This window comes from Microtus pennsylvanicus, chromosome 7 (genome assembly GCF_037038515.1).
Source record: "Microtus pennsylvanicus isolate mMicPen1 chromosome 7, mMicPen1.hap1, whole genome shotgun sequence".
Lineage (NCBI taxonomy): Eukaryota > Metazoa > Chordata > Mammalia > Rodentia > Cricetidae > Microtus > Microtus pennsylvanicus.
Genome location: NC_134585.1, coordinates 34,355,198 through 34,427,286, shown reverse-complemented (window position 1 = coordinate 34,427,286; position 72,089 = coordinate 34,355,198).

The window sequence follows — 72,089 nt, the reverse complement described above, 5'->3', positions numbered from 1 at the left end:
GTGGAATCTTGTGACAGGATTTGCAAAAGTGTCATAAGCTGTAAAGCAGTATTTGACACCTGTCATCTGCTAAGAGTTAGTTGGGCAGCCATGAGTCAGCAAAGCCAACGTGAGGTGGCAGGGAGGAAGAGCACCTAAGACCATTGCTTATCAGAAGACAGAGGCACCTTGGAAAAAAAAAGCCCGTAACCAGCATTTACACGAAGCCCGCTCCCCTGCAGTTCCCCAAGCCTGTTGGTGAGAACTATTCATGACCCTGGGCCTACATGGCCCCAAGTCTAAGGAAGGTCTGAACAGGACACCTTTTCCAGTCCACAGTGAGAGTAGAGGAGGTCATCACACACCTGAAGAGAGGGGGACAGAGACGAGCAAGAAGCCCAGAACCCTCGTGGATCCCAAACTTGCAAAGAGCAGTCATTATCCTTCAGAGTCATTTCCTAGGCTCAGAGTAAAATCAGAGCCATGTGGCAAGGCTGTTGCCAATCCCACCTGTGATGGTTAATCTTGTCAACTTTACAGGCCCAGGAAACATGTAGGAGGCAGACCTCTGAGCATGTCTTAGCTGTGGGCATCACAATGCCATGTGCTGGGGGTCCTGAAGGGAATCAACAGGAAAGTGTGAGCTGGGCAGCAACTCCACTTCTGGGCTGCAGATGCCATGGGACCCACCCACTGCCTCCCCGTTCTACTGCCATGCCCTTCCAGCATGATAGTCTGTCCCGCCGAACGGTGAGCCACATAAACCTTCCTCCCTCAAATGACCTTTATTAGCTATTTTTCTGCATCAATGAGAAAAGTAACTAAAAAACTATCCCAACTCACTTCAATGTAGAGAACAAGCCCTCTGGGATGCCATGTGTCTCCACCTCAGAGCAAGGCAAATGTCTGTTTCCTCCTCTCCCCAGCAGAGGACCCTTGGCCACAAGAGTGTGCTGGACAATGCCACTCAGAGCTCGGTCCTCTGAGGAGAAAGGGCTTAATGCAAACCAAGGAGTGTGTGGTAGATCCTGCTGGAGAATAGGACTTGGCTGGAACCAATCAAATAAGGCTGTGATCCTCCTAGGTGCAAGCCCCGGACCTTCAGTGGTGTCCCTGCGGCTGGTGGAAAATACTGAAATATTTCTGGAATATTTTATGGTGGTCCCTCCTTGAAGATGTCCAGGTGATGGAATGACCCACCGAGGGTCTGTTGTGCACACAAACCAGTATTGCGCGCGCGCGCGCGCGCGCGCGCGCGCGCGCGTGTGTGTGTGTGTGTGTTACATACTGGCCACCTCTTCGTATTAGCACCAAAGCAATTTTCTCCAGGCCATATTAGGGTTATGTAGACAGTGATATTCCTCATTGGACTCTGTGAGTCTGCACACAAATACATGTGTTCCTAGAATGCGTGTGGCCAGCACAATGGTGAGTGTACTGTCTGCTTTCCTCATTGTTGTAACAAAACACCATACCAAGGCAACTTCAGAAAGAAAGGGCTCATTTTGGAGCACAGTTAAAGGCGATCTATTCCCTAATGTCAGAGAAGGCATGGCAGCTGGAGCAGAAGGCAGCTGGTCACTGCAGCCGCACTTAGGAGGGAGATTATAAAACCTGAAGGCCCACACTATCAAGATTCCACCTCCTGGAGGTTCCACGACTCTCCCAACCAGCACCACCAGCTAGTGATGAAGCATTTGAGTGCCCAAGCTCACAGGAAACATGCCACATTCACGCAACAACAGTGAGAAACCCTCACAAGCTTCTCTGGCCATCTCCTTGCCACAGCCTTCCGCCAAGACCACAGGGGAGGAAGGGAAATCCACCCTCAGCAAGGAGACAGAGCATCCCCACTGACAAATCATGAACGATCTACAGAATCTCACTTGGGCTTCCTCTAGCACAACTGTCAGTGGAAAGTCTCAGTTCCGTTTTTAGGAAGCCCAGCCATTTGTCATGGGCACAATGTGTGATCGCCCTCCGGCACCGAATAATTAATCTCCCGGAACAGCTGCAGACCCTCGAGCCCCATCTGTGGCAAGTGGGGCCTGCAATGCAGCTGCTGCTGGTCTTCAGGTGACCCCACAGATCAGCCTCTCTCAGAATGAGGAACTGGCAGCTGGAGCTGCTATGCCTTGGGAAGTTAAGTTACCTGTGAGCCTAAGGTCAGATAATCAGAACACAGTGCAGAGGTCAACAGATCTTCACAGAAAGCTTCCCATCTACAGCGGAGACCCATCCAGAGGAGTCTGTGGGTCTTGCAGTGATGGAAATGGGGGAGAGAAGGAAGGAAGCACAGCCTAGTCACTGCCCAGCAGGCCCTTCAGACTCCTACAAATGGCCCTCCAATGGGACGCACACACATTTTGAGCTAGAAAGAAGCCTGGAGAAAGCTTACTACAAATTTTGCTTCTCAGAGCAGACGGGAAATGATCTTGCTGCTCTTCATGGCAAGCCCCAGAGTGGAAATGGGAACTCCTGTCCTGCACGCAGCTCCTGCTCACGCAGTCGGAACTTTCATTCTCCCAGAGGCCGGTGCAACTGTTCATGAAGCAGCAGTCGTGTGCAAGCCTTTGCACTAAGTGCATGTGGATCGCAGATGACAAACGCATCAGCCCACAGGAAATAGTTAATATAAATTGTGGTAAAAAGCACATGTAGCCAGGCACTTCGCTTTGTCTTCAGCTGGAAACGAGCTGAGACGTGAAGGATTTGCCAGATAAAACACGGACAGAGGGAGTCCCAGAGAAGAGAAGCTCCAGTCTCCCTTCTCCCTAGCCCATTCCTTTCCCAAGCACAACTTTGCTCCAAACAAATCAGAAACATTTCTGGTTTCCATACACTCCTCTGTGCAGCCCCACAACCTCACATTCTAATAGCAGCACCTCAGGTCGCTCCCCTAGGATCTCAGCCTCCTCCAAAGGCCCCGGTGAATGGGGACAGGTGTGCTGTGGGTTCCTTCTGTTCCAAAACTCCAGACCCCAACCCAGCTCCTGGCACAGACCTGAGCTCACCACAGACTTCAAGCAAACATGAAAGGATAAAAGAAGAAATTAACAAGAAATTCCACAAGACAAAAGTCCAGGAAAGCTCCGAGGTGTCTATGTACCTCTTACCAGGTCAGGGTCCTAGGAGCAAAGTCCAGCTCCTAGGAAGGAAGCCTTTTGACAATAACTTCTATATGGTTCCTATTCAGTTGTCAAAAAATAAAAAGAGCTTTACTAAAACTCTCTCCTCCTGGCTGTTCTCTCAAAGACTAGCAAAGTCCTTGGCTTCCAGCCTTTTCTTGTGAGAAAAGCAGGGGGAGGAGGAGGAGGATTAGGAAGACGGTTCAGAGGGCAAAGTTCTTACCATGCAAACATGATAGCCTGAGTTCAAATCCCCAGAATCTATCTAAATCTAGGTTTCACATTTAGCTATAATTCCAGCACTTCTACGGAGATGGAAAGCAGAGGCAGGAAAACAGCCAGAAGCTGGGGGCCAGCTAGCCGAGTATGCAGCATGAACAACAGAGACACTGGCTCAAACAAGGTGGAAAGTGAGGACCGACATCCCAGCATTCCTTGCCACTGCCAACCTGGGTGCTCCCAGCCCAGATCATGAACAGCTCAATCTGGGACTCAGGTGACAACTGTGCCAAGCATATTAAACAGCCAACTCCACTGCCAAGCTTTCAGGCCTTTCTATTTCTAAGGAGGACCAAAGGTCCCCATCTTGCCCGTGTGTCTTTCCTAAATCAGCTATGCAGTGGGCTAGCAGGAATAAAGGCAGAAAATAAATATCATACACCCAGTGACCTTGCCAGGGCCCCTGTTGAAAGCTGTGACCTGTGTGCTGGCTGAAGTGCAAAGGGGGATTTCAGGCTAGAGATATGACTCAGGCAGCGCTTGCTGTGCAAGCATGAGGACCTGAGCTCAGATTCCCCCACACCTATAAAAAGCCTAGCGTGATCCTAGCGCTGGGAGTACACAGGGGGAGATGGCTGGTGTTTATTAGCCAGCGAGTCTGGATGAATTCGTGAGCTCCAAGTTCAGTAAGGGACTGTCTAAAAAGAAAAAAAAAAAGGTGGGAAGTGATTGAAGATACTGACCTCTGATCTCATCACATACACACAAATACACACACACAAGTATGTTCACACACGGAACAGAAACTGTTTTCAACCAAACCTTCACAATGCTGATTGCTTAGGAGAACCTCATTGATTATGGAGTGCTCGAGACGCCGCAGTTCCGCAGCTAACTACCATTTCTCTTGGGTTATCCTTACCCCCAAAAGAGCTCTTCCTTGTCCACCTCTGTCTCCAGAGATTAGACCTAATACACTGTGACTAACACACAAAAACCTTCTCAACTCCACTAACTTAGCAGAACTCCGAAACGAAGAATACTAGAACATCCGAGGCCTGGTTGCTCAGCTTGGCTTCAATACACCAACTTCATGCTTCCATACTGTACTTGAAAAAGGTGTGACTTCCTTTGTCCTATTACTATATGAACATCATCAAACTGTTTGACTTTGTGGAGCATGGAATTTGGTTTAATATAAATCTGTGTTCAAGGCCACAGTCCCTCACTTTCAACTTGCGGAAGGAAACCCCTGAAAAGATTAGAACGGCCATTCTGTGGCCAGGTCGGAATATTGCAAGTCCAGAGGCTAGTTACCTAATTTTGAACTAGTTCTAGCCCTAAAAACAGTCATTCCCTGTCCACCTCTGTGGCTAACACCCTGTGACTAATGGATAAAAACATTTTGGAATCTATTTGCTCAGCAGACAACTACCTTCCACCAACCCCAAAGCTCAGCAACGATCCTGAGCCTATATCAAAGCTTCCCCCAACTCACTTTACCTGCCTCTCTGGTTATCCACCAATATATTTTAAACTTGCCTTGATTTATGACTGTCTTTGTTCTATAAAATATATGAAACTGCTTCCTTGTTAGAACATGGAATCTGAGATAACCTAAATCTTCGTTCCCAAACCATAGTCATGCAAATGGGTCCAGAATAAACTCTCATTTCCTTTATGATGAGAGCTGTGGTTTTGAAGGTGACAGGTTCCAGAATAATCTATTTCATGTCCCCTTGAGGTAAAAGTTGTGGGTTTACATAGACATGCACATACGTCACTCATACATTAAAAAATTAATTAAAAATTTTAAAAATTAAAAATCTATGAAAAAATTTAAAGTTACATGTACTAGTCACTGATCAGGCACCAATCAAACAAGCTTAGAGGCATCTGTGTGAGAAATGTCGAGAAGCTGACCATCTAAAAACCAAGACAGAGGCAAGACTCCTTGCAGTCTCTCTTGCTTCCTGAGGAAATCACAGGACTACAGCACACTGAGTTATCGGCCCACTTGCTCTCTCCACTCTGCGGTCTCCATGGAAGGATCTCCAGGCCCTCTTAAAGGGATAGGAAAATCATCCAGCCTGCAGCCCATCAGCCGTATCATTAGAATTGCTAGTCAGAGCCTGGGCCCTGGCAGCTCTGACAAGTCAGGCTCAGCCATCCACCCGCACTAAATGTGGTGGTTTGAATGAGAAATGCCCACCACAGACTCATGCGTTTGAACACACGGTCCCCGGTTGGCGGCAGTGTTTGAGGAAGTGGGGAAAGTCTTACTAGAGAAAGCACATCCTCGGAGTGAGCTTGCAGAGTTCATAGCCTTGCCATGCTTGCAGTTTGCTCTCTCTGCTTTGTGCTTAGGGTTGAGGATGTGATCCTTCAGCTTCCTGCTCCTGTCTCAGTGCCTGCTGCCCGTCAGGGTCCTTCCCTGACAAGACGGACTCTTCATTCTCTGGAACTGTAAAGCCAAATAAACTCTTCCTTAAGTTGCCTTCGGTCATGATATTTTGTAACAGAAAAGTACCTAGTGCAGTATAAACAGACAAGTGAAGGTAAAAAATGGAGAAAGGAAATCTATTCAAAGTGGCCACATGGGGAGCAGAAGAAAGATGCTCAGTGACCAGCCGCCTGCCTCAGTCCATCTTTAGGGTTCTGTCGTTAGATTTAGGTTTAACAGGCGGCAAAAGGGACTCACGGTTAAGTATTCCTAGGCTCTGTGTAGTCATTGACCATCATGGTCTCAGCTCCAGGCTCTCCTGCAAGGTGGCCTGACAAGCTGTTGGAGCTGCAGACAGGTCCCTTCTCTGGCTGGCACCAGGCCTTTCCCTTCTCCCTCCATGAGACAGATTCCTGCAGAAACTGTGATTTCTCGGGGTTGTTTCAGTAGTCTGACCGCGGGGGTGGGGGGGGGGCAAGGTATCCTTTTATAATATCCCCATTCCTGACAAGATTGTTAAAATCGGATGTAAGGACCTAGACCAGCGCTCTCAACTGGTGGGCCAAAACCCCTTTGGTTTCACAAAGGTCTCATATCAGATATCATGCATATGAGATATTTACTTTACAATTCATAACAGTAGCAAAATTACAATATGAAGTAGCAACACAAATAATTTTTATGATTGCAGGGTTGCCACAACATGTCTTTTTTTTTTTTGTCTTGTTTTGTTTTTGTTTTTCGAGAAGATTTCTCTGTGTAACAGTCCTGGCTGTCCTGGAACTTGCTTGGTGGACCAGGCTGGCCTCGAACCCACTGAGATTCTCCTGCCTCTGTCTCCCAAGTGCTAGGATTAAAGGTGTGCACCACCACTGCCTGGCACATCATGAGTGTCTTAGTTAGATTTCTATTACTGTGAAGAGACACTGTGACCACAGCAACTCTTATAAAGGAAAACATTTAATTGAGTCTGGCTTACAGTTCAGAGGTTTAGTCCATTATCACCATGGCAGGAAGCATGGAACCTGATTTCCCTGCCCCCAAAGAAAGTCCCTATTAAAGTCAGAAACTCCATCTGTCCCTAAAGGATTTTTTGTTTTGTTTTGTTTTTTCTAGACAGGGTTTCTCTGTAGCTCTGGAGCCTGTCCTGGAACTAGCTCTTGTAGACCAGGTTGGCCTCAAACTCACAGAGATCCGCATGCCTCTGCCTCCTGAGTGCTGGGATTAAAGGTATGCATCACAACTGTCTGGCTTGTCCTAAGGGATTTGAAGGCACCCTGTGCTGGCTAATGTTATGCCAACTTGGCACAAGCCAGAGCCATCTGAGAGGAGAGAACCTCAACTGAAAATGCCTCCATAAGATCAGGCTATAGGCAGGCCTGTAGGGCATTTTCTTAATTAGTGTTTGATCAAGGAGGGTTGAGCCCATTGTGGGTGGGGCCACCCCTGTCCCGGTGGTCCTGGGGTCTATAAGAAAAAGAGTCGAATGAGCCATGAGGAGTAAGCCAGTGAGCAGCTTTCCATGACCTCTGCATCAGTTCCCACCCCAGGTTCCTTCCCAGTTTGAGCTTTTGCCTTGGCTTCCCTTTGATGGACTGGGATTCAGGCCATGTAAGCCAAATAAATCCTTTCTTCTTTTGGTCATAGTATTTCACACAGCAATATAAACCCTAACTAAGATGCACTCCTACATGGCTGCCGATGGCATGATGCCGTGTCTCCTAATGTTCTCCCTTTTCAGAGCTGCGGCATGGATGCACATAGCCGTCAGCCTGCAGTTGGCCTCATGCAGCCCTCACTTCTGCTAACATGCCTTTTCTTTTATGCTATAATGCTTTCTAAGAGTCACAATAGCACACTGGGATACATTAGGACATCTTGACTCTGGATTTAGCACTTCAGGGGCGTCTCTACCCACAGCAGAAGCAGGAGCCATAATGCATCTCAAGGTCACATAGTCTTCAGGGTTCAGCCCTCTTAGAGCCAGTCCAATTAAGGTTTCCCTGGAAACCCATCTCTGCGAGCACCTTCCCATTCAACATAATGCCTTTAGTATTTGACTTAAGTCACAAGACCCTTGGATCTAAGACCATGTGTGACACACGGCATGCAGTAGAGAAGGCTGTTTTTCATTTTGCTTACCCTGTATAAGACACATGCCCAGACAATCAGCACAACTTCCAAGAGTCAATTTGTAATCTGTCGACCTGAGTATCATTAACAAACTCCACCTATCCGGCAGCAAGGAACATCTGGAGGCCCAAGCAGAGATGACGGCTCATTTTTCATAAGCTGCACTGACTCTGAGCAAACTGGAAAGACATCACAGACACCAGAGAGAGACTAGAGAAGGGAAGGAGTGAGCCCTTTCTCCCAGCATCCCTCGGGAGAGCTGTGTTGCCTTTTTGGAGTCTCCTGGGCATGCTGTACCAACATTCAGTCGGAATGTCTTTTTGCAAGTGGATTTCGGATGCTAGGGAAGTGTCCCTCGGGGCCAGCTGGCTGGGAAAACTGGAAGGCACCTTCAGTGCAAAGATATTTCTGCCTAGCCTGAGCCCACACAGAGTGTGTCGGGTGAGCAAGGGAAGGAGGTCGTGTCACAGGACAGAGAAAACAGTAAGATGTCCAGCTTGCTCAGTGTTCAGAGGATTCAGAGGCTGGTCCATGAAGGTCATGTGTGTACCCTTGGATCCCATGACTACAATAGTGACATGAGTCTTCCTAAAACCACATGACAGATGAGACATTGGCTATTCTCTCTAGAATATGAGGAGTGAATCATGGCATGTTCATGGCATATCTTTGCCTATTCGGCCTCTTAGCTCCTGGGGCATCCTAGAGCAGGGCGCATGACCCCAAGGTCCTCACCCTCTCAGGACCCACAGACTGGGAACAAGAGCATCAAACTTGCATGACTGGCACCCTGGGGAGGGTGTGGGAAACTTGGGATGTAAACAGAGTCTACACACTCCCAACACCAATCCAAAGCTGAGTCTACCAAAGTTCATTCCAGGAAGCCAGTGAGTTTATTGGGCATACCTAGAGAGCATGGCTGAGGGGTCATGTCTGGGAGCATGGGTGACCACAAGTCAGTCACACTGGGAAATTTACTAGGCACAAACGGTGGCTTCCCTATGAACAAACAACTGCAACCCCTTCAAGTAATTTCCCCCAGCCTATATAGCCTGGCACCTCCCAAGGCCCCAAGGGCACATGAAATTAGTGCAAAATTCCATACAAATGTCTTAGAGAAGTATCTAGAATCTTGAGTAAGGGCCCATCCCTTCTTTTCTGGGAGAAAGTCGGGGATCTAAGGACCTGCTCCTGAGGATGGGTATTGTGATGTTAAGTTGGGAGCATCACCCCAGCCCCTGGCATCCATTCCAGCCCCCTGGCCTGGGAGTTCTGTTGGTCTGGACTCCAAATCCCAGCATGCCAGGTCCTCTCCCACAGGGTATTTAAGTGGGCGCCCAGAGGAGGTCCCGGGTTTTGCATGTGCTCCTGGTTTTCGGTCTCCACTGCCATGCTCCCGGCCACCTGAGAGTGCTGTATTTATTAAAACATGGGCATTTTAATTTGGTTTGATTTGACCTGATTGGATTTCTTTGCACCGGTGGAGCGACTCATCTTAGGATTTTTCTTAACAGTTACAAGCAGGGACAGCCAAGCTAACGTGCTACGGGGGTGCACCGCACAGGAGTCAAAAGCTGAAGTGATGTGAAAGTCAGTCAAGCCCTGGGAGAGAGTGTTCCTGGTGAGGGGCAGGGGTGGGGTCAAGAAAGGGCTTAGCTGAGGGCAGGGTAAGAGGAAGAAGAACTCAGGCAGATGGAAAAGCAAAACCAGGCTCCCTGAGACAGCAGAGGAGGCAGCTTCTTGTTCCTTAAAAACACTGTGAAGAGAAATGTTTAAAAGACTTGGGTGGGGAAATCTAAACAGGACTAATGGGAGAAAAGGAAGGACCCAAGAACCCTTTAAAAACATCCAACTCAGAGTCCATTTAGCAGACTTCTTTCTAGGCTTGGGTCCGCCCCATCCTGAGAGAAGACCTTCCTTTTCTCCACAGCTTGGTCTGCCCTTCTCTATTTCTGGGATGTTCAGTTCTCTGTCCGTTCCAGGGAATGACCTTGATCATCTGTTACACAACCAAACACCAGCACTCCACGTGGGAGTGGGAAGCCAGAGCAGCTGAGGGACCGTCTGTATGATCTCACTGTGACCCCCAAAACAGAGCTTCACCCAGTCACCTAGGCCTTTGTGTGACCCCTTACACTCCCTTCTTAAGCTTCAAACACAAGAGGATGGAGGAGGAGGCCTTTAGGGCTTCTTGTTCTGGCTCCATGCCAGGGCACCGCCCTTCAGCAGTTGGCGGATTCAACTTAAAATTCATCTATGGGCTCTTGCCATTCACCAGCCCACACGGAGTGAAGAAGTAGGGAAAGTCACTCCTGGTTGTTTTATTACAGGTTTCACATGGTCTGAAAAGCTGGGAAGTATAAGAAAGCACACTCACGTACACACACTCCCGAAGCTCCTGACTCACTACTGGTAGTTTATGTCCTTCGGAGGATAGCAGAATAGATGTGTGGTGTTCGGCGTCAGGGGTGTTTATTTTAATCTATAGAAGCTTGGTTTTCTGCCCTTCATAACGAGGCCTGGGATGGCAGCTTGTTGGAAGGTTGAGACAGGAGGTTTTCCTGGCATACAGAGTAAGTTTAGTGTTGGCCAGTGCAACTTAGAAAGGTCACGTCACAAAATAAAAAGCGAAAAGGGAGTGGAGCCTGGGACATGACTCAGTGGTAGAATACTTGCCTAAAATGTACAAGGCTCGGGAGTCAATCCCCAGGACGGACACACACACACACACACACACACACACACCCATATGAAACAGTGAAGGATGGAGAGCCTTTTGGAAGGAGCTCTTGTTTTTCAGGCTGATGATTTGCTGCTTGATTGGCTTCTGCTTCCTGAGATGTAAAATGCAGGTCCCATGTTTTAGCCTCTGAATTACATCACTCTGGGGAAAGCCCTACTGCAAGTAGGAATCAGTACATTCATTAGGGATGCTTCTTTGAGTTCAGATGGGCCTCCGTCCCCAGGAGGTCCTCTGGGAACAATGGCTGAGCATGAGACAGTAAACACAGAGTAACTACCCCTGGGCAAGGAAGAAGCAGTAAATGGACTCTCTAGCTAGGGACCCAAGTCCCCATCAAAAAGGCCAACAGATGGGTGGGTGGGGATTTTTTCAGTGATGCTGAAACAGGAATGAGACACTGGGACTCTCAGCATCCAGAGAGAGCGTAGTTTGGATTACAGTAGCTTTTTATACATTTTGAAACCACAAGGTAAATTATCTCACTTTTGTTTCCATTTTTCTTTTTCAAAAATGTTTTGGTTTTGTTCTAGAAGTTTTCTGGTGGGAGTTTTAGGGTCTTTTATGCATAGCATCATATCCTCTACAAACAGGGATATTTTTACTTCTCCTTTGCCTATTTAATATCACTTTTTCTTTCCCTCGTTTGTCTTGTTGCTCCAGCTAAGACTTCAAAGACTATATTGAATAGAAGTGGAGACGGTACACAGCTCTGTCTTGTTTAGGGTTTTAATGGCCTTGCTCTGAGTTTTCTCCACTTAGGCTGATCTGGCTATGATTTGTCATATACAGCCTGCACTGTGTTGAGATATGCTCCCTCCATCTCGATTCTTTCTACAACCTTAGTAATGAAGTGACGTTGGATTTGTCAAAGGCGTTTTCTCATCTTTTGAGATGGCTGTGTGGTTTTCATCTCTAAGTCCATGGGTTGGTAGGGATGATAGAGAATCAAGAGCGACTATGGAAGATTATAGTCAGAAAACATTATATATGTGTATAATTGTCAAAGAACAGTCTTAATTAATTTAAAAAAGAAATCACCCTTAAGACACAACACAATATTTAGTTTTTTGTTTTGCTTTTGTTTTTGTAGACAGGGTTTCTCTGTGTAGCCCTGGATGTCCTGGAACTTGCTCTGTAGACCGGGCTGGCCTTGAACTCAGATCCACCTGCCTCTGCCTCCCAAGAGCTGGGATTAAAAGTCACCACCACCCAGCTAAGAATATATTTATGGTAGTCTGACCTCTACTGCTTTGGGAGAAAGTTTGAGTAAGTTCTGCATTTGTTTTTCTTTAAGTTTCTGGTAGTATGTATGGGTAAAAGACATTCAGTCCAGAATTTTTCTTTCTTTGGGGGTTAGAGTTACTGATTTGATCTCTTTACTCATTATCGGGCTACTGAGATTTTCTGTTTCAGCTGAAGTCAGTTTGGGCAGCTGGTTTATATGGTGGTTTGAATGTGAAATGCCCTCCAAAGGCCCTTGTATTTGAGTACTTGGTCTCCTGCTGTAGCACTGTTTGGGAAGGTTATGGGTTGTCAGGTGAGAGTGGCCACCTAGAGGTCGTGCTGAGTTTATCCCATATGAGGGACTAAGAATTGTACACTCTAGAAAGAAAACCCAGTCACAAGGGAAGGTGATGTGGCAGCTGACAGAAAAGTCACCAGAATAGCTAAAACAAATCTGAGGCAGGGACAAGAAGGTAGAGCTGCCGGAGGGTGAAAGTGGCGAAGATTTTCGGGGAAGGGGCTGACAGAAAGTAACAGTTACAGATCTGAGGCAGATACTCCTATCAGAAACACACTATTTCCCTCAATAGCAACAAGGAATTGAGAAGCACCAGTTGGGGGGGGGGGAGGGGGGACGACAAATGGACAGACAGGGTGGGGGTGGGGAGGGAGAATGACGACAAAACCTACAAACTCTATTAGGATAGACCAGTGGTTCTCAACCTGTGGGTTGTGACTCTCATGGCTCCTTGGGGGGGGGGGCAAACAATACTTTCCCAGGGGTTGCATATTAGATATTTGCATTGCAATTCATAACAGTAGCAAAATTACAGTTACGAATTTTGAAAATAATGCTATGGTTGGAGGAACTGTACTAGGAAGTTTGAGAGCCACTGGGATAGTCAGACAGTTCCCATCAAGGCGATGAGAGGCCCCCCTCAGAGGTGAAAGGCCACCCAAGAGGCTCTGGAAGTGACTCTTCTAGGTTCCCAGACCTAGACCATTCTCTCTCCATTGCCTTCCTGGTGGAATCCTACCTTAGATAGGCTCCCAGTCTCCTCAAGGGGTTGGGAGGGGAGGGGTAATCCAAAGATCAAGAAGCAACCTTCTTAAAGAGCCCACTCCCTGTTTTCCAGTTAGGCCCATGGTCTTGTGACCCTACTTCAGAAAGGTTATGGAACTCAGGAATTGGTTTTGATGCAGGAAGTATGTCACAGTGGGCAGGCTTTGAGGTTTTAGAAGCTGCCCTACTTCTTATTCTTTCTTTCTGTCTCTCTCTCTCTCCTTCTCTCTCACTCTCCTGCTGCCAGGCCTTCCCAGTCATGGTAAACTATATCCTTTATCCTGAAGTTGCTTTTGTTGGGCTAGTGTGCCACAGCAACAGAAGAGAAAACAGTGAGTGCACTTCTAAGGCTATGGCCACAATCTGGGTGATTAAATATACTGATGTATACCGCCAGTGTTCTTATGAATCTTCTAATTAAGATTGTGAGAGACATCTCCACTCAGGATTTGGTTTGCTTTAACTTCTATAGACTCTTTAAATGTAAAGTTAAGAAGTGATAGACTCTTCTCCTCCTCTCTTCCTTCCTCCTTCTCCTCTTCATCTTCTTCTTACCTCTTCCTCCTCCTCCTTTGTTAGGTTTGATTTGGGGTGTTGTTTATTTGTTCGTTTGTTTTGAGACAGGGTCTAAGCTGCCCCAGATAACCTAGGACTCATGGAAATCTGCCTGCCTCTGCCCTCCCAAATACTGGGATTAAAGGTGTGCGCCACGACAACTGGTTCTATTTCTTTGCTTTTCTTCTTCCTCCTCTTTTTCTTCAGTTTGTTGTTGTTGCTGTTGTTGTTGTTGTTTTCAAGACTGGATTTCTCTGTTTAGCTCTTTATGTCCTGGAACTCACTCTGTAGACCAGGCTGTCCTTGAACTCAGAGATCTGCCTGCCTCTGCCTACCAAGTGCTGGAATTAAAGGTGTGTGCCACCACTGCATGGTTCTTTCTTTCCTTTTAATATGTATGTTCTAGTAAACTTCTTCCTGAGCACTGCCCTCTTGCATCCTCTATGTTTTGGCAGATTGTGCTTTTGTTTTCATCACCTCATTGTTCTTTTCTTAGTGAGCTCTTCTTTGACCCAATGTCGGTTTAAGAGTATACTGTTTAAATTCTATGTATCCCCTTACTTTCCGAGTCTCCTTCTGTAATTGGCTTTTAGCTTCTGTTCTGGAATAAACAAGATACATGATGCAGCTTCAAAGTCTTTTGACTTGCAGGAAGTCACCTTGTGTTCTAAATGTTGCTTATCCTATAACACATGCACTTAAAAGTATGTGCATTCTATGTTATTGGTCTCAACCAATATGTCCTTGACATATATGAGGTCTGGTTGGTTTAGAGCAGTGTTCCTCAACTTTCCTGGTGCTCCAAACCCTTAATACGGTTCGTCATGTTCTGGTGACCCCAACCATAAAGTTATTTTCATTGCTACTTCATAACTGTAATTTTGCTACTGTTATGAATTGTAATGTAAATATCTGATACGCAAATAGTATTAGGTGAACCCTGTAAAAGGATCATTTGACACCCCCAAGGTTCTCAACAGGATGAGAACCACTGGTTTAGAGTGTTTTTGAATCCTCTGTTCCCTTACTATCTCTATATGGGTGCCCCACATATTACTAACAGTAAGATACTGAAGCTTCTATTAGTGCCGTAGAAACAGCTATCAGTCTCTTCAAGTCTGTTGATATTTGCATCTTACAGTTTGGGCTTCTGTTATTCATAGCATACGTGATTTGGTTCTAGCATTTTGATCAGCACACACTTTTATAAATATGTAACAGTCTTTTTGTCTGTATAAGGATTTTTAACTTGCAATCTTTTTTACCAGGCACTCGCTTCCTGGTTTTCATTCTTTCATTTTCAAACTAGTTGTTCCTTTGAGTCAAGCAAGTCTACAGTGACCATCATATAGTTGTCTCATGCTTTCCCTTTTATCTTAATCCAGTTTTTTTAATGTCTCTTTCAGTTGGTAAATTCAACCCACTTTCCTATTGTTTTCTTTTAAATGTCTCTTATCTCAAATCATTTATACTCAATTCTTTCTATATAACCATATTCCGTACATGATCAACTTTTTCTCGGATGTCACCTCATTTTCTCTTCCTTTCTTTATTAGGTATATTTGTTATTTATTACATCAGTGGTTGCCTTGGAGATTGTAGTTACAAACCTGCGAACCATAGCGCAGTGTAGTTTGAGTTACTACCAACAATTTAATAGCTATTGCTACCCCATTTATTGTGTAATTGCTTCCTCTGGACTGAAATATTTCCTCCTGGGAGCTCACAAAATTTACCAAGGAGCTCATGAAACAAATAAGATTAATAAACCACCCCACTACCCTCCACACACATATAAAGGGTTTATACACAGTGAACAACAACAGCTGGGTGAAGGAGGTCCTTCTGCAATGCAGGGACCTCTAGAGATGCAGCTTTTGTGAGCCATGGCCCCTGCCCTGCGGTGGTGGCCAGAAGTGATGTGGCTGCCATCCTGTGAGTACCCCGCCCCCGCCGTGCTCTTCTAAGTAACCTCAGTAAACTCTGCCAAGCTAGACTCGGGCGGGATCATTTCTCTGGTCCGTCGTCAGTGTCCTGTCTGGGGTGGCTCAATGTTTGCTCACATCTGCTCCATTCCACCTCGTCTGTGTTATCACCGTCACATTGCGTCTCGATGCGTTTGGTTCCTCAACGCCGATCATAAAGATCGTTTCATGCATTTGTCTTTTAAATCACATGGGGAAGAAAAGCGGAGGTGGAACCCCAAGTGTAGCACCAGTGTCTTCTAAGTTACCTGTGTAGTTACTCTTACTGAAGATCTGTTTCTTTATACTGTACTCTGAGTTACCATCTAATATTCTTACATTTCAGCCTAAAATATTACTGCAGAGCTACTAATGACAGAGTCACATGTCCTTTATCTGAGAATGCTTTAACTTTTCCTTCACTTCTGTAGCTTCAGCCAGATACAACATGACAAGCTTGTTTTTGTTTGGATTTGTTTGGTTTTGTTTTTTTGTCTTTTGTTTTGGTTTGTTTGTTTTTAGGTTTCATTTTAGTTTGAGACAAGATGTCGCTATGTATCTCTGGCTCACCTGGTTCTTACTGTGTAGACCAGGCTGACCTGGAACTCCCAGAGAGGAATCTGCCTCCTTGTATGCACTGGGATTAAAGCTGTACACCACGGCACTCAATTGGGTGGGTGGTTATTGCTGTTGTTTTGACAGTGTAAAAAGACCAACCCAGCCTCTGCCCACCATGGTCTCTGAGGAGAAGCTGACTGCTGCATATTCAGTGCACTCAGCAGTTGGCTCGCTCTGCCTGCAGTATTTTTGCTGGGCTTTGGGTTTGCAGTTTGATTGGAGCCTATCTTAGTGCGCTTGTCTTTGAGCATCCTTGATGATCTCTCTAACCGCCATGTAGGCCGGCCCTTTCACACATCCAGCTTTTCTTTTTTCCAATTTTCTTTATTCATATTTCCCTGTTTTCTCCTAGTATTGCCAAAGCATGTGCATTGATCCCCACATAGTTTCCTTAGTTCTGTTCACTTTTCTTCTTTCCTTTGTATTTCTGCTCCCCAGACGGGGTGCTGAACTCAATCCCTCCAAATTGAAACACTCCCTCTTGGAGGGGGGGGGGAGTGTGCTTAAGAATGAGCAAGCAAGCAAAACTTACACTGTTCAGGAAGTAACAAGCTCCACAGTCTCAGGAAGTTCCTGAAATTACAAGATTCACAAAATACCTCCCCCAGGTTATGTAAGCAGTAGCAATTGCTGGAAAGAGGACAGTTTGCTGAGGGAGCTCCAGGGCATAGCCTTCCTGAGTCATCACCTGTGCGTGCTGAGGCAGGCCCTTCAGTGAGGCAGCTATCTTTGAGTCTTCATTCATGCTCCTTAAATAGCTCCCTCCCCATACTCCTGTTAAAAAAAAAATACTTCAAAAAACTCACTGACTCACTAGGGCAGACTGGAAGACTTGGGTGGAATCCTTTCTTTGGTCTGTTCCTGGTGTCCTCTATGGGGTGAGACATTTGTTGACATCTCCCTCCCCCAAAAGTCACACAGCATTGAGCAATTCCAATGGTCTCGTGGACGCCACTCTCTCTGCCTGCGCATCTGTGCCGCTGGAGCATCTAGTGAACTGCCCCTTTATTTATTGTACTTTCCCTTCAGTCTTCCTACTCCGTTTTGAAGTTTTCACTTACTTGAATATGTTCCCTATTTATTTGTCCACCATTTTTCTGATTGCCTTGTTCATGACCTCCTTTTCCTCACTGAGCATAGAAAAAAGATCTAGTTTTGTCTAGTAAATTCAATGTCTGAACTTCCTTGAAAGAGTTTATGTTGCTCTCTTTCTTTTCATGTTGGGAAATGGATATTTTAAATGTTTCGGTACAGCAACTCTGGAAATGTGATTTTTGTTCTCCCCGGGGATACCTAGTTTTATCTGTTAAGGGCTTTGCCCATGTATCCATGTGGTGACTTTTCCAAACTATTTCTGCAAAAATCACAGGCCTTATGCTATGGGCTCACTGAAGTCCCAGCTCCATGACCTAACTGCCCAGAACTAATAAGAAAAGGGACAGGAGGCAGTGTTCTGTCCCTCTGACTTCTTTGGACAGATGCTGTTTCAGCCTGAGCGAGCTAAAACACACTAGCCAGTCTTTATGCTACTCCCTGGGGCCTGCATCTGACAGGGAGGAACGCAGTTCCATTTGGAAGACAAGGTTTAGTAGCTGTCCTGGCAGCAGCCAGCCGCAGCACTAATGCTGGCCATGAGAGGCTGGTAATTGTGACACAAAACAGCAACGTTCACCATTCTCTTTTTTTCTCTCTCTCCCTTTTTTCATACACATGTGCATACATATGTGCAGTGTGTGTCTGTGTGTGTGTGTAGTGGTACACATACATGTGGAAGTCAGAGAACAACCTCAGGTGTGATACCACAGATGCAGAGTGTGTGTGTGTGTGTGTGTGTGTGTGTGTGTGTGTGTGTGTGTGAGAGAGAGAGAGAAAGAGAGAGACAGAGAGACAGAGAGACAGAGAGAGAGACACAGAGAGACACAGAGACAGAGACAGAGAGAGAAAGAGAGAGAGAGAGAGAGAGAGAGAGAGAGAGAGAGAGAGAGAGAGAGTGAGAGAGAGAGCACATACATACAGAAGTCAGATGACAACCTCAGGTGTCATCCCCCAGATGCAGAGTGTGTTTGTGTGTGTCTGTGTGTTTGATCTGTTTTGTTTAATCCCAGTGGTCTTGAGTTTTGCCAAGCAGTCTTTACTAAATGGACAGTTGGCTTCCAGGGGGCCTACCCGCTCCACCTCATTTTGCCATAACTGGGCACAAAGATTGTGTGTAAAGTGTTTCCTCTGGGATTGAAACATTCCATCCTATAGAGAAGCTTCTTACACAGGAAAATAAACAACTCAAAATAGCTTCAGGAAGTCCCTGAATCTGACCAGATTCAATAGGCTCCTCTCTTGCAGAGTAACCAATAAAGAATCAGTCTCAGACAAGCCAAGCTGTAAGACTCTGAGACCAGACCAGCTGCCTGGAAGAGGTTTACACCAACTGAAATCACTTAGACAAGGTATTTTCTAGCCTGTAGAACTGTCTGCAGACTGCACTGTGTGCTCCAGGTTCTTCGTTTTTGTGAGATGTGACCCATGTTGGGGTAGGCTCTGGTGATAGAGCTGTCTTTGAGTCATTTCTGCTCCTGTAAGTAACATGAATAAATCACTGGTTCACCAAGCTGGACATTGGTCTATCTTGGGTTCCCTATGTGAGAGGAGTAGACATGTGTGTTGCATCTCCCCAGGAAAAGTCTTGTCACATCGGTGCACTACACTGCATTTGACTTTACATGCATTTGTGGGGATCTGAACTTGGGTCTTTATGCTTGTGAGGCAAGAACCGTACCTACAAAGCCATCTCCCCAGCCTGGCCAGCTATTCTATTCATCAAACAGCGCCCCTGAATACTTCAAGAATTTTACTAGATTCCAGATTTTCCAAAGAAGTTGGAATCTCAGTTTACCAGCTTAATACTTTTTAGAAAAGACCAATTCCTAGAGTTTCATATTCTGCCTATTTCTGTGACACATTGCATTCTACCATTTTGTGGCTGGCTCTATTCTTTCTATGCTTGCAATTGTATCCTCTTTGGAAATAAGTTGTCACTTATTTCCAGAAAATCTTCAAATGAGTTCATTCAGCAACATCTTAACCCCTTGTCAATATCCCCCATGTTGAAGATCCTATGTGTGACACTAATTTCTAGAGATATAAATAAATGTCTACTCATCTCAGAAGGGAAGCCAATGACAGACCAAAATAAGAATTCTGCCAAAATCCAACTTGGTGAACCCATGAGTTTTATTGGGGTTACTTATAAGAATATGGGTATATTAGTTATTTTTATGCTGCTCTGATAAAATAACAACTTACAGAGGAAAACGTTTATTGGAGATTATGGTTCTGTTGGGTTAGAGTCCATGATGGTGGAGCAGAGGCAGCAGGAGCTGATGCTGAGAGCAAAAGCAGTCTAATTACATCTTGAACTATAAACAGGAAGAGGAGAGAGTGAGCTCAAAATGGCCCAAGTGTTTAAACTCTCAAAGCCTGCCTTCAGTTACATACTTCCTCCAACAAGGCCACACCTTGTAAGCCTCCCCAAACTGTGCCACCAACTGGAGACCAAGGTCTCAAATGCCAGAGCCTATGGGGGAGATTCTCAATCAAATCACCATGTTCCAAACTCCCTGGCTCCCATAGGCTCATGGCCATATTATACGGGAAAATGTGTTTAGTCCATCTTCAAAGGCCTTCCATGGCTCTGTCACAACACTGTTGAAAAGTCCAAGTCTTTTCTGAGAATCAAGGCAATCTCTTAATTGTAACCCGCTGTAAATTCAAAAGCAAATCACATACTTCCAAAATAATAATGGCACAGAAAATACATTGCCATCCAAAAGGGAGGAAGAGTGGCATAATGAGTAAATAATTGGACCAAATCAAGAGCAAAATCCAGCAGGGAAAACTAAATCTAGCAGCTCCATGTTTAATGTCAAATGGCTTAGGCAGCTCCACCCCTCCAGCTTTGCCGACTGCAGCACACATCTCTCTGGGTCTGATTCTACTCCACAGATGCAGGGGTCCTTAGCGGATGTCTCACAGCCCCAACATCTCCAGCATCCTCTCCAGTGCAGCCCAGGGGTCCCCTTCACAGCTAAACATGGTGGCCTCTCAGGGCCTCCCTTGACACATTCTGCCTGGCCTCGGCAGCCTTCTGAAACCACGATTCTATGTCCCATTTTAGAGTCCTGACTCTTACATCACCGTGTGGGTGATCCTGAAAAGTTCAGCTGCCAGCTGGGCCACTTGAATCACATTTGTAAGCAGCTTTCATTTGTTCCTTTCTACAAGTAGAAAATTCCTTAGGCCTTTTCCTTACACAAGTAGGATGCTTATCTGGATGAGGTCTTGCCCCGAGGTCTTACCCTTTCCTTTATTCCAGTGCTCCAGGCCTCTCTTTTAATCTCAGCATCTCTTTTGTATTACACTTGCCTGCTACATTGAGTTTCCTGGTGCTTTATTTTTCCCTTCAAACTGTATATTTTTCAATCTCTTTCTGCCTTACTTCTTTTTCATTGTAGACGATCATGTTAGATCTCAAAAACCCAGGACAAATGGCTAGCTGAGGTGCCTACAGCATACCAAATGGGACACTGGCCAGATCTCCCAGCATCCCTCAGTACCTATGGCTCCTCCCAGCACTTCTCACCCCATCCCCTACTGTAACATGAGGGCCGACTTGTTAGGGTTTCTGTCCTGCCCAGTTCCCATGGCCGGTAAGCCCCAAAGAAAATCACACAGAGGTCTACATTAGAGATAAACTGATTGGCCCATTAGCTCAGGCTTCTTATTAGCTCTTGTAACTTATATTAACCCATTTGTATCTATGTCAGCCACATGGCTCAGTACCTTTTTCAGTGGGTGCAGGTCACATCCTGTTTCTTTGGTGATCTGGGCAGGACTGGGGAAGAATGGGTTTCCTCCTTCCCAGTATTCTCCTGTTCTCATCACTCCACCTTTACTTCCTGTCTGGTTGACCCGCCTATACTTCCTGCATGGCCAATCAGCATTTATTTAAAACATGATTGACAGAATACAGACAATTCTCCTGCACCACCCTACCCTAAACCTTTCCCTTCCAGGAGCTGGGCTTTTCCTTCTCTTCCCCAGCCTGAACGCTATATCACTCAGCCATTTTGGTTACACTAGTTTCTTGGTCTCTCAGCCCACGTCTATAGCTCCTCTCTTGCTCTTCCTGCCCCTCTCTTCTCTCATGGTCAGGTTTAGTCTGCCACCCATGTTCAGCCTGGACTCTTCCCTCTGCCTGCTTTCTCCCTTCTATCTATAATAAAAATCTTCTCCACACTTTAGGAGTCATCGTGCCATCCTCCTTCTATTTCATTTTTTTCCATTTATATCATAAGGATGTTTACTGATATAATCTCACGACACGGTCAGTATTAGGCTGCCTTGATATCCCCACTGTCAACTAACTGAGTCCATTACTTTTAAATTTAGCCTCAGAAAAGTTCTTAGGACATGAGCAGAAAGCAATCACATTTTTTTTTTGCCAAAATATCATAGGAACAGACTCTGTCCTATTGCTAATATTGCTCCCTTATAGAAGCTCTTGAGCTGGGCCTTCACAGTCTGCACCGCTCTTGACACTGCTGTCTCTGTACCACCAAGGCCCTTGTACAATGGGCTATTATTTGAATTACAGCTTTCAATCATTTTTCTAGTTCAAAGTCTTCACATTTCTCCCCAAAAGCACATGGTCAGGCCTGTTACAGCCATGGCCCACTCCTTGGCACCAACTTCTCTCTAGTTAGTCTACTATTGTTGTGATAAAATGCCATGTGCATGGAATTTAGTCATTGAGGAGTTTATTTGGACTGATGGTTTAGAGAAGCAGAGTCCATCATTGTGATGTATAGTCAGAGCTACGAGAACCAGAAGTTTCTAAGGAAATCCCCACATCCACCTCCCTTCATGTGTCCCCTGAGCTTTGTCCTTCCCCTCCACCATGAAGGGGCAATACTTTGGGGGCTTCAGTTTGTCATACATTAAACTTGTCATTTTTACTTAGTCATTTCCATAGGTTTACAGATTTTTTTCTATTATGATATTTAAATTTTTTATTTCAAAATTTTTCATAGAATATATTTTGATTATATTCTTTCCCATTCCCTAAGTTTTCCCAGATCCTTTCCATTTCCCTACCCAGCAAACTTCATATTCTATTTCAAAAAAAAGACAAGAAAAATTTTTCAAATGAAAATCAAAACAGACCAACTAAAACAAAAGAAAATAAGACAAAAATGAAAATAACAAAACAAAATAAAACAGTAACAAGCATAGACAAACACACACGCAGAGGAAGAAGAAAAACAAACATGGGGTATTGGCCAACTACTCAGGCTGGGAGGGCGGGGGGGGGGGGCTGCCCTAGTGTGTGGTTTATATACTCAAAGTCACTTCATGGCAAATAAACAGATTTTCTCTCCCAGCAGGTATCAATTGCAAGTAGCTTCTTGGTTAGAGGTGGGGCTTCTCTTCACTTCCTCTCTCAGTTCTGGGATTTTGTCTGCTTTAAACCTGTGCAGGTCTTGTGTGTGCTGTAACAATTCTCTGTGAGTTCATATGTGCATCAGACCTGCTGTGTCTGGAAGACGCTGTTTCCTTGAAGTGGTCCATACCCTCTGGCTTTTACAAGCTTTCTGCCTCCTCTTTGGCGTAGATCCCTTAGCCTTGAGGGTAGATTATAGTGAATCCCAGTTTATCCCTGAGTCAATGGTGCTCTACTCCCTTGAGTTCTGGAAGAGGTTTTGCTGTTGTTGTTTTGTTTTGAAAGTTTGAGGATTGGAGTCTCTTGACCATAGCCCTGGGTCCTCCCACAGGGTCATCCTGCCTGCAATGCCATCTATCATTTGTAACCTGAAGAAACACCCTGGAGACAATAATAGTTTATCTCATTTGTTGAGTTGACCAAAGGACCTGTTCTGGTATTTATTTTTTGTTGTGGAATTTAATTCACTAATATGTCCCTTTTATATTAATTTGTCCTGCTTTTCTGAATTTTACTCTATCCTGCTTTTTACCCTGAATTACAATGCTTCCATTTATGTCTGCTAAAAATTACAAACCACACAGTGGCCTGAATTTGCTTCACTGTAATCTGATATGCCTCCTATGTCTTGACACGCAGGGTCTTCACATTGTGTTTCTTTGGTTATTTAGCCATTGCATTTCCAATTTTCTCTTTGACTCAACAGTCATTTAAGAAATAGCTGGAGTGTGTTGTGGCAGTTTTCACACAGAGGGAGGTTCTTCCTCTCTCCTGGTGCTAACCTCCATTTTCACTGCCCTGGGTCAAAGCAATGACCTGTGCAATTGGAGGAATTTCATTTGGAGGAATTTCGCTGCAAGTTTTTTCTTTTTTGTTGCCTAGTGAGAGAAAGGCTTTTGCAGATGTCCTGTCTGCACTGGAAAAGGCATGATTCTCAACCTGAAGGGCACAACATTTGTCATGCTAGCTATTAAGTCATCCTGCTAACTCCATCACTTAGAGTTCCCATGTCCTCATGGACATCTTAAGCACCTAGACCGTTACTTTCATGTCATTGTGACCAAATGCCCCAAAACAGCAACTTAAGGAATGGGGTTCATTTTGGCTCACAGTTCAAGGGACACACTCCTTCATGGTGATGAAGAAGCTGTATCATGGGAATAGGTTAGTCCATGGTGACAGGTGTGTTATCCCTTCTAGCATAGTGCCAATCAGATAGCAGAGACAGGATTGGGAGCTAGAAGGTGGGGCTATACCCTCAAAGGTCTAACTTCAACTGTCCATCAATGCCAGTCTGGCCTGACTCTCCCCAAACAGCTCCACCAGCTGGAGACCGAGTGTTTAAATCTGTCTGTTGGGGATAGTTGACATACAAGCAATAACGCTGAGCTATGTGCTCATTTTCCACTCTTTCCTAATTTCTTTGACAATTTTATTATATTCACAAACACAGTAGAAGAAGCTAGTGTCAGTCCAGAGCCTGTTGTTATCCTAGAATGCTGTTTTTTAGGGCAGAGAAGTGGGGCTCGTAGAGTTCACTAAGGAAAGGAGGAGCCTTCAGGAGTCCTCGGAGGGAGCTCTTTGTGCCTATAGACCTGGAGCTACTCACTGCCAACCCTCTGCTCATTGTTCCCACTCTGGGAAGTGATGGGTGTTACTGAGATTCCAGGTTCCATTTCTTTGGACAACCTATCCACACAAACCATGAGGGAAATTGCACATAACTATGGTACTAAGATTAAGGAATTAAAACAGCTGTAGCAGGAATGAGAGACGGCTGAGCGAGTAAAGTGTTTGCGATGCAAGCATGGTGACCTGAGTTTGATCCCTGGAACCCACTTGGAAAAGCTAAGCATGGTAGTGTACCCAGTAATGCCAGAACTACAGAGGCAGAGATATGTGGACCCCTGGAGCCCGCTGACCAGCCAGCCTAGCCTACTAGACAACCTCCAGGCCATTGAGAGATACTCTCAAAACATGAGGTGGATTAGTCTTGAGGAGCGGCACTCAAGACTGACCTCTGGCCTTAAGACACAAGCAAACAAATGCACACACAGGACTGTGCTCACACGCAAGCATGAGAACACAGATCACAGACACAAAGAAACATGCATTCATGTGAAGGCTTGAGAACACACACATACACACTAAACAAATTGCAATACCAACCCATCCTGTAACACCATATCCATCGTCTCCAAAGCTATGAGCCATGGATCCCTGTAACTCCTTCAAGGCCCCTTTGACTTATCTTGCATTTCCGTGATACAAGACTCGGGCTATGTGCAGCATCCATTTATTCTTCCAGTGTAAAATGAAAAGGCAGCTCATTTCTACTCCCCTCAATACCACTTATCAATCTTTAAAATCTTAGAACCAGCTTCGTGTTATCGTTATTATTAATATCTCTTAACGATTATTATTGAGATAATAAGGCATACATTATTATCAAAACAGAATAACACAAATCGCAAACCTCAATAGAATACCTTCACTTGCTCACCGCACAGGCAAACTTGAAAATTCTAATAATATCGTTTCCATAAACACCATGCTATCACAGGAATTATCCTGTGCCCATGAAAGCAGAAAGTAGCACAACTCTGAAAAACTATCAGGCCACATCTGATAAAGCTGAACACTTGCTTCACCTCTCAAATGTTTTATTGTTGATTTCATACATTTATATAGTGAATTTTAGTCATTTTTGCTCCCAGTTCCCCATCTCATCCTCCTCCCACTCCCATCAGAACCCTTCCTCTCAGGAGGTTGCCCACCTACCTGCACGTCTTCTTGTCTGTAGCCCACTGGGTTGAATTAAAGTTTCATGTCAGAGTGTAGGTGGAAGGCTATTTATTGGCGCACGGGCGGTGTATCTGTGGTTACACGACTGAAGAAAATGACTGCAACTGCAGCACTCAGGAACAGCCAATAGTCCCGTGGGCCCCTGCTCTATCAGGGATGAGTTGTCGAAAGGCTCAACCTTGTGCCGGTCTTGTGCAGACAACCACAGAGGCACTGAGTTCGTGAGTGCAGCAGCTGAGTCACATCCAGAAGATGTCTATTTGCTGCACGTCTTCTCCTCTTCTGGCCCTTACACTCCTTCCACCTTTGTAATGCCTGCACCTGCGTTACTCTCTCTGTACAGTTCGCAAGCCACTGTACCATATGTGAGATGGGCAAGGGCCTAGAGATTGAAAGAACACACAAGAGACCTGGGTCATTTGAAAGGAGATCAGCCAAATGCCATTTATTCAAACTTAGGAAAAACTTTAAATACCTAGCTGCTGCACAATGGAATACCCCCCAGGCAGGTGGGAAATTACCATGCCCAAGGTGGAGTCAACAATGCCCTATAGCTAATCACCAGGGGGGCAGAGGGAGCACAGGAACAAACAGGAAACACTGGCTGGCCAGAAACTGTCCTCAAAATGAACCCCAGGAGCAGGGGTAGACCCATGGGCCCTACATACCTTCTCTCCTGTGATGTTCCCAGAGTCTTTGAGGACATTATAGAGGACATTAAGGTCAAATGTAGGAGGAGGGCCTACTTGTTCATCCCAGCTGCCCAACTAGCTTAACCCCAAAATAACCACACAAAACTGTATTAATTAAAACACTGCTTGACCCAATAGCTCTAGCTTCTTATTGGATAACTCTTACATTAATTTAACCCATTTCCATTAATCTGGATATCACCATGTGGCAGTGGCTTACCGGGTAAAATTCCCAGCCTCTGTCTCTGGTGGCTCCATGGCATCTCTCTAACTCTTTCCTTCTCCCAGCATTCAGTTCTGTCTTCCCCGCCTACCTAAGTTCTGCCCTATCAACAGGCCAAGGCAGTTTCTTTATTCATTAATGGTAATGACTGCCCACAGAGGGGACTCCCACATCAGGCAAGCATACTCCACCATCAATACTCTCAGAACTTGGGCTAGTTTGGGGTTCTGGAGCAACCCCTGCTCTACAGGAAGCAGATTCTCTGCTGAAGGCTGGACAAAACATTACTCTCTGGGTACAAACATGAGTATCAAGAAGGCAGAGTGACAGCATGAAGATTACATAAGTTTCCTTGTGCCCATGAATTCCCCAGGCATGAGCTTTTGGCCAAGTTTACAGGCCCAGATTCCTTCCTGTGGAACCCGCCTCAAATCCAATCATGAAGTGGTTGGGTCCCCATACTAGTCATGCCACTGTGGCACTAGAAGGCCCACATTGCCTAGTAGGTCATTACTGTAGCTATAGAACTCACAGCTGTGTGAGACTGTTTGACTTTTCTCCCCCAGCACCCTACCTAGCACCTTCAGGCAATATGAAAGCTATTGAGTATAAAGGATGCTTCCAGCTAAGCCTCAGCTTGATTCATCATGTGACCAAAGTGTTCAGTGTCTTCAGCAACAGGGTCTTACCATCATTTTCCAGTGAGCAACTGAGAATAATGGCAATAGCCAAATTATTTGGGGGAACTCTGTGACTTCCCTGGCTGAAAACTTGTAGGGAGCCATATCTGGCATTAATATTTTTACTTAATAACCCATGGCTTCTATAAGGAGCATTATCTGTCCATAGAGGATACCTCCATTCAAGTTTTCTTTTTAAAATATCTATTATATTTTAATAGGCTTATAAAATAGTAACTTTCATTGGGCTTGGCATTTGCTTTTCTTATAACCAAAAAAAAAAAAATGCCCAAAGAAATGCAGGCATTTGTGTCTCAGAATATATATTCAAGAAAAATCACAATAAGGGGATGGCTCAGGGGATGAAGTACTTACCATCTATGCCTGTTGACCTGAGTCTCGTCCCCAAGAACTTATGTAAAAAAGCTGGGCACAATGATACATGGCTGGATCCCAGCACGGCTCTGCTTTCCCCTCTGGACGTGCTCTTCCCTCGCATGGAGCACACAGGTGTCCACACGGCTTACCCTGACTTTCTTTTGGCCTTAATACAAAGACCAGCCCATGTCAAGGCCTTTTTGGACCACCCTCTATAAAGCTCCTTTCTTCGTTCCTGCATTCCGTTCCCTAATAATTATTTTAGTTGTTCATAGGACACACTATTTTCTCACACTACATGTGGTTGGTTGACTTATGCAGTTTCTGTTTTCCTAGCTGGCCATTTCCTGGAAAGCAAAAGTTCTATAAGAGTTAGGGACATCCTTCTGTTCAGTGCTCCATGAAGGTAGAGCTGTGCTCCTGTTGGGTGCCTTGCTATTCTCCCGAGTTCCTAGAATAAGTTCCCTAAAAGCCAGAGCCTCTCAGGTTAAGCTCTGATGAACAAGAATGAAGGGGGAAAGAATGAGCCAGGGAAGAAGGGGAAGGAAAACAAGACAGTCCGGACCAAGTGGGAGTCAGCCAAAGAGCACAGACTGCTGGAGCAAGGCCACAGTAGGTTCACTGGCCATGTTGGTTGGCCGTGATCTGGTCTATGAACACTACCGTGTCTGTATTTCACAGCCACTGGAACAGTTCCTGTCCCCATGTAATGTAGGTGATGATGTTAGCTGTCCAGAGGACTGCAGAGTTCATTCCCTGGCAGGAATAAAGAACTAAATGGCTGGAAATAACAGAATCCGCCAACAGCACTGCTACCAGTGGCACTTGGTAACAGTGGAGGAGAGGGGAAAATAAAGGAATGCATGCTGGGTGGGAGAAACCTAAGGCTAGCAGTCCATCAAACATGCCTGCTCCGGTACTTTATAGGGCCCTTGATCTCTCCCTTTACTCCACAGGCCCCATCTAGGTACATCCCTGTGCCTTCCTGACAGTTTTCCTGGAAGCCTTCTGGGAACAAGAAGTAGCCATTTCAGAGAGCCCGCTTTCCCATTCCTTGTCCCTAGAACTGTGTTGTACTCTGCATGGCTTCTAGGCCAGACTTTGGAGTGAAGCTGCTCCCACAGGATAGGTCTATGACCTTGTGAGAGGCTCTCAGTAACTGGGCTCTAGGCCCATGGCAGGTGTCTTACAGTCAGGGGTCATCCAGGAGCCATCCTGAGCATCATGAGCAAGGGAGCAAGTGAGTGGCCAGGCCCAGATGAATCCAAGATGAAGCAGCAGGGACACAGGGGAAGTCTCATGGGGCACTTGGTACAGATGTGCCTTTGCCAACTGATCAGAAATGCACTTCACCTTCTGTTTGCCCTTTCGTTTTCCCCATGGTGGTGCGAGAGTGCATGCATGCGTGTGTGTGTCCGTGTGTGTGCGTGTGTGTGTGCGTGTGCGTGTGCGTGTGTGTGCGTGTGCATGTGAGTGTTTGTGTATATGCAGGTGAGCATGCTCATGTGTGTGTAGAGGTCAGAGATTGTCTGACATCAGGTGTCTTCTTCAGTTTCTCTCAACCCTTTGGTATTTTTGTTGTTCTTGTTGTTGTATTTAGTTTTGTGAGACAGAGTCTCATCTGGAACTTACTAATTCAGCTAGACTGGCCGGCCAGGGTTAGAAATAAGTTGAGAGTCACAGAGAAAGAGACCCCCAGTCCAATGGAAGTGACTGGAGGGGCAGAACTTGCTCCTGATCAAGAGTGTGCTCCAAAGAGCACAACACTCAGAGATTGAATGCACCTGGTTTTTATTCTAACTCAGGTGGTAACTGTGTTTCCCCCATTGGCTGGGGTCCGATGAAGAGGAAATGAAGGGGAAGAGGTCAGCCACTTAATCTTAGGATGCAGTAGGACCTTTGTGTAAACAGAGGTTTTACTGAGGAGGTAGGCCGTTAAAACATTTGCATAAAAGTCTTACAAGGTGGGGGAGATGAAAAGATTTAATTCCTTACCATAAACACAAGTTTTACAGCATTTCTTAGAAAAGACTCCTATTTAATGTTTCTTACACCAGTGGCCTCCAGAGGTCTGCCTGTCCTGCTCCGCTCACGCTGGAGCTACAGATGGAGAAAGATACCTGGACAAAAGGTTTCCTGCGACACCCACTGTGTCACACTGCAGCTTCCATAGCGAGATTTTCCCCTCTTTTTTTTCTTTTCTTTTTTCTCTTAAATTTTGTTGGGTAGGGGAGCACTGCAAAGGTGGATACACAGAGATGGGAAATGAATGGGGTCGAGATACAAGATGTGAAAGACACGAGGATTAAATAAAAAGAAAGTTGAAAAAATTTAGCTGTAACAGTAGTGGTAGGTGTGTGTGTGTGTGTGTGTGTGTGTGTGTGTGTGTGTGTGTGTGTGTGTGTAAGTCAGAAGACAGCTTTGTGGAGTAAGCTATCTTCCCCACATTTATGTGGGTTCTGGGGAATCTAACTCAGGTCATCAGGTTTATACAACAATCATTTACCCACGGGTCCATCTCGCCACCCTGACTTTTCCGCGGGTCTGGAGTCCACATTTAGCTCGTCATGCTTGCATAGTGTCCATGTAAAAACAGCTCTCACTTCAAAAGGCATAAGAAATAGTTCATTCTGGAGCCAAGTTTGAGTGACCGTGACCTGGGAACATGGATTTAGATTACCCCAGGCCTCATGGTCCAATCTGGAAGCAGTTTTGTGGAGTTTTATAGTGAAAGATCAAAGAAAATTATAAACCCAGGCATTTGAAAAATGTATTGGTGGAAGCGTCAGGGAGGTGGGTTCCAGCCAGTTGGAGGAGTCTCGGCTACAGGCCCTCCGTCAGCAGTTCTCAACCAGTGGGTCAAGACCCCTTTGGGGCCACATATCAGATATCCTGCATATCAGATGTTTACATTACGGTTCATAACAGTAGTAAAATTACAGCTTTAAAGTAGCAATTTCATTTTATGGTTGGGGTCCCCACAGCATGAGGAACCGTGGTAAAGCGTTGCAGCGTTAGGAAGGCTGGGAACAACTGCTAGAGATGCCACATGATAGCGTTCTTGGCACCTTGATTGCCAGAGAGTAGAGTTTAGTTAAGCTGCATCCCAAAGGCTATCAGTTACGAAGGTGGACTAGGGATGGTTCTTCAGGAGGCTACACACAGCTGAATAGAAAATGTCACTGGGCTCTGAACAGGCAGTGTTCTAAACTCCCCACAGTCAATCCGCCTCTGCTCTGCCAGCAAGGCTACTTTCCAGCATCCTCATTCACTACAGCAAGCAGAGCCGGGTGGTGGTGGTGCACACCTTTAATTCCAGCACTTGGGAGGCAGAGGAGGCAGAGGTGAATTGAGTCCAGCCTGGTCTACAAAGCGAGTTCCAGGACAGCCTGGGTTACAGAGTAAGACTATATCTAAAAAACAAAATGTTGGGCAAGTATCTTACTAACTAAACCTGCTCTCCCTAACCCTGAGCTATCTGACTTGCTTCTGTGCTCATATTTATAACAATATGCTACCAATCACACGGTTGAGTGGTTAAACAAGTAATGTCTGACTTCTTGGTGTTGGCACACCTATACTATGATTTCTGTCTTCCAGAGGCTGAGTCCTGCGTCCCATGTTGCTTGCGTTCATTCTTTCTGGGACAATGAGAGTCCAGTATTTACAAACAGAACATCTGGATGATTCTACACACACACACACACACACACACACACACACACTTTCTATGCAGCTGCCTTTGCCGTGTCTCTCAGGTCCCACATGGAGAACTAGTAGCCACCTGAAAGCTTAGTCAAGCTACAAAGAATTCCTAACAGGAGCGGAGAACCAGCGGAGCACTAAGGACAAATGCAGTGACTCGATCTCCATCTGTAATCAGGGCAGTACCCCAGTTCTCGTAAACATCCAGGAATCTTTCAGGGAAGGAAATCACCATGGAGGAGCCTTGATTTAGGACACTTAGAGCAAAGAGGCCTTGTTAACGCAGGGCCAGGCCATGCACTGGTGACCTTTTAACCTGAACTGTCTGCCTATACACACCCAGTATATGCTGACCTTGCAGGCTGGGTAAACCACCTCAGGAAGGAAATTGATGATTGTTTGTAACTCTTAAGTTTGAGAGACCAATCCCCATGCTTCCTGAGACTTCCCAGTCCTTTCCCTGCAAGACACCATGACCTTTGCTGCCCCAACCACAATGCTTGACAAAAGATATATATACCTAAAGTGCCCACACACATACACACACACACACCTGCTGTAACACTGGGAAATCAGCCACCAGTCTATAAAGCCTGAAACTTGTTTGAAAGGTGTCTCCCGGGTTACAACCCCCAAAGAGATGCAAGTTTTATCTAGGTGAACAAAACTCTAGTGGGAAAGAAAGTTGTTAACTAATTAACGCATCTCCTCCCACCTTCTCTTGACATCTGGTCTTGCTCAGTTGTTTTGCAGTCCGCTCACAGCGGGGACCCTGCGCTCTTTGGACATGGTGGTTATGTATGTTGAACAAAGTCATGCCATTTGCTGAAGACATCACACAAGCCGACACAGAACTGGGATGATTCAAGCAGATCTCACCTGGAAGCCTTCTCCATTCTGTCTAACTTCCATAGTACCAGAAAGTACCAGGCAAGCTGCCAGGGCATGGAATCAATTAATAGTCCTTCCTCACTGTGCCACCTATGAAGCGCAGCAACAACCCGGATTAGGCACAAACCACACCCAAACACCTGTGTTCACAGAGAGATCCTTTATTAAACGGGGGCGGGGGGGGGAGTTAAAGTGGCTGCTTTATTGACTCAGGCAGATAAACAGCAGTAAATGACCTCGCGGTTGTCATTCTTAAGAAGAGAAAGCGGGGAGGTCTGTGTGGGAATGGGCTAGGGTGCGGTGGAGAAGGGGAGGGGGACAAGAAAAAGGAGGAGGGATATTTGTCTTGGAGGGACAAAGGACCGCCTCAGGACAGAGAAGACAGACGTGGCACACAGGCAAATGGCAGTTTATAAAGGCAAAGGGGGAAACCCTGGGTTAGGATAAGGTGTTTCATTTTAATTGGGCATGTCAGTTATGTGACACAGAGAAGTCTTCGGACTTTGGTGGTCAGCCTCAGGAAGAGGAAATGACCAAATAAGGGACTAGACCTTGGGGGCTAGCTTTAGGAATGTAATCTAATGGCTTTTAGAAAGGCAGAGGGAATGGGAGAGAAGGGCAAGGCCTGCCAGAGCCACGTGTTCCAGTGGGCCAGTGTCCTTCAGAGCCACGTGCTCCATGGGCCAGTGTCCTTCAGAGCCACGTGCTCCAGTGGGCCAGTGTCCTTCAGAGCCACGTGCTCCAGTGGGCCAGTGTCCTTCAGAGCCACGTGCTCCAGTGGGCCAGTGTCCTTCAGAGCCACGTGCTCTAGTGGGCCAGTGTCCTTCAGAGCCACGTGCTCCAGTGGGCCAGTGTCCTTCAGAGCCACGTGCTCTAGTGGGCCAGTGTCCTTCAGAGCCACGTGCTCCAGTGGGCCAGTGTCCTTCAGAGCCACGTGCTCTAGTGGGCCAGTGTCCTTCAGAGCCACGTGCTCCATGGGCCAGTGTCCTTCAGAGCCACGTGCTCCAGTGGGCCAGTGTCCTTCAGAGCCACGTGCTCCGGTGGGCCAGTGTCCTTCAGAGCCACGTGCTCCGGTGGGCCAGTGTCCTTCAGAGCCACGTGCTCCAGTGGGCCAGTGTCCTTCAGAGCCACGTGCTCCAGTGGGCCAGTGTCCTTCACTTTCCCCTTAGCCCTTCACTACCCCCACGTCCTCCACCCTCACTCTCAAATTGGTAAATTTGACAGCCTTTTTTACTGTTATTATCATTGTTCATGTATGTGTATGTATGCACAATTATAACTTTCTACATTCATTTTTCCTTTGTTTGTTTTTATATGGTTTCAGGAGCCAACACAGGACTCATCCCTGGGAGATGTTAATCCTCCCTCTCTCAACAGTCATTAATTGTCTGTAGTTCTTTGTCTAAGGGTGGGACCCTGTGAGATTTTCCCCATTTCTGAATTAGCATGTCTATTGATATTGTCATTGTTCAGGATTTGTTTATGCAGCCATTTATAGAGGAGACTGCTTCACAGCAGACTTCCTGGTATTCTGGCTCTTAAGACTCTTTCCACATTCTCTTCTGAGATGTGCCCTGACCCACAGATGCAGGAGCTGTACGTGTAGCCATAGGGCCTGACCTTCCCATGACCCACTGACCTTTGCATTGTGTTTGTTTGTGGTTTTCTGTAATGGTTTCCATTTGCTCTGAGAGAAGCTTCTGTGATGGGAGATGAGAGCTACACTTATCTGAGGATGTAAGGATAAGATATAGGAAATGGTAAGGAATTACGCTGGTCTAGCAAAATGGCGGTAGTGGATTCTCTTCCAAGATCATGACCTCACTCGCCTCAGGAAGTTGGCTAGGTTTCAAGTTCCAGGCATGGCTTTCCTCCTGCTGAGTGGCTCTAAAGTCCCATGGGACAGCTGTTGGTTCCCACTTATTGCACCTTATGGATAGCGAGCCCACTCTGACACACCTCCCCCTTCTCTTCTCAGGGACGACAGCTGCGAGGAAATGACACCTCCTCCCCGAGTCAGAAAGCAGCCACTTGAACTTTTCTTCCCTGTGTAATAAAGGATCTCTCTGTGAAAACAGGCCTTTGGTGTGGTTTGTGCCTAATCCAGGGTCAGGGAGTCCCCTTCAGAAGGTGATGTAATTATATGTTTAAATATATTTTTTAAACTAATAAACGAAAGAAAAAAAGGAAGGAAAGAAGGAAGGAAGGAAGGAAGGAAAGAAAGAAAGAAAGAAAGAAAGAAAGAAAGAAAGAAAGAAAGAAAGAAAGAAAGAAAGAAAGACGGCAGAACAAGCCATGGAGAGCAAGCCAGTAAGCAGTGTCCCTCCATGGTCTCTGCTTCAGTCCTTTTGCCTCCAGGTCCAGCCTTGAGCTCCCATCCTGGCTTCCTTTGATGGTGGACCCTAACCTGTAAACAAAATAAACCCTTTCCTCCCCAAGTTGGATTTGGAGGGGTTGTTTTGTTTTTATTTTGTCAGTGTTTTATCACAGCCATAGAAAGCAGAGTAGGAAGGTGGTAAGGGCTTCTCATTGCCTTGTGGAGAGTTACCCCCTTACCTCGTCTGTGCACGTCAGTGCGTGAACACACGCCTCACAAAAGTGCTAATCCCACTGTGGGACCCACCCTCCAGACTTCATCTAGCTGTAATCACTTCCCTAAGGCTTAGCCTCTTGGTGCTAATACACTATGAGGTAAGGCTTCCAATATGAATCTGGGAGAGGTATAATTTAGTTCTTAGAAGGAATCCCAGGATGAGGCCAGAACAAGTACTCATTGTGGCCAGGCCCTTGGCCAAGAACTTCTCTCCACAGTTTCTGTATCATTGCAGACACAACCCTTGCCCAGGATGGACACACTGTGTGCTCACATGTGTCTGTGCAGGGAAGGCCTCCAATGGGCAGTTCCTCACTGGCCTGGGAGTAGGAGTGTATTAGTTTCTTTTCCCGTGATTGTGATAAACGACGCTGGCAAAAGGAGCTCACGGAAGAACAAGTTTTATATGCCTCACAATTCCAGCTGGATTATATGTCACTCAAGGGACATTAGGGCAGCAGGAACGTGAAGCAGTTGGTCACATACACCCACAGTCAAGAGCAGAGAGTAATGAATTAATGAAGGTATGCTCGTGTTCAACTTATCTATAATCCAGGATCCCTATAGTGGTGCCACCTACAGTGGTTGGGTCTTCTTCCTAATCCAAACAATCCCCCAGAGATGCCTAGAGGCCCATCTAAACTAGAACCTCACTGAGACGCCCTTCCCAAAGGAGTCTGAAATATGTTAATAACTAAACTAACGATCACAAGGAACAAGCAGCAGCTAGGCATAAATGGAAGAGAGGACAAGAGGCATGGGCATGACATAATGGGATGGTCTTTGGAGAAGGATCAGTGTAAGGGTACAAGGTCCTTGTGCTCACAGATAATCACTAGGGGAACCAGGAATGTTAAACATGCAGAGATGTCTCTTCAACAAAAGAGACCTGTCTTTCCGTAAGTTTTACGGTAAGGGAAGAAGAAAATAGCCAAAGTTGGATCTCAGAAGATGAGCAGAGGAAGAAGTCTGTACCAGAGGAGAAGTGGGAACTTCATTAGCATTGGGTGGGTTAGGAGGTACAGGAGCCCGGGATGAGCTAGGCTTCCTCAGCCAGGGGAGCAGGTTGTAGAGCTGCTGGCTGGGAGGAAGAAAGGGTACCCAGAAAGAGGTACAAATGTAGAGGGAATTAAGTTTGATTTAAAAAAAAGTACCCAGCAGGCAGCTGGAACAGCTGGTCTTGATACACAGAAAAGTGGCCAGAGCTGAGGCTGCTGGGTCAAGGGTGGGCTTCGATTGGTTAGTGTGTGTCTGAGAAGAACAGAGGTAAAGAAGCCACAATTCATGAGGAGATCAAAAGCCAGAAGAGGGGCCTCTAGAGGCGCAGGTGGGGGCTGTATAAAGACATGAGATATTGGAAGACACAGCAAAGCTGCTCAGATGCAGGCAGGCGCATGGGCCCTGCATAAAGCACCTGCTCAGGCCACCTCCCAGCGGCATTTCCTCTGCAGACTCACTAGCCCTGGGCCTTCCTCCCAGGTCTGGAGATACGAGGTCTTCACAAGAGCCAGAAGCACAAGGAGCCACGAAGCCATTAGAAGCCAGACTCTCCTGGTGCAGCCTTTCACTCCACACAGCTCTCACCAGAAGCAGAACTCTCTCCCTTCAACAAGCCCTTTCCAATGCCAAAGCCCCAAACAGAGAGGGTTACAGGCAGGGCAAGTGACAACTGTCATGCCATCTACTGACTAGATCCAGCCTTCCTCCAGCCTTCATTCAGAAATGTCCTTGAGTGATGTGGGAGTGTCATATATCAATCTGTTGATTTCATTGGTTAAGTAATAAAGAAACTGCTTGGCCTGATAGGTTAGAATATAGGTGGGTGGAGTAAACAGAACAGAATGCTGCGAAGAAGAAGAAGAAGAAGAAGGAGAAGGAGAAGGAGGGGGAGGGGGAGGAGAAGAAGAAGAAGAAGAAGGAGGAGGAGGAGGAGGAGGAGGAGGAGGAGGAGGAGGAGGAGGAGGAGGAGGAGGAGGAGGAGGAGGAGGAGGAGGAGAAGTGAGCGCAGAGACCATGCCGCTCCTCTCCAGGGCAGATGCGATGAAGCTCCGACCCAAGATGGACATAGGCTAGACTCTCCCTGATAAGTCACCACTTCATGGCGCTACACACATTAATAGAAATGGGCCAAACAGTGTTTATATGAATACAGTTTGTGTGTTGTTATTTCGGGGCATAAGCTAGCCAGGTGGCCTGGAGCTGGGCGGCAGGAATGCAGCCCGCAGCTCCTTCAACACTTGAGACTTCTCAAACATCTGCCTCAGCCAGAAATATGAGAAAATACAGTGTCTCTTAATCTAGTTAAGTGACATCAGCCAATCTTAGACCTAGTTCCTCATGGCATCACTACCACCACCACCACTAGCAGCAGCAGCTCACAAGGGTCCTTCAAAGAACAAGCCATGCTCCCGCTGGGTGGACTGAGTGCTCCCGCTGAGTGAACAGAGTGCTCCCACGGGGCAGACTGAAGCTGCCCATCTCCGACCATGCTGCTCCATCCAGCTCTCCAATAAAACTGTCTCCTGAAGGGTGACTTAACTCCATATCTCTCTCTCCTCAGATCTAGTTCTTCCCTAAAGCCCTCAGAACTAGGCTAGGTGTGTCCTGCTCTCTCTCCCCGCGAGCACACAGTGGCAGGATGCTTGCCTCTGCCTGCAGCTGCAGCCTCTCTGAGCAGCTCCTTCCTGAAGTGGGAGCTCCCCGGGATTTGCCTCAGATAATGGTAGATCCTGCTGCTCACGCTACCCAGGGTTTCCTTCACCCGCCCCGCTGTCTTGACTAGCCCTCCTACCCCGGGCACGCTACCCTACAATCTTCATCTCACTCATCATGCCCTTCGGGGTTACCCTCACCTGTCCACAGTCCCTGACAGTCCCCACCACACTATCCAGAGTGACCTTCACTTATCACCATGTCCTCACCAATCCCCTATCAAGCCTCCCTCGATCACCCAGGCAGAGTGTCCCCTGATCATCCTTTCTATGCCAGGCTGCCTCGGACAAAGCTCTTTTGTTTTGTGATGGGGGAGGTATACCTAAGCTATCCAAAGGCACTGCGAAGGCCCAAGCCCACCCCCAGCCTTGAGGACTCATTAGATTTTGAAAACACTGCTGTGCTCATGATGTCAGTTCAGTCTGAGGGAAAAACACAGGTCACATTCCCCAGAGGTAGAGTATGGGTGTGACATCCCAAAGAGGGCAGGTGCATGCTCTCAGGTATTACAGAATGTTACCAGAGGTCTCTGTCTGGACCGGTGTTTCCAGGTTCTTGATGTCTTGTTTAAAAGAACTGAAGGAGCACACACAAATAGCAAAGTAACAAAAGGTTTTACTCAAAAGCAAAGCAAAACTAAGTTGTAAATGGGCTGCAAGAGCAGTGGGCCCTGAGCGAGTCTGTAGTTCGAGAAACCCTGGTTAATACCCAGGGCTTCTTTTGTGGGTTCAGGAGGAGGAGAAATTGGTTGCCAGAGGTAAGTGTGAATGGTTTTTATTTTGATTGACAGGCTTGGGCTCATTGACTGGTCAGTCTAGTCAAAACAGCAGGTTCCAGGTTCAGTGAGAGACTGACTCTAAAATAAGGAGAGCGATTGAGAAAGACATCCTAATCCCACCTCTGGCCTCCACAGGCATGCACAGGTGCACACACGTGCACACGCACACATGCGCGTTGTGCACACACACACACCACATTAAATTGAAGTTTTTGAAGGTTAACAGATAACTGATAACAGAAACCTCTCTTCTTTTCATTTAGCCCCTGGTGTTAGGAATCTTGTGGTGAACTGAGTTTCACAGAAGAAAACCCTCTCCAAAGAGCTCTTACATAGAAAGAAAGAGGAGGCTGGGGAGGAACAGTTGGCTGCTGAGTTAAGGCTGGAAGCCTGGCTAGCCTTTCTGGTCCCTCTGGAGAGAGGAAGGGGCGGGAGAAGGGGAAGTTCAGCCAGTGTGCCGGGTACCCTAGCTCCCATCCACCACAGAGGGCACCTACTGCCTGCCATCTCTTGCTCTTCACATTCAAATCCTTGTCTCGAGAATCTCTGGCACCTGGCCCGGACCCTCCAGCAGGGATGTGGGGACCCCGTCACACAGAGCACACATGGCTCATTGCCATCGCTCTTCCCCTCCCTCCAGGCCTGGCATTTAGCCCTCCTGAGTTGTTTATTCATCGGTAAAATGGATAGAATAATATCAGTCTCACCAGAGTGTTATTTAGACTTATTTATTAATGCTGGCAATATACTCAGAATCCTCAAGATTACAGCAATAGATCACCAGGAAATATTATAGCATCCTGTTGCCATAGAGATGGTTTTATTCTTTCAGTGCCTCCCCAGAGCCCCTCACTGAAGTACCAGGCACTGGGGGTCTGGGGAGCCAAGCTATTCCAACTGGGGCATTAACACTAACAACAATGATAATTAAATTACACAGAGAGGAAGTCCATGAAATATGGATGGGAAAGAAATGGATTTGATTCATTTAGGCAAATGAGCATGTTTCCCCATTAGTAAAAGCCTACTTGGAGCCTATGGTTGGCTCTGGGAAATACTGATTTCTTTAGACAAAGCAGGGGCTAGGGGTTCTGATATGAGCCTAAGTAAGGGACAGGAATGGGCAGACTCCAAACCCCATCCTCCCACAAGTACAGGGGCTGCTCAGGAGCCTCCACACAGAAGGTGCCTGTGTCTGACTCTCATTCACACTGGTAGCCGCTGTTTAAATTTCTACCGGTCTCTTCTTGGGCAAGGGGCATGTGTGTGTACATATTTGTATGTACATGTTCATATATGTACATGTTTGTCTAATGTGCAGATGGAGGCCAGAGGTCAACATTAGTGTCTTCCTCAGTCACTGTCTTAGAGAAGAAGACCCTGTCCCCTAGTGAACTTTTCAACATTAAGAGTACTTCAATCCCTGTACACACACTTGCATCTTATACATCTACTTACAACAGATTAATTCTGGGTGAAAGGGAATTCTGAGGAAAGGGTGCCCCTTTCCTGGGAGTGTCCCCTGGAGGGACAAGGGGACACAGGGAGAGGGTGGCATAAGCCCTGTGCCCTCCAGGATCTGGGCTTGTTTCTTTGCTCAGCTCACTCTTTCTAAAGAACACATTTTTGCTTCCTTGCCTGCTTGAAACTCTTGACTGTGTCCCTTCTGGAGTCTTCTTTTCCAGAGCACAAAAACCAAGACTGATGCCGAGCCCAAGGTCAGAGGGAACTGGAGACAGCCCACAACTCTGTGTCCTCCCTCTGGAGCCACTTGTGCCCACCTAGGAGCCTTAGGAACAGTAACCAGCCAAAACAGTCCCGAGGACAATGAGGTCAGCTCAGATCAACCTGGGCCACCTTAGATAGCTCCAGGCTCCTCTGAGAAGAGCAGAGCACACTGCCCTGTGTGTGACCAAGACAAGCTGCTCCTAACTTCCTATAGGCACTGTGTCCCAACTCACAAAGCTAGGACGTAGGGCTATGGCTCAGTGGTAGAGCACTTACCCACCATGCACAAAGCCCTGGGTTCGATACCCAGGATTGCTAAAACTTATTACTAATAAGTAAACAGTATGTAAATGTTCATTATGCCATAAAAATGAAAATGAACAGTAATAAAATTCCAAGTCACAAAGCTAAAATAAAATTCCAGGTCACTCTGACCTGCGCATCACCAGGCTTGTGCAAGGGTAGAGCCATCCCCACAGAACCACCTGGTCTGCCACAAAGCATCTCATGAGGTCCCAAAGAGCACGGTTTTCCTGGGAAATTGCCATCTGGGTCTGGCATTCAAGATAACTATAAAGTCTTCTCATGGAGAGACCTGTGCCCTTCCCTCTGTACAGCAATTTTCTCCTAATTAAAATGTTCAGGGAAGGAGGAAGGTGAGAAAGAGGGAGGGAGAGAAGGAAGGGAGAAAAGAAGAAAAGAAAGAAAGGAAGGGAAGGAGAAAAGGGAGGAAGGAAAGAAACTCTTGAGACTCAACCTCCATGTCTGGGAAAGAGGAAACTTAAAAGGCTTACAAGTCCACCCACACCCCCAACCACACCTCACAAGGTTTTGGAAGGAGTAAACAACACCTGGGGGAGGAGACCCACTGGCAGAGCTACCCTGTCAAGCTGCTTCAAAGTCCTGAGGAGAACTGGGGGGTTGCAGCTTTGGTGAATGGTCACCCATATTGTGTGGGCTTTTCAAGGATGTGACTGCCTTTGAGTCATCCGTGGTCCCATAAGCAACCCCAGTAAACTCATTGCTTCACTAATTTGGACTCCAGTGTAATCATTACTTTGGTTTGTCATGGGTTCACAATCTGGGGCAAGGAGACATATGTGTGCTATATCTTCCCAAGAAACTCTCACACACTCCAGACTCAGAGCACCTTCTGGGCAGACAGACACCCTCCAATACCCACCCCAACAGCTGAGCAAATCAGTGATGTCTTACTACAAGGCCAACCTCTTCCTTCCCACCCCTTACAGACAGAGGAGGGCTCTGAGAAGCATCTGTTAAGACATCCCCCTTCATTTTTATGGTTTTAAAGTGGGATCTCATGTACCCTAGGCTGGCCTCAAACCTTCTATATAGCCAAAGATGACTTTGAACTCCTAATCCTCCCCTGTCCACATCCCAAGGGCTTCAGAGAGGACAGGTGTAAGCCCCAGCCCCAGTCTGCAATGTGCTGGAGCATCCCGGGATTTGTGCTCGGCCAACTGAGCTGCATCCCGGTCCAGCTCACCCTTCTTCCTGTGATTATGGAGTTAGCACCCATAACCCATACGCTCCTCAGCCTTCCTTTGCCCCTTTACATGTCAGGGGTCCTATTCGTGGAGGAGACTCGAGAGCCAAACAGAGCAAAACTGGAGGTGTGGGACAGGATGAAATCTCTGTCAAATGTCAACCTGTGTTTGATGGGCACTCGGAGACGAAGCTGAGCTGACATAGCACCTGGGGGGAGGGGTTGTAGGAAGTCATGTAGAAGAGGCAGTAGACACCAAGTGCAGCCTGTCTTTTGTGTCTGGATTAATGGGGAGACATTTTGGTTGAGTTTCTAGCATTCGAATGGGGATCCAGTACTGGTACTTTAGAGTTAACATGTCCTCAGGGCCACGGCCTCTTGCTAAGAGTTAGGCTCATCTGCCATAGAGAAAGCTGAAGCTAGGAAATCTCAGCTTATTTTCTAAAGGACTGAACTCTAGGCCTACCTGGCTCTAAACCCTGTGTCTGTCTGTCTGTCTGAGACCAGTCCGCCGTAATGCCATGAGTTCACTAGCCATAATTTGCATCTGGGTCATCCCCCACAAGTCCATGTGCAACAGTGTGTGCATGAGCCTGTGACAATACTGGGAGGTGGCGAAAACATTATGAGTGAGGCATTGTGGGACAAAGGTAAGCATCTTAGTGTCTTTGTTCTCTTGAGGGAAGTGCTGGAATGCTGGCCCTTCACCCTCCTATTGCTGCTGCTGTGAGGTCAGGAGACCCCTCTACTACATGTTCCCATCGTGATGGGTACCTCCCCACACACTCAAAGCAACAGGGCCAAGTGCCCATGGACCCAAAGCTCTGAAGCTGTGAGCCAGCAGGATTACTCTTGCTTGTATGTGTGCTCACATACATGCAGAGGTGAGAGGAACTTCAAAATCATTCCTCAGACTCCCTTCATTTTTGTCTTTCATGTATGTGTGCATGTGTATGTGCATGTTTACATGTATGTGTATGTTCATGTAAAGGCCCAAGACTGACATCAGGAGCCTCCTTCAGTCACCCCCCACTGTATTCACTGAGGCTGGGTCTCTCACTTGAAGCCAGAGTCCACTGATGATACTCTGGCTCGCCAGCCTACTCCAGGGACACCTATGTGGTGGTTTGAATGAGAAATATCTCCCCACGGGCTCACACATTTGAATACCCAGTGCCCCGGTTGGTGATGCTGTTTTGGGACCTTCTGGAACCCTTACGCTGCACATCGCTGGGGTCAGACTTTGTGGTCTTACCCCACCTCTGGTTTGCTCTCTCTGCTTGGTGCTTGTGGTTACAGATGTGATCTCTCTGTTTCTGTCTCCAGCTGCCTGCTGACATGCCTCCCTCACCGTTATGAAGTCTCCTTTTGGAAGCACGGACCCAGCTATAGTCTTTCTCCCATGGTGTTTCTACCACAGCAACAAAAAGCAGCAAATGCCCCCTGCGCCTACTCTCTGAGCATTAGGATTGTAGGCAGGCCAAGAGGCCCGGCCAGCATTTACATCAGTGCCGGGTATCTGAACTCTGGTCTTCACACTTGCCAGGCAAACACTTTACCAACTGAGTCATCATCCCAGCCCAAATTCGTGTCCTTTAACTTTGATGGCCGCGGGTATTTGTCACAGCCCTGGGAACCCAACACCCAACCAGCCATGGACTTATTACCCAGTAGGCCTTGCTACTGATGGTCCTGCAGAGACATGAGTGACTGAATGAATAAACATCACGATGCACACTCTGCGTAGTTTCCTAGTGTGGCAACTCCTAACTGACAGCTGACAGCCTCAGGGCACTCTGACTGGCCAGGACGCTGGCCCTGGAGCCTCTCTCAGAGGGGCCACAAAGGCCTCAAGCCGAGTCTACAAGAGGCAAAGCAGTGGCCCAGCGAGGGTCCCTTTGTCCAGGTCCAGTGCAGATATCCATGTTGCCAGGGGTCTGCTCCACCTCTTGTCTCTGTTTGAAGTACACCTGGCCTGGCCGGAGAGCTGCCTCTGTTCAACTCTGCAGCCTCTTCACTCTGTGGATCCAGACACACCAGGCTCCCACTGGCTTCCTGCCAGAGTTCCCTTGGCCAGGCGCTGGCACGGTATCCCTACACCTTGACGACTCAAGAGCAAGGTCATTCTTGCTCTGGGAATCCCATACTACCACCTCCCCTGAGCCCTCTCACCTCCAGATTCCATTAGTCCCCCTATGCTACCCCAACCAGCACACAGGCCTCTGTGCACGGGGTATTTGTTAATGTGCCCCACACAGATGGTGCCTCCAAATGGCTAAGCTAGGGCATCTTGCCATTCTCTGCCTCCAGAAAGCCACCACCATGGCCTCCAGAAAGTAACTGGGGGACAGGACCAATCCCTCTTTGCCTGTCGCCAGCAAAGTGTTTGCTCTCTGCTCGAGAGTGCTACAGATCCATTTCCCTGACAGTGATGGGAATGGGTATTGCTGGTCTCAAGAGAACGCATTATGAATGACTCCAGGCCAGCTTTAAAAGGAGGAAATCAATATGTTCTTCCCGGCAGTGTCTGCTCCCCTCACCTGACCTCTCTGCTCAGCCTAGCTGCTCTCAAAGCCTGCACGTGTCATCTCTCCTAGGCCTCCTTCCTCTCCAGAAGGGGCTGGGCCTTTCTTGGAACACCACTGTAGCCTCAGATAAACCGTCTCCTCTTCCTGGGGAAGCACTAGCCAGGGCAGCCCACACGGTTCAGGGGCAGAGCAATCAGACACCCTGCCCCAAGGGTCTGTCCTTCAGAAGCCTTGCAGGACCGTGCCTGCGAGTATTCAGCACACAGGCCACATGCAGCCCAGCATAGCCATAAAGAAGCCCCAAACATTATAAACCTACTTCAAATATTATGATGTGGGCGCTGTGGGACCTTTCAGTGAGAGAAGGCGCTTGCTGCTCGCCTGGCGACCTGAGCTGAGGAACTAAGAGCTAAGCAGATGAAGATGGCATACTTCTGGCTTCCTCCTCCCCATCCTGCTCTGAGACAATGGTCCACCCACCCACTCCCCCACTTCCGGCTAACCCATCCAGGCCGGCGAGTGTTTACCCAAAGCTGTGGCTTTATCAGCTTTCCTTTCTTTGTCTAAATCAGCAGTTCTTAAGCTATGGGTCATAACCCCTTTGGGGGTCAAATATCAGATATCCTGCATATCGGATATTTACATTACGATTCATAACAGTAGCAAGATTACAGTTATACAGAAGCAATGAAATAATTTTATGGTTGGGGCTCACCACGATGTGAGGAACTATATTAAAGGGTCGCAGCAGGCCGGGTGGTGGTGGCACACGCCTTTAATCCCAGCACTCGGGAGGCAGAGGCAGGCGGATCTCTGGGAGTTCGAGGCCAGCCTGGTCTACAAAGGGAGTTCCAGGACAGGCTCCAAAGCTACAGAGAAACCCTGTCTCGAAAAACCAAAAAAAAAAAGGGTCGCAGCCTTAGGAAGGTTGAGAAACAATGGGAAATGAGCAATCCTAAATTAGGACATGGGGACCATTCCGGCCATCCAAGGGGAAAAGGACTTGTCTCCTTTTTGTCTGCAAGGACTCTTTCTCCATGTGTGCCCCCGTCTCTGTGTGAGTCTCTTCACTTTTAATTAGACTTATCTGTTACTGTCCTCTGTGAGGAGATTCCCCTGCCCTTTAATCCTTTAATACAGAAAACAGACCAGAACAAATCCCCTAGATGGCAACAGAGTTGGATCCCCAAAACCCACATGGTGGAAGTGTGGAACCAACTCCAACAAGTTGTCCTCTGACCTGCACACGTGCTCACACACAAACACACACACACACATACCTGCACATCCATGTACATACATAGAAACACACACACATACCTGCACATCCATGTACATACATAGAAACACATACACACATTAAATGTAAAGACAAATTTAAATATCATAATGTGGCTGGGAAGATGGCTCGGGGCTTGCCTGCCTTTCAACCATGAGAACTTGATTTTAATTCTCTGCACCCTGGGCAAAAGCAAGGTGCTATATAACAGGTGCTTGGAATCCTAATTCTGGGGGGGAGTAGACAAGCTGGCTGGTCAGTGAGCCCCAGGGATCCTCCTGCCTCTGCTCCCCTGCCACCCCCCCCCCCCAGTGCTGTAGTTACAAGAGCTCACCGCCAGGTCTAACATTTTTCACATGGGCTCTGGGGATTAAACTCAGGTTTGCAAAGCAAGTACTTTACCAATTAAACCACCTCCCCAGCCTTAAGTTCTGTTTTTGTTTGTTTGTTTTGTTTTGTTTTTTACAAACCCAAACTACAAAGAAGGGATCTGCTCTGTAGCCTGCTTTTTTGTCTGGCCATCCCTCAATATCTCAGAGAATTTGTTGTAGCCCCTTCTCTAGGTAACAAAGTCCTTGGTATATGCGCAAGTGTTCACATGTTACAAGCAACCTCTCGGTACTTTAATCTCTCTGCTGCTTATGGCACATGATACAATACAGACACTGTGCAGAGAGCTGTTTGTGTCTATTTAGGGGATATGAAGGCAGGGATCTATACGTTTGACAGACATAATTATTTTTCACGTATTTTCCGTCTGAGATGACTTGAATCTACAAACGTAAAACCCACAGATAAAGAAGGCCAACTGTATCAAGTTTTGTTGCAAACATTTGTCATGTCAACTCAGTGTTTGGTAAACCTTTTGACAACTATACCCCATCCCCAGGGCAAGGACTGACTTGTCTCTTTTGTCCTTGGAGGTCAGCACGAGCTGTGTCTGAGCACGCTTGGGAGGTTTATAGACCACAGCAAATGAATTCATTAACACCCACTTCATACCAGAGTGGTAAGAACATTCCATTTCCTCTTTGTTTTTAAAATAGTCGTCTCTAGTAAGAAACACATTAAGGCCGTGAGTTGGCCCAGCTTAGAAAGGCACTTGCTTGCAAGCGTGATGACCTGAGTTTGATCCCTGGGACCCAGATGGTAGAAAGAGAGAATCTATAGCCCCAAGTTGTCTGTGATATCCACTTCCCTGCCATGATATGCATACATGTGCCAGCACACACACACACACACACACACACACACACACACACACACACACACACACACACGTAAATTTAAAGAGGAAAAAAGAAATCTATCAAAACACGAAAAGGAATTTAAGGTAAGGACTGGCCATTCCTATGTTGATGTGATTCCTTCCAGCCTTTTTTCTTTCCTAAACATAACTTCTGTTCATTTACAAACCAAAATTGCCAGCATGGGGCATGATTTTGTAGCCTGCTTTTTCTACCTATGTTCCTTTGAGAGGCATTCTCAGGTCCTTTTGCACACTCAGAAAACTGTTTAACAGCTGTCAAACTGTAGATAGCTATTCCCCTCAGGTGTACATTAATGGTTGCTATTTGGGGGCCACATAAACAAAGCCTCAAGGTTTCTCTTGGGAACTACACCTGTATATCCAAGGGCAACGCAGGGCAGATTTACACATATGGCCTCGCTACATGAGATCCCTATTTACTCTGGTCTCCACGGGAGACTAGGAATGTCCCTTTTAGGTTCTTGATAGCTCCCTGGAGCAAACTTTCCCTGAACGCCCCAGGCTTGCTCTGTGTCCCTCTGTAGATGCCTTATCTAGATGGTTCTCAGATGCCCCCCAGGCAGGGTCAACCACTGCTGCCTGGCTGCAGAGATGCAAAGGCACCAAAGAAAACAGGAGGGGCAGGTAAAGTCCAGGAGGATTAGAGTGATTGACAAAGAGAGCTCTGGGGAAAAAAAGGGAAGGACAGGCTCTGGCCGCTGGGGCCCACCATTCTGATCCCATGATGACTGGACCCCTTCACACAGCCTGGAACATACTCCAAGCGGGCAGAGACTTCCCCAGATTGGCTCCCTGGGGATGAAGCCACTCCTGTGTTGGTTTCAAGCAGCCCTTCCTGGCTCTGGAAAGGAATTGCCTTCCTTAAGGCAGAGGCAGGAAAGAGTGGCTTCTAGAGGTATCGGTGAGCTGTTTCTAGTGTCTCTAATGTCTGCTCTTCTGCTGACCCTGTCTGACTGACAGCAGCTATCCCCTCTTCGACCCCCCACCCCACCCTCTGCACTTTCTCCTAGTGCCTCTCTGTTGGCCACCTCAGCTCCCCATCTCTACTTTCTGGAGTCTAACTTCCCCACCAGACCGTCCTGATTACACCTACCTAGAGCAGGGGTACAGCCAGGAAGAACATAGTTGAGCATCATGGTCATGATAGGAACACCAGACAGAAGCCATGGGGCTCAGGGGCACAAGAATTTGTGCTCACGGATGGGCAGAACAGGACCATACAGGACATGTGGCCTAGCAAATCCCACAGCTCTGTGACAGCAAGAAATCCTAAATTCAGAGGTCTTGGCCACCCAGGGCATCGCCAGAGGAGGGAAGACAAAGTGCGCAGGTGTCAATCAACAATGAGTGAGGAGCTGGTGTGATGGCTCAGGGGGCAAAGTGATTCCCACACAAGCCTGATGACCTGAGTTCCATCCCCAGATCACATGCAAAAGCGGAAGAAAAGAACCAGCTCTACCAAGCTGTCCTCTGACCTCTACACATACGGTCCCCTACGTATCAAACACATCTACGCAACAATAACACTACAAAAGAACAACATGGCTCAACATGTTGGTACAGTTCTCAACTTGCAGTCGTGAGGCCCCAAGTTCAATTCCCAGAACCCATATTGTGCTTTGTTTTGTTTTTTTAAAGTACACTTGTAATCACAGCGCTATGGTGGTAGAAGCAGCAGATCCCGGAGGCTCACTGGCCAGCTGGCTTAGCCTATTTGGTGACGTCCAGGCCCGTGCCTGAGGAATAACAGCTGAATTTACCCTCTAACTTCCACATGCATTCATATATATGTACATGCTCATGAATACACACACACACACACACACACAAAATGAAAAAAAAACTACTATAGTCCATATACCTGCACCTAACAGTTGCCCTGAGGTCTAGAAAGCTGGGAGCAAGGTGGAGAGGGACATGCAAGGTCATTCTAGTTACCGTCCAGCCTGCTACCCACCCACAGCCAGTCTATGAATTATTTTTATCATTTTGATCAAATGGAGTAATTTCATTCACTGTCCACCAGACCCCAGTAGCTGTCAGACATCTCTGAAGGTATTCCTCACTAACCCAGAGGCTCCTGGAGGAAGGCCAGGATAGTCATCCGCCTGTAACACATCCCTGCCAGATCCCCAGAATCCGTCCTGTTGTCGCCCTAGATGGATCCCAGGGATGCTGTGGAGCCACTGTTGATGAAGCCCAGGCCCTCCCTCCTCTATCCTCAACTGTCTTCTTCCTCTTCCCCAAAGTCTTTGTCCTCTGCCAACCACTCATTGCTGTTATGATCCTGGGTCTCTGAGACAAACAAGAACAGTGACCCAATCCGACTGCACATAGTCATGTGACTAACCAGGTGTTCCAGGGCTGTGAGTTGTCCTACCTGGAAGGCTTCCCCATTAGAGAGAGCTGTGGATGCACTGCTTCGTTATGCAACTGCCACCACAGTTAACAAACCTCAGGAGAAGCAAGGGACTTTGGCAGAGGTAGAGTGTGGCTCTGAGCTGCCATAGTGGGGAGGAGCCAGGTCCTCAGCAATAGAATGGGGGACCGTGATATATATTATATCAGTAATTATTGCGCAGGAGTAAGGAGTCCCTTTCTTGTTCTAGACTCCCTCATGATTCTTTCAAGTCCAAAACACCCTATCCTAGGGCAAGCTTCTCTCCTAAGTCTGCAACAGGGAGGAAACAGCCAACAGTTAAGAGCGTTAGAAAACATTGCCCCTTTCCAACAGACATCACTATTGCTTATCCCATGGTATCAAAATGCCTGCAAGAAGCTAGAAGCTCACCCATGGAGAGAAACTGAGTCAGGACTTCCAGCTGACTGCTTCAACACAACTTGCACGGTCCTTGGCTACCGGATACCAAGCGCTGTTTTCAAGATATTACCTCTGCTTGTTCTCTGTCTAGGGCAACTCCAGCCATCTCTGTTAGGTGTTCTAAACTCCTGGACTGAGGATGTTCTGTTGTCTATTTATCCACTACTTGCTGTTTACAACGTTTTCTTGCTATGGGCTTAAAAAACTCCCTCATTTGAAACCAATTATACTGCTATCTAGGTCATTCTCCAAACTGTCACAGTAAGTATTATGACTTATAAAACCATGGAAAGTAGGCAGGCACCCAACAAGTGTCCCCTGCATGGGGAGCATGGGTCAGTTTGGACTCCCAGAAACAGCTACTTCACTCTGTGTGCCTTCAACAACAGAGATTTAATGGTTCAAGTCTGAAGATTCAGAGTCCAAACTCAAGATGGCAGCTGGGTTATCTCCATTGGAGGACCTCCTTAACTTATAGTAGTCATTCTCTCCCTGTCTCTACCCTCATGTAAGTGGGGGGAGGTGCATGTGGGTGTACGTGGAGGTCAGAGGTCAACCTCAGGTGTCATTTCTCAGGAGCCATCATTTTGTGTTTTGATACCGAGTCCTCTCACTGGAACCCAGGGCTCTCTGATTCAGCTACACTGGCTGCTGGACCAACTCCAAGAATCCAACTGTCTCTGCCTTCCTTCCATCTCCCACATACTTTAGGGTCAAAGATGCATGTAGCCATACCTAGATTTTGTTGGTTTAGTTTGGTTTGCTTTTTAACATTTGTGCTGGGCATCCAAATTCAGGTCCTCATGCCGGTACAGTAGGCAGTTTACCCACTGAGCCGCCTGCCCAGCACTGACTCTACTCTTAACTGGGTTAGGGGCCTGCACAGTGATCTGCTTGAAGCTTGATTCCTTCTGGATGCAGCCTATGTCCAAATAAGGTCACACTCCCAGCCCTTAGCAATTAGAACCTTGGGGTGTGAGCGTGGGAGTGGAACACAGCTCAGACCACAAAGCCCCAAGTGGCTGATAACCTGCTGAAGACTTCTGGGCATCCACGCAGGCTGCTGGCCGCCAAGGAGGCCACTGGCTGCTCCTTGCAACCACCCAGGCAGCAAAAAGAAACAGAGGCCCCTGCCAGCCAAATCCCACGGAGCTGTCGTCAGTCCCCAAACAGCTCGCTCATCGCCTGCGTTGGCCTCTAAAATAACACGTTGATTTTGGAGCCAAGACTAACTTTAGTTACCAGTGCTGCTGTTAGCAGGGGAAGGATAAGTCATCATCATTAGAATGGGATCCAAATGAATGAGCTAGCCTAGCGCCTCATTGGGATTCAGGCTTTTTTTTGTTTCCTTCTCACAGTTTGCTGACATTGTCCTTTCTAATTTGAAGCAGCCTGAGAGAAACCTTTTTACTAAACATGACACATAACCATTTGGGAATTATTAAAAATAACTGATCATTCTGCTTATCTATATCTATTACTATTTTACCAACCATCCCAAGACACAACAGACCAAAGCACCACAATTTGACTTATTCTCACATCAGGGGAGCCAGAATCAGGCCAGGACACAGGGCAGTGATCTTTCTGACCCTGAAGTTGGTGGCAGTGCTTAACGGTGCTTAGCTGGGAACACAGCTATCCTCAGGGTCCAGGGCATCTCTACTCTGGTCATACATTCATGTGCGTACCTATACCACACACTCTTTCTCCACACACACCTTCTCATAGGCGTTCTGTCACACACATATACACACACTCTTATCCGTGCCTATAAACACACTCTCATACACGTACCTCCCCACAGATGTTCTATCATGCTCACTTATACTCACGCCTACACACACACACATGTGCTTTCTCATGCACACATCTGTACTTCCTCTCATTCTCAGACACTCTCATACTCACAGCTACACACACACACACACACACACACACACACACTCTTCCCCAAGCACTTACACCCTCCCTCACAGACATTCTCACATACGCAGCCATGCATACGCACAAAGGGTAGATTCTCGGGAACAGTCAAACCCTCATACACCACACATATGTTCTCTCTCATACATATACACTCATTCTTGCACCTTATGATGTTTTGAATTTAAACAGCTCTCCACACGCTTGTGTATTTGAGCCCTTGGTTTCCAGCCACTCGCTTACACCCACACGCGCGCGCGCACAAACACACACACGCAATCCCTTGCAGTCACACACCAATCGCTCACACAGACACACACACATTCTCACACGTTCATCCAATATGACAATACAAGGCGAAATCATGGCATGCAGGCCAACTGGGGAAAACGTGTGAGGGAGAACTGCAATGGCCTGCCAAGTGCTGACCTCGGGAAGCAGCGGAGAAGGCAGATGGAGTCTGCTGGAGGGGACAGAGCAAGGGAAGAAAAGAAACACAGCTCATCTGATGCTTGAGACAATACTACGACTTTTGGTGAAAATAGGCTCCAAGCCACCATCATCAGTCACAAACTGAAGTCTTAAGTTGTCAGTCTGCATGGAATCCCGTGGGAACCTATGCTGGGTTTTACTAGCTTGCTAATTATCATGGTTATTGATTCAAAACTCAGAAATGACCATATAAATGTTAATTCCTGAATTCTCTTAAGACACAGGAACTAGTTAATAGAAGGCTGATCTCAGAACTCCTTCAGCCAATAGCCTTTAAGATACTGGCCCACTTTGGGCGTGGTCACGTGTACTATATACGCAGCTGTAAAAGCATGTGCATAGCTCTTAGATGCTGGATTCAGTTCCTGTTCCCCACTCAGGCAGAGGACTGCTGATCTGTGAGTCTACCCCTAAATAAGGAACCCTTTATTATACTCCATTCTTGGCTAATGAGGGACTATTTTATGATAATCTGCAACAAGCCACCTGGTAACTTGTATGTTAAAATGTCGGGAACCTGTCCAAAAAAAAAAAAAAACTGTAAACACGGGGTCCTAGCTTTGTTTCCAAGCACCCACATAAAAATCCATCATGGGAGCATGCACTGTGATTCCAACACTGGCAAGGCAGAGACAGGCTAATCTGTATGGCTTATTGGCCAGCCAGCCTGGCATATTTGGCAAGAGCACAGGTCCCGGTTAGATACTCAGTCTTAAATAAGGTTGTTGGAGCTTAAGAAACAACATCCTTGTTTGGCCTCTGGCCTCCACATAGGTCATACACATGTACAGACAGACAGACAGAGTGACAAAAATCATCTCTTGGGAATCCCCTAGCAGTGTACTTATCTCCCGTGGGATCATCTGTTGTGTGACATTATTCCTGAGGGGACAAAAACAAATGACTACTCAGCCTGATAGCAAACCAACAACAGACCACAGTATGGATACCACCAAAGTCCATCTTGGTGAACCAATGAATCTATTAGGGTAACCTACAGTAATATAGACAAGAGTGGTAGAAGGAGCAGAAATGACGCAAAGGCACCTATATCACCAAAGCCCACGCCAGCATGGGTGACAACTTACAAAAGCTGGAAGCCTGCAGGTACGCATCGGGTTGGAGCATCTTTTCCTGGTAGTTCAATTGGTCTGCGTCTCTTCCGGGCAGCTCAACTCGTCTAAGAATGTCCCTCAGAGGTCCTCTCAGCTTCGGGGAGGGAGAGACCTCGTAAACCTGGTCGGCTGCAGTTACTTCCGGAAGCTTTTGTACTTCCGGAGCGTAAGGAGCTTCCGGGCAAGACGGACTATTTCACGTCCCTTTAGAACATACTGTCATTATACGGCCCTTCGACATCCTATCTTAAATATACGGTTGTTTCACCTCCCCTTCAGCATTCTGGGTTTTAACAAGCTTCCCTTCCGGACAGAACGTTTTAATTTCTGTGGAAACTGCTACACAGCCGTGTCAGAGGTTTGGGAGGAGGGTCTATCTGGGATCACACATCATCAGTTCAGGGTTCTCAGCCGAGGTGGGAAGAGGGCTGCACCGCGCCAGTGCGCCTCACATCTCCGCTCTTCCCTGGGCTTCCTGGAGATGCTCCACAGAGTTCCAGAAGCTTGATCGTGGAGAATGACAACCCAAGCTCACATCTAAGAATTAAAGAGCATGAGGCAAGCATCCATCCTCGGAAGCGGGTCTGTCACCAGCTTCTATAAAGGACCACGGTACAGTCTGTCTGGGAACCTGGCTCATGTTGCTTCCTTGATCTGGAACCCAAGGGCTTGTTCCACCTGTAGATGTTCCAAGTACTATAGCTTCCTATCCTTGCCTCTCCACAGGTTTCCCTGGTAACACCTAGCAACCAGCCGCACAGGCTGCCCCCCATGGTTGGAGTTTGTTTAGTTGAACCTACAAAACCCTCTTATATTTTCTTCTGATTTTTTTTTTTTTGAGACAAGGTTTCACACATTCCAAGATGACCTTGAACCTCTGGCTCTCTACCTCTGTGTTCCGGATGTAGGGATTACCAGCCTGCATCCGTATGCCTCGTTTATGCAACGTTGGGGATTGAACTCGAGGCTTCATGGATATTGGGGTGAGCACTCCACCATCTAAATTATGTTCTTAAGATCCTTCGATTCGGCCGGGCGGTGGTGGCGCACGCCTTTAATCCCAGCACTTGGGAGGCAGAGGCAGGCGGATCTCTGTGAGTTCGAGACCAGCCTGGTCTACAAGAGCTAGTTCCAGGACAGGCTCCAAAACCACAGAGAAACCCTGTCTCGAAAAACCAAGAAAAAAAAAAAAAAAAAAGATCCTTCGATTCAAATATATTTCTGTCCCCTTCCAGAACTGGTGGCACCAAGCAATGATGCCAATCCTTGGTGTTACTGTAAGGATGGGATGTGTTAACGAGCAGTTTACCACTGTCTGATGCCTTGTAGGTGCCTAGAGGGTGGCAGCTGTTGGCATTATTATCTTCAAAGAAGATTTCACATTCTCTCTATTCTGAATTCGGCCCACAATGTACGGTGGAAGGGACTCATTAGCTCTACCATATGTCCTAATTGGAACCATAGCCTGAATTCCTGCCACTTGAAAGAAGAGAAAAAGCTAAGAAGAAAAAAAGGTGAAGGATGGTGCTTTTGACTTGTTCCCAAGCAAACATCTTTCCACAGCTCCTGGGACTCCTGCTTAGATCGGGCTTTATCTTGCAATCATCCCACAGCAGGGGACTCTGGGGACTTCTGAGACTGCAAACTGTTGAGCTAGCAGCGCTATGGCAGACAGCATTGTAGACACAGCAAGCCGGTATCTATGTGCAGAGGCAACAGGTGAGAGCCAAGGGACACCACTACCAGCTGGCAGCTGCCGGGAGAGTCCAGAAATAAGGGGCTGAGGAAGATACGGTGGAGTGGGGCAGTCGAAGGCTTCTGTTGCTAACGGCAGGATGCTCTGCCTCCAGCTCTGAATTGGTAGCCAGTGGGCAACATCCACTCAGAAACAAAGGGTCCAGGGCTGGGGAGATGGTGAAGTCACTAAAGTACTTGCAAAGCAAACGCAAAAACGAGGACGTGAGTTTGAATCCCACCACCCAGTAAGCCATCTCACCAGCCCTTCACTTTTTTTTTAATTTCCAGTGCATGTGTGTGTATGTGTGTGTCTGTGTGAGTGTGTCTGTTCCTGCGTATGTCTGTGTATATATTTCTCTCTCTCTCTCTCTCTCTCTCTCTCTCTCTCTCTCTCTCTCTCTCTGTGTGTGTGTGTGTGTGTGTGTGTGTGTGTGTGTGTGTGTGTGTGTATACAAGTACATGTGTGGAAAGACAAGAGGTTATCCTTTTCACACAGGACCTCTTACAGGCCTGGAGCTCATTGATTTGGCTAACCTGGTTAATATGAATAGACAGAAAACCACAATGGTGGATAGAAAGCCACCAGGGAGTCACCTGTTTCTGGTTCCCCAGCACTTGGATTACAATCACACATCACTATACCTAGCTTTATTATGTGGGTTCTGGGTATCAAACTCTGGTTCTTGTGCTTACACAGCAAGCTTTTTATGACTGAGCTATCTCTACAACCTAAAGTTCATCTGTCATCTGTCTGTCTGTTTCCAAATGTTATTGTGTTAAGATGTCGTGCTGTTTATTATTTTTTTATTTATATGTATGTGTATCCGTGATATATGTGCAGGTGCCCATGGAGGCTAGAGGAGGGCATTGGAGCCCCTCTATCTGGAGTGACAAGAAGTATGAGTCTCCCAATTTAGGGGCTGGGAACAGAACTCAGGTCCTCTGGAAAAACATTAATCTCTTTTAAGCTGAGTCCTCTCTCCAGCCCCCATGTACTAGATAGTTTTAACTGTCTACTTGGCACAACCTAGAATCACCTGGGAAGAGTCGTAATGAGGAATATTCTAGAGTAGGTTCTAGAGAGCTGGGCATGTCTTGATTCTTGATTGTTGATTGATGTAGAAATACGCAGCCCATTATGGGTGCCATCACTCCCTAGGCATGGGTTCTTAGACAGTGAGAGGAAGAGGAAAGCTAGCTGAGGGGGAGCAGCCAGGCAGACAACGGTGTAAACATTTGTTTTTCTCTGCTCTTGACTGTCATGATGTGACCTGCTTTAAACTTCTGGTTTGACTGTTCCTCGATGATGGGCTGTAACCTGGAACTGTAAGCCAAGTAAATAAGCCTCTTCCTCCCCTACATTGCTTGCTACCCAGGTATTTATCACTGGGACAGATGTTAAATGATATCCTCCTCACAACTTTCTAAGTAAGTGTCATTTCTGCTAACTTTAGGTTGCACACAGCATTTGTAATACAGCGTTTGCCAACTGGCTTGGCTGAAGCTTCATGCCCTAGTTCATTATTCCTCGATTCCCTGGCTTTCTATGCTCCTGGATAGCATACGCTAGCTACTCTTCGTTTCTATGCATTTGACTTTACCACATCAGACGTTTTGCTTAAGAGGGATCAGGCAGGGTTTCTTTTTCTGAGCCTGACCTTGCTCTGCTCCAGTTCCTATAAAGCTCACTGTGGCGTGGCAAGAGTAGGTGGGAGGTTTGCCTACCCAGGAAGGGAGCCCTGTGTTTGTTGACACAAGCAAGAGGGCTCAACCTTTTGACACTGCTACATGATGTTATCCTCAAAGTTCACAAGTGAGAGCTGGGCAATCAAGTTACAAATAAATAAATCACAAAATAATCTCATGTTTTAAGTAAGTTTTTTTTTAATTTTTTGTTGGCCTCACGATATCTTTCCTTGGCCAACGGAGGCCCACAGGTTATGGGTTGGACACACCTGCCCCCCGTACCTGCAGACTACTGCCAGGGGCTACTGCATCCTTGGATGTTTTAGCCTGGTTCTCACTCACACTCTGACTTAACAAAACAGGCTTCCAAATCCTTGAGGCCTCTGGCTCCCAGTCTTCCTCCCCTGCCCCAGTTGAGCCTAGAGCAAGGCCCTGGCAATTGCTCAAGAAAAAGAAGCTTGTCTTTCTCTTTTGCAGGCCAGGCTAGCCTTGAACGGGCTGTATAACTAAAAATGATCTTTAATTCCTGGTCCTCCTGCCACTTCTCTCTTGATGATAGTATAGGCATGGGCCATGGTGTGAACTTAAGTTTATCACATGGGCTCAATGTGCAAAGCTCATTTTCTCTGCTGAAGCTTTTCTGCAGACACCCTCTTGTGAGCCACTGTGGTCAAAGCTTGGAGAACCTGGAAGCTTCCTTCCTGGGATCTCTTTGTTGTCTCCACCTATGCACTCCCTAGGCACTCATGCCCCTCTGCTTGTTTGAGTGGCAGGTACATACCACAGGGAGGCAGCTTTGCTTTGACAAAGGACACTGAAACCCCTTTAACAGTGTAGATTTGAAATCAGTGTGGGCAGCCAGGGCACGCACATCGCATAGCCTAAAGCACACAAGGGGTCCCTGGGAGGTCACACGGAAGCCACTCGGTTTCTCTCAGGTACTCTGTGGGGATACATGTGTATGCACGCATATGGGAGTGCACACGACAGTGAAGGTCAGAGGACGACCTCCGGTTACTCAAGCACTGCCTACCTTTTGTTTACGACCGAGTCTCTCATGGCCTGGAACTTGGCCAAGCAGGAGAGGTGGCCCACCAGGCTCCCTTCTCACTACCGTGCTGTGGGAACTACAGCCACGCGCCACCAAGTCTAGCTCTGCTTTCTGCAGATGGAGGCCCTCACTGTGTAGTTCTAGCTGGCCTGACTCTTGATATGTCTCAAATACATCACTTGATATAGCTCAGGCTGGCTAGAGCTCAGAGAGATCCACCTGCCTTTACCTCTCAAGTGCTGAAATTAATGGCATGAGCCACCATGCCTGACCATGCCTAGCCTTTCATGTGGATTCTGGAGATCTTAGCTGAGAGCTTCATACTTGTGAGGCCAGGCCTTGACTGACTGAGCCATCTCCCCCGCCCAAGAGGAGTACCCCCAAAGGACAGAGCTGCTAGGCCAGGACTCTGACACTTTCACCCTGGCCCTCTGACAGGCTCCACTTTGGGGCTCGCCTGCTGTGTAAATGGGATACAATTGTTATTTGTCACGCAATGCATTGATCAGTCTCAAATTGATCGTCCCTGGATGGGATGATGAGAACAGTCCATAGACACTGTATCTCTGATCCTCACAAGAAGCACCAAGTGTAACCGTCCCCTGAGTTCAACCCCCGGAGCTCACATGGAAAAAGTCAAGCATGACAGCGATGTCCTAGTCCCAGGCGGATTCACCGGGAGGTGAATCCTTGAGACTGGCTGGACAGACAGCCTAGCCTACTTGGTGAGCTATAGGCCCGTTAAATACCCTGCCTAAAAGCAAAAAATAAAAAGGTGGATGGCACATGAATGAATAACAATGCCCAAAGTTATTCCCTGGCCTCCACATGCACACAAACATACATGGACACATACATAAATGTACACACACACATACACATCCATATGCACAAAAAAATGGCAGTAGAAAATCAGAAACAGAAAAGAGGCTGAGGCTATAGCACGCCTGTAGAGCACTCTTCTGAGTTTGTGCAAGGCTCTAAGTTTGAGCTCCAGCACCATTAAAATAAAATAGATTTTTAAAAAAAAAAATATTTATAAGGGAAATGATACCCACGAGACTGGCTAGGCCAGGGCTTCCACTCCCCCAAGTGCCCAGCACCCCATCACAAAGAATAGTTGCAGCATCAGAGTCAAGTTGGGAGAGCCACCCTCATCTATATGCTAATGAGCCCATCAAAGAAGTACAGGGTTAATTAAGCATCGCCGCCCTGCCTTACTTTTATCTGCCCCGGACACAGAGGCAGAGGTAGAAATCACAACCTCTGATCAAATTAGCTGTCCCCGGGCTGCTTCGGCCTCTCCTCCACCAGGCTTCAGAAACCACCTCCAAGAGTTAATCATGTTTATTTCACAAGGCATAAGGGATTTAGAAAAGTGATTAGGAACCACACTGGGAACAAGCAGCCCCTGACCCTGCTGCTATTAATGTCCCCTGGGAGAAAGGGATGTTTTCTCACTGATAGGCAGCGTGTGGACCAGGCTTCCTGCTCCCCGTCTAAAGAGGGATTACCGGTTGATGGGTAAATGCCTATGGAATTGGAATGGCTGGTATGAAGGTATGGGGGAGACAGGGGTTCTCTAGCTGTCCTGTGTGTGGAAGCCACTCAACACCCTAATGCTTATTGCTCTTCAAGAGGCGATGACTTTGTTTCTTCCCTGCCATGGAATCCCAGGTAAGTGATTCAATTGCCTGATCCTTGCATAGCTTAATCATTAGACTGAGGTATAGCATACGCTCAGGAGGGCAAGCGGGCCAGGCAATAGTGGTCCTGGGCATCAGTATGTGAGTTTTCTGCCTTCCTTCTTCTTATCTCTTTACACCAGTCTCGAGACCCTTATTACTGTGTTCATCACAGTCCAATTCAAAGCCATACCACATACTTCCCCCAAGAGCCTTCCTGTTAATTGTCAGCATCCAGGAGGTGACCTCCTGACACTCTGTCGAGAGCAGATATCTTGGCAATATGCCACATGCCCTTGGCTCCAAGCAGACATCTGTAAATATGCATTTAGTAGAAATTTGTAAGTCATTGATTCTATACTCAAAAAGTAGATGAAGAGAGAGGCCAGCCTCTTGAACAATACCTTTAACAGGCACCACCAACCCCAAATTCCTCCTTGCCAGGAGCAGGCTAACCTCAGACCTCAAAAGAGCACTACCAAGAAATCCATTGTCTCCAGTTTGGCCACTAACAGACCCCAAAAGAGACAGTGACTTGTCTAAGATACTAGGGTCGCTGGGCACATCACTAAGCAGAAAGCATGGTCTCCAATGTTCTCTCCATAAGACTAAGTTTATCTGTACCCACCCCATCAGTGGAAGAGGGCAGTTGTGAGGCCCTCGGGCCTAGTCCTCTTCCCACTGGAATTCTGGCTCAGAGTGTAGAAGGCAGAATTCTCTTATGACCCCCAAGGTTTCCATTGCTCAGATGTATATTCTTTAAAAAATTCTAGGATTAAGAATATTATGGGGCAAGGTGATAGCTCAGTTAGATAAGTACTTGTATCATAAACACGATCAACTCAGTTTGAGCCACAGAACCCACATTTTAAAAAAAGTCAGTGACATGGTTTCACCAGCAAGTCCCTGTGCTGTGGGACAATGGTTTGTACGCTGTCGATTGTATTTTAATAAAACGCTGATTGGCCAGTAGTCAGGCAGGAAGTAGAGGTGGGGCGAGGAGAATAGGAGAATTTTGAGAAGGAAGTCTGCAGTCGTGACCCAGCCACAGAAGAACCAAGATGTGACTGCCTCGCCAAATAAGGTACCAGGCCACGTGGCTAACATAGACAAGAATAGTGGGGTAATATAAATTGTAAGAGTTAATAAGAAGCCTGAGCTACTAGGCCAATCAGTTTATAACTAATGTAGACCTCGGTGTGTTTTCTTTGGGACTTAACAACTGTGGGAACCGGGCAGGACAGAAACCTCAATCAACATCCCTGTCTCCCGTGTCTCCCCAAACACCTGAACCTATAGGGGACATTTCTCATTCAAACCACCACAGGCCTCTACATATATGCACACATATATACATGTATACACATGAACATATGAAAACATATTTAAAAGACTGTGGTAGATTGGCCTTTGAGATTAAGCTGTCACATGACACAAATGACTTCAAAGTCAGAAGATTGTCCTAGTGGGCCTGATATAATCACACCAGTCCAGTCACATGACTACAAACGTGTGCCACAATGGCAGGCTTCCTAGCGTACTGGCTCTGGTGTTCAAATCTCCTCATGCTTATACAGTAAGCACTTTGCTGACTGCGTCAACTCCCCAGACCTCATTATGTCTCTTATATACATAGTCTGAAGAGAATTTTATACATTTGCAGCACCCCTGCCTTTTGACTGCAGCCTGTCACCTGGAATTTTCCACTTTGGGATGCCATGTCAGAGTTTTCAGAGCACGTTAGAGTTTGGATTTGGGCACCAGCAATGTTTAGCCAGTGCAGGGAAGACGTGGAACAACGTTGGAGGTTCACCTGAAATGAGTTCCATTGGTTTACAAGGGTCCCCTGGGGACTTAGAATTCTTCACTTCACCCTAGGAGAGGCACCAGCAGATGCCCATAATTTATGCAAATCTGGCTGGACAAAAGATAACTCTCACTAAGCTCCAAGAATCAGAACTAGCACTGACCAGATCATCAAAGCTGCCAGAATTTCCCCTAAGAGGCAGGAGGGCCCCCAGTGTCTCTAGCTGCCTTGAGGGTAAGATACAGGGAAGCAAGGGGCTTTTACAGACAGAGGGTTGTTAGAGCTACCCCATGAAGGCTCACACTCCAATGGTGTGTGTGTGTGTGTGTGTGTGTGTGTGTGTGTGTGTGTGTGTGTGTGTGCATATGGAGGCCCATAGACGACCTTGGGTGTCTTCCTCAAGGCTACCATGTGTTGTGGAATATTATTTTAAGGTGTGTTACATTTGTTTATGCTGTGGAACATTTGCTTAATGATGCAAGGATGTGTTGCATTCTTCTATGTTGCATTTGTTTAACTCTGTGAAGCTGTGTTACTTTGCATGTCGAAAACACCTCTGAACGGCCAGTAGCTAGGCAGGAGAAAGGATAGGTGGGGCTGGCAGGCAGGGAGAATACCTAGGAGGAGAGATCTGGGAAGAAAGATTGGGGAGCAAAAGAAGGAGGAGGACACCAGGGGCCAGCCACCCAGCTACACACAAGCCATGCTGTAAGAAGTAAATGAAGATATACAGAAATAGAGAAAGGTAAAAGCCCCGAGGCATAAGGTAAACAGGATGATGGAAGTTAAGAAAAGCTAGAGACAAGCCACTTGAAGGCCAGGCATTATAAGAAAGAATAAGCCTCCATGTGATTTATTTGGGAGCTGGGTGGTAGGCCCCACAAAGAGCAAAGAGTAAAAAAAATAAAAATAAATAAATAAATAAATAAATAAAAAACCATACACGTTCCGTCACCTGGATTGGCTAGGCTGGCTGGTCGAATATATCCCCTGGCACATACCTGCCTGTCACTGCCTCCTCAGCACAGGCTCTACATGTGCACCACACACTCAGCTCTTGTACATGAGTGCTGGGGATCGGCCTCAGGTCCTCATGTGTGTGTAGCAAGCACTGTAGCCAGTTGAGAGGTCTCCAAAGCCCACATCCCCAAAGGTATCTCGCCTGTGATTGTAATATGCCCAGCACATACCCTGCCCTAACAGCCATGACCCAAACCTGCAGACCCTAACGGAGAAAGGGCCCATTGTGTCATTTGGCATCCATTATCTGTCACCTGTCCTGGCTGTTGCTTTCAGCCACAATAAGGCTGACAATTCCGTGTTCTAGGGCCATGCATGTGCGGACAAGCCCTCAGGCAGAAGTGTCTAATGGCCCTGTGCCCTGCATGACCCTGCGTGGTTTCATCATCCACCTATGACTCAGCTAAGCCCTTGCTTGCATGCGTGGTTGCATCCACAAGACTCAGTTAAGCCCTTGTGCACATGCGTGAGCCCCGTCATGCCACATCAACCTCCGTGTGCATGTGCTAGGCAGCTTTTAAAAGCTGGACTCTCTCTCTCTCTCTCTCTCTCTCTCTCTCTCTCTCTCTCTCTCTCTCTCTCTGCATACTGACTTCCCCAGGCCTGCAGCCCCTCTAATCAACTCCTAAGAGGGTTTGTTGAATGGTCCGTGTTTCCTTCTCACTCGTACCAGGTAATTTCACTGGCAGCATCCACCTGTGACCTGCACCCTGGGATGAGAAGGGGCCTATAGTCTCATCTGCACCCATTACCGAGCCTGCATACATAAGCAACTTGTGTACAGGAGGTGGCGGCTGCTCTGCTTCTCCCTAGGCCCACACGTTTCCTCCTTGACTTGTAGGTGGGCAGGGGAGGATGAGAGGTCTTGTTGCCAGGTCTCTCTTGCAGGGCACTGCTAAAATGATAGCTGTGTTAGTCAGCTTTCTGCTGCTGTGATATACCCCCACTCCCTTCCCCCCCAAAAAAACAGCTTAAAGGAGAAAGATTAACACATTTTTTACAGGCTTCCATTTCTAGTAACTTGGTCCTTGTCCCCGTCACCTTAGGACTGTGACCAAGCAGAGCATCACTGTAGTGGGTAGACAGCAAACTACTCACCTAATGGAAGCCAGGGAGGAAGAAAGAGGGGCGCTAGGTCCCAACATATCCTTCAAGGGCCTGTTCCTAATGACCTCTAATTAGTCCCCACCCACCTAAGTGTCCATTAACTGGGGACAAAGACTTCATCCCACAAGGACTGTGTCTCAAAACGATGAGGCAGAAGGGATAGGACAAAGGCAAACTGCCATCCTCCTCTGCCTTCCAAACGTGTGTGCATATGTACGTAAGTTCATTCACTCATTCATTCATTCATTCTCAGAAAAAAAAATCATTGAATCTAGAATTCTGTCCACAGCCATAGAATGTTTGCGTTGCTTTCCCAAATATTAGTTACATTACCCTCTGCCTATTCAAGAGTCGCATTCCAGAACTCGCTTGCATCAGGTTCTGTGCAGTCCACAAAGCTGCCTGAAGCCCAGCCTCATAAGGTGTTGCTCCTTTAAGGAGTTCAAGATCTGCTTTGCATGACAACATCCTGGCAGTGACTCAAGCAGGAAACTCTTCTTCCAATGGGGAGAGGGCTTCTTTCTGGGTTACTCTCAGCCTATGTGGAAGCTTAAATGGCCCAACCTTTTACTTCTGGGAGAGTGGGACTGCTGAAGACCAGATTCTAGAAGTCCTCGGGAGCAGTTCTGTGTCATTCGGAAAGTCCCTGAAAGAGGCCTCTGTGACTTGCTGCTGTGACAAGATACCTGGCAGAAGCAACTTAATGGAGGTAGGATTCATTCTGGCCCACCATTTGATGGGTACGGTCCATCATGATGGACGGCTTGGAAGTAGGAGTGTGAAGCAGCTGGGCACGTGGCATCCACAGTCAGGAAGCAGAGATGACAAACGTCGCTCAGTTCGTTCTCTCCTTCTTATTCAATCCAGGACCCCAGCCTGAAGAATGGCACTGAACACAGAGTGGGTCGTCCTACTTCGCCTGACCTAATCTAGAAACTCTCACAGTCAGCCCAAGAGGTCTGTATCCATGGCGATTCTAAATCCCATCAAATGAACAGGCAGGATTAGCCATCCGGAAGCCCTCCTTAGAGACTGTCTATAGTCACTCCAATGATTGTGGCTTATTTTCCTGTGTTGAACATGAAATCCACTGGTCTAGCATCTCCTAGATAGCTTCTCCCAAGCCGACTCCACCAGCTCTCGTGCCTGCCTCCAGAGTCTCATGCCCAAAATGGTTCTCAGATGACTATCCACTGGAGTACCCACCCTTGATGCTAAGACACCTGGAGCCAGTGACCGGCCAGGGCATCAGCATGGAAGCACCACAACCGTCCGTTGCTCCTGATCAACCTGAGATTGGCACTTCACCTAAAGTGGGTAAAGTCTTTTGGCTTCCTGCCATTTCTCTCTTTCAGAGCCTTTTCTAAATGAATCACATTTATTCAAGCCCACATCTCAGAGTTCATTTAAGAGGAACATTTATAGATATTCAAGGAACCAAAAACTTCACCCCAATGGGCACGTTCTTAGCTATTAGGAGAAACACTTCAGCAGAACAATGGTGTGGAATAGGGAAGGAGCCCAGAATCCATCACAGTCTGCTGCAATAGGCTAAGGGGAAATCTGAGACCACAGGGCCAAGGGTGAGGGTCAGGGCAGGAGGGAGGCAGCTGCGGCCAGGAACCCAAGTGTGAAGATCCAGGAAAAGAGGAAATTGATAGAACGGTGATTTAGCTACTTGGGAAGTAATATGAATTCACATTTAACTGGTCTAATGCAGCATTTGGAAGAGGAACAGAGCTGGGCACCCAATAAAGGGGAACTGTGCGGGCATTAACTCCAGGAAACACCATCATCACCCACTCCACTCTGCAGTGAGCATAATTTACCGTCATAATGACATAAACACTGGCAATTGATTGAACCAAAAGTTGTGATAAAAGTATATTAAGGATGGAGGAAGAGCCTCGGGAAGGAAGTCCAAGGAGGGCTCAGTCACCAGATCCCACAGCCATCAATAAACAATGTTTAAAATCAATTAATGAAGAAATGGCAGCATCTGCATAATAGTTAAAGAGATGGCAGGAAGGATTAGCAGTGAATACACCAACTGAAAGACAGCTGGCGTAAATAATGTTTAGAAAGGAGTGAGGCACGACCTCTAACACAATATAAGCGCGCGCGCGCGCGCGCGCGCGCGTGCACACACACACACACACGCGCACACACACACACACACACACACACACACACACACACACGAAGCCTGCCATGCCACTGGCATGGGAACAAGCCTTGCTATGCCACTGGCAAAGGGACATGCACAGCCCCGAGTCCTTCACCCCAAGCCAATGAACTGACGTTCTTCCAGACTTGGAACGAGACCCCTGGAGAACACACTCCCTGCTGACCTTCCGGCTGACTGCAGCTACATGAGCAGGCCCAGCTAAGATTGTCTTAGTCCAGCTGTGTTAGACAGGGTTCTCATAAGGAACAGAACTGTTAGGATATACATGCAAATGGAATTTATTGGAAAGCCTTCCAGGCTGTGGTCCTTGTAGTCCAAAGAAGGATGCCTTCAGCAGAAAAGCCAAGAATCCAGTAGTTGTTCAGTCCCTGAGACTGGATGTCTCAGCAGTCCCAGTCTGGTGCTGGAGTCCCCAGAGGATTCCAGGTCTTCAGACTACATCCATTGGGATCCCAACAAAGTAGATTCTAATGCCGGGAAAGGAACGCCTCAGCAACAGGATAGATGAACTTGCAGCAAGAGTGACAGCAAGCAGGTAGAAAGCCAAAGCGTCCTTCCTCTATGTTTTCTCACGTGGGCTCCCACCAGAAGGGGTGACCCAGATTCAGGGTGGGTCTTCCCACCTCAAAAGTTCCAAACAAGAAATTCCCACTTGAGTGCTTGGGTTTCAGCTGATTGCAGAGGCAGTCAGGTGGACAAACCAAGATTAGCATCAAAAGAGGGAAGCCAAGACTTTAACAGGAACTGGACCAGAGCCCATACTTGTGATATTTTGGCAAAGAATCTGGCTGTCTCCTGTCCTTTTCCTAAGAATTTGCCTAAGGCCAAAGGTAATGGAATAATTCTTTTCATTATTTATTTATTTATTTTTGGTGGAGATTTCAAGACACCATAATATTGACTTGATCTTGTGGTTATTAGTGATCGCTCTTATGCTGGTCTACAATTTAAAAAAAAGTGAGTGAAACAAAAAGAAATACAAAATGTACAGTTTGAAGAGAAACAGGGTACCAGGAAACTTAATGTTATAGCAAGTCTAATGCTGAAAGAGTTAAAAGCAGACTGAGGAGAGGCCTGGTCATCACTGGGGGAAAAAAAAAGGGTGTCTTAGTTAGGGGTTCTATTGCTGCAACAAAGACACCATTGCCGGTGGCCATGTCAGAGGGGCAGCAGATGGCACTTGAACTTCAGGAGTCTGGCCCAGCAGAATGCAAGACGGTGATGGGTGAAATCTCGGATAGGCAAGGCCCCAAGGGCTTCGGTTCCAGAATGTCTCTTGCTACCGCTATGCCTTTCAATGTTTGCCGCTGCCATTTTTCTCTGATATTTGGCCTGGTGTGAATGGCTGTAGAGGGATTCCCCACTACCTTTAATACAGAGTGATTATCTCAGGGGAATATCCCACTAGACTGGGAATTTTTATAGGGGATTTTTACTGGGGATTTTGAAGATGATCTCCTCTTAAGCTGTACTGTTCAACTGAAACAATGGTTTTATAAAATAACAATGTTAGTTTGAATAGAATTTTGACAATTGAGGGTTTTTAATAAACATAGTAAGGGATTATGGTGGAGGTTAATTTAGTGGGAAAATTAATGTAGGTAAAGGTAGGATACAGTGTTGTCCCCACCCCTGATAAAGCAGGGACTACAGAGGAGAGAAAATAGGAACAAGGAAGTGTCACACAGCTAGGACTTACGAGTTTCTCTCGAGGAGCCTTATAGACAGTGGCCAAGCTAATGATTAAGAAAAACAGCTGAGTCCCAGAAGCTAGGCCAGCTCAAGTTTTTTTCATCTTAATGTTGGGAGGTGTGTTCATGGATTTTGGGAAACAATTTAAAGTTTAAAAAGACACACTTTTAATAGTTGAACAAGGGACTTGCTGAGGTCAGGGAACAGGAACAATGGCGGCCTGGCTATTGCTGACTGATGTACTTTCCTTGCTAGGGTGGGTTGGTGATCAAAGGTGAGGATTAATTCCTTGTACCCTTTTCTGCCCTCAGCTTTCTAATTAAAAAAAAAGAAATCCCGCCACTGAGTGGGTATGCACCCTGAGGATTTAACGGAGAGCTGACTGTTGCTTTTCATATATAAAAGTTTAGATTTGTGATTCTTTTAAGATTTGTTTTATAAGATTACCTCTTGAGATAAATAACAAAGTGATTGTTCCCTTCCTTGAAGCCACAAAATGCCACTTTTGTTCCACTAACATGGACTCTAACCCTCTGAAACCATAAGCCCAATTACAGGCTTTCTTTCATCACCTGCCTTGGTCATGGTGTCTTATCACAGCAATAGAAAAAGAACTAAGACACCAGCCCTGAGCATAAGAACACGAAGCAGATGCCACACATGACTGATGTTTTCTCCAGCCACCGTGTTTTGGGGGAACTTTGCTATACAGCAAGAGAACGAGGCTGTACCTCTTACAGGAAGCAGTGTGCACAGTTAGGCTACAGAGCTCTTAGGTTGGCAATATATGGAAGAAATACGGTGGCTCTAATGTGCTGCACCTCCCAGCGCCATCTCCAACACCTGAGTGCAAGTTGTTAACAATGGCTTTTGATGGGGGACGAAAGAAATCAGAAAGAAAATGCAGGGCTCCCAAAAGAGACAGAGGAAACCTCAAACCTGGCCTTCAGTGCCACCGTGATGCAGCCCTGAATCCTGAGCCACATAGCCCCTGGGGAAGAAGAAGCAGGAACTTGGCCTTGCAGAGGATTAACTACTGTAATTGGCATATTGATTTCACAATCGAATTTTAAGATGCTTAATCTGCCACCGTTTCCAGTGGCCATGGCAGCAGCCTCCCTGGGAAGTTTTATTGGCATCATCTGTGCACAGAACTTCAAGCCAGAAGGGACAGAAATAGCTCCCACTTCATATGACTGGAGCTTTGGCAGAGCAGCCACCAGCCTTGGCCCATTCGGTGTAATGAGTTAAAGGATGGAATGGAGCCCTTATCTCAGTCTCTCTAGTTCTCTTCAGACTTCACCCAGTGCTAGGTCTGTGCTGTGTGTGTGTGTGTGTGTGTGTGTGTGTGTGTGTGTGTGTGTGTGTGCGCACGCATGCTTGCGTGTGTACGCACATGTGTGTGTGTTTGTGTGATTTCAGTGGCCCTGTGTGTGTGTGTGTGCGTGTGTGCATGTGTGCGTGTGTCTGTATCTGTGTGTGATTTCAGTGGCCCTGAAAACAAGCAGGTAAAGAGCTCTCATTTCACCCAATACTCCTGCCCGGGGTCACCTCCTAAAAGCCCATCTTTATCATTGGTCCTGACAGAGGTTTGCATCCATGACTTGCTCTGAAAAAATGCCATGACACACGATGATCCTTGGCCCCTTATAATCACATCAGGAACCATAGCTTCTCTTTCCCTCTGAAAAACATTTGTTTTTCTGACATTTACTTATTTATTTATGTATGGGTGGGCTGCCAGAATTCCCGAATGTGCATGTGGAAGTCAGAGAATAACTTGAGGGAGTACGTTCTTCCTTCCATTCCAGGGATCAAGCTTGGTGACAAACATCCTTACCCACTGAGCATCCCATCCTGAGGGGAGGAGGCAGGAAGCTTCATCTGCACATGTGTGAAGTTCAGGGAACAAATTTGGGTCTTGTTTCTTGGATATCATCCACCTCTTTTTTTTTTTGACACAGTCTCACTAGCCTGCTGGAACTTGCTATGTAAGCTAGACTGGCTGACCAGTAAGTCCCAGAGATCCGCCTGTCTCTGCCTCCCTGGTGCTGGGATTGCAAGCACCTTTTACTGGATTCTGTGGATGGAACTCGGGTCCTCACTGACTTAGGTATCTCCCAAGCCCTGGGCCAACAGCTATTCTAAGGTCTGAGGTCAACAGAAACAGCAACAAAGCTCAGTCCCTGCCCAGTGTCGGGACAGGAGCGTGACAGAAGAGGTCCCTACACTCAGCTGGGGGTGGGGAGACTCACACCTAATCACACTGCCCACCCCTTCCGACCTCATCACACCACTGCCCTCACTGACGACAGGGCCATAACTAAGCGAGTCCTAGAGTCCTCTCTACCTTGTCCTGTTTTCCTTTTGCATCATGACTGGCAACTCTTGCTCTCCAGACAAATCTGCAGATTACAGCAGGGGTGTGGCCAGAGCCTCTGCCTCCTCCCAGATTTGACACCGACAAGAGATGACAACAATAAGGCCACACCGATCCTCCTGCCTCGCAGACAAGCTGGAGTGGAAGGCGGAACCTCACGGCTACACCTATGAACCAGCCTGGGCAGCCACCAGACCTCTCCCCACAAACAACGGAAGTCCCCCACAAGCTGTCTATGGGGGCAGCAGGCCAGCTATTCTGCCCTTAGCCCCCTAAACTCAATGACTGTATTGGTCACCTGGTCTGTCTACCATGGAGGGACACTCCTGGCCTCTCGGGTTCCACCATGTTCAGTTGTGCCTGTCAGTCAAGAAGATAACATATTAGCTCTATGAGCCACAAGAACATACCTCTTTGTGAAAGACTACACTGTTGCCTAGGACATGACAGCTGCCTGCTCGTCCTCACAGTGGTTCGAGAAGTTAATATCTAAATGTGCCTTGCCCTGGGCTGGACAGACCATGCTGTACATAAAATCTTGTGCTGAAGTACATTCCCCAAAATTAAAAAAAAAAAGATGGTACGCTGATGAACCAATAGCTAAGGTTCTTTTTCTTTTTTTCTTTCTTTTTAAGACTCATTTATTTACTTGAGGTGCGGGGGACAATGGACATGCATAGGTAATGGCACGAAGGTGAAAATCAAAGGTGGGTTCTCCTCTTCCACCGTAATGGTCCCAGATGGCAGGCTTTGCAACAGGCTCCTCTTCCTGCCTTCGCAAGAGCCCCGGGAAGCTGGGTTTCTAAAGGCTTACTGTCCTGAATGTGGCTGCCATGCTCATAGTACCAAGCTTGCACAGCGGCGCACTGCCCAGGATATGGGACCCAGTGCTGTGGACTAATCCTTCTGTACACTGTGATGAAGAGATGATTGACACTGTGATAAATAGCTGTGTTCATAAATAGCTGATTGACCATTAGCTGGGCAGGATTTCCGGGACAGAGAGAATGCTGAAGAGAAGGGTGGAGTCTGAGGAGATGCCGGCAAGGTACAGAAGCAGCAGCATGGGACATTCATAGATGAGGTTAACAAGCCTTGGGGGAGCCCACAGATTAATAGAAATGGGTGATCTAAGTTATAAGAGCTAACTAAAAACAAGCCTGGACTATCGGCTGAGTACTTATAATTAATATTAAGTTTCTGTGTGGTTATTTAGGATCTGGCTGGTGGGACAGAAACTCCTGCCAACAACCCAGGGTCTAGATAAACAGGAAGAGAAAGACAGAAGCCCTCAGGGGCATGACACTACAGTGTCCTATCTGTGACAATTCCAGACACCTCACACCATCTGGATTCTGTTGACCCAGATGGACCCGCCTGTGCAGAATTGTAGCATCTGGACACCATCAGTCCCTGTAACTATTCTACCCCAAACCTGACACTTTAGGCTTTCTAAAATGCAAGTTTAATGCCTCCTTAAAATTCTACAGAACATGGGGCTGGAGAGATGAGTCAGTTAATAGCAGAGGACTCTGGTTGGTTCCCAGCACCCACATGGGAGCTCACATTCTCAGGTGGATGTTCTTGTCTTGTCTGTGACACCAGGCATGGGCATGATGTAAAGGCATACATGTATGCAAAACACCCATATACTTAAAATAAAAGTAATTTATTTTAAATTTAAAAAAAAATCGCACAGAACAAAGCCTGGGTCTGGCATTCAAAGTCTGTTTTATCTGGCCATTGTGAATATTCAAACTTCATCTCCTACCCTCACTTTAGAGACTTTCAAGTATGGCACCTCATCAAGACACCATCAAACCAACACCTTTGTAAATGTTTGTAAATCCCACTTCCTCTTCATCAGTCATCCCAGACAGCCTCAATCAACAGAAGAGATGCAAGACCCACCAGTACTTCATCTGCTCCTCATTCACTCAGCCACTCTCGCAATGGCTGTCACGCTACATGCCATGCTTTGAAACCCTGGCCTTGGATCCCGAATGACGCCCGAAAGTTCACGTGTGGAAGACTTGATCCCCAGCCTGTGGTGCTACTGAATAGTGATGTGCTCTTTAAGAGGCAGAAACAGGTACCCAGGCACGGCGTTGTGTGCCTTTAACCCCAGCACTCAAGGAGGCAGAGACAGGCGGATCTCTGTGAGTTCAAGGCCAGCCGGGTCTACAAGAGCTAGTGCCAGAACAGGCTCCAAAGTTACTGAGAAAATGTCTCTTGAAAAACAAAGCAAAACAAAACAAACCGGGGTGGAGTTCTAAGGGATTCAGCCACCACAACTTCCTCTAATGCATCTACACAACCAGTTTGTGTGACAGAAAAGGCAAAGCAGTGCCCAAGTCCCTGACAGCCCCACCCTCTCAACCTCTCCCCCACTCCAGCCTGTGTCAACCTTCTGGACAGAACAACCCACAGCTGCCCAGAGTCCCATGGCACGGCCCAGCTAGTCTTACTCGTGAAGTAGCTGCACAGACTCGCCAATGTGAACACCCCATGCATGCTGCAAAGAATGAGGGTGCTGCACAAGCCCTGGCATGGAGTCACACACCTTCCAACCCCCTTCTCTCAGCTCAAGCAAGTCCAATGCAGCCTGAGTCCTGCACACGTTTCTCCCCAAGTCTGTGTTTTCCAGGACATGTCCAGATGTGCACACAAGGTCCCATTTAGCGAGAAACACTGTCGCAAAACTGCCCTGCTTATGGAACAGAGAACTAAATATGAGTTTGGGATGCAGACCCTTTGGCCACCTTGGGCTAGGGATTCGTCAAGCTTGAGAAACTCCTCCAATTCCCAGCCATTCCCAAGGACCCTCCCTCTCTGTGAGCCACAGTGCCGTTCTCGCCTCCCACAGCAGAGTCAACTAGACCCTCCCTGTGGCCATAGGACACCTCGATGTCAGGGCAAAAAGGTGCCAGGTCCTGGCACGAGGGCCTCAGAATGGGGCAGAGTGGTGGACAGTCCTGTCTTCCACTGTTCACCTGGCTGAGCCCCGGGGTTCAGCTGAAGCCAAGCTACTTGTCATGAAGACAGGCT